The sequence below is a fragment of the Jaculus jaculus genome, chromosome 19, assembly GCF_020740685.1.
Source record: "Jaculus jaculus isolate mJacJac1 chromosome 19, mJacJac1.mat.Y.cur, whole genome shotgun sequence".
Lineage (NCBI taxonomy): Eukaryota > Metazoa > Chordata > Mammalia > Rodentia > Dipodidae > Jaculus > Jaculus jaculus.
This window is the reverse complement of record NC_059120.1, coordinates 34,275,903-34,347,172: the sequence shown is the minus strand read 5'-3', so window position 1 is coordinate 34,347,172 and position 71,270 is coordinate 34,275,903. Positions and strand designations below refer to the sequence as shown.

The following is a 71,270-nucleotide window of genomic DNA, read 5'->3' as shown; positions in this document are numbered from 1 at the left end:
AAATGATGTATGGAAATCAAGCCATCCTGATAAGAATCCTCCAAGATGGACTTTATTAGTACAACTTAAAAAACTTTTTATTGACAACTTTTACACATATACACAATATGCCATGATCATACCCCCTCTACCACCCTCCTTTGTCCCTCTTCTCCTGTTCCCCTCCATTGAATCCTTTCTTTCCAACTAGTCTCTGTGGTATTTTGATATCATCATTTTTTTCTCTCCTATTATACAGTTCTTGTGTAGGTAATGTCGGCTGGTGTCTGGTCATGAATGTCTTTGAACAATGAGAGTAAGAAAACTGAAGCACAGAAAGGTTAAATAACTTGTCTGAGGTCACACAGTAATTGAGCAGGTAGTAGCTTGGGATTCAACTTGATCTGCCACTTGACTCTCCAGGTGACACCGTTTATCCTGTGGTACTATCATAGAGTCTGACTTGTGGGCAACAGGTCTTGTTGGTCAGCCAACTCTCAGAACAGTTCACTAAAGATGTTTGCCAACACTGGGAAACAATCTACTTAGGAGTTGGTGAGGAAGACAGATGCAACCAGTGGTTGCCATCCACACTGCCTTCTGTAAGCGGTGTGTGGAGAGGTTTCCTTGCACCTCTTTCATGGCTGTTAACAGTGACCAGAAGTGGGGTCTCTGTGGCCATCCAGATCCTCTGGGACCTGTTATAGTGGCCAGAAGTGGGGTCTCTGTGACCATTTAGATCCTCTGGAACCTGCTCAGCCAGTACCAGACTATCATCCTCTGTCCTCCCTTTTCTGGAGGACAGGGCAGGGCATGGGGAGTCACTGGCTTTTTACATGATTTCAGTAGCAGGTGCCAGCCTGAGCATTGTGCCCTGCATGGGACAGCACTGTGCTAGTGGGGTGTGGGGCACATCAAAGGCTCTGTCTGCCAGACAGACAAAGAGCAAGGCTCATGTGTGGGAGTAAATACAGAATGGGTAGATAAATAAAGATCTCGGCCGGGCGTGGTGGCGCATGCTTTTAATCCCAGCACTGGAGAGGCAGAGGTAGGAGGATCACCATGAGTTCGAGGCCACCCTGAGACTACATAGTGAATTCCAGGTCAGCCTGGGCCAGAGTGAGACCCTACCTCGAAAAACCAAAAAAAAAAAAAAAAAAATCTCGGTGACAGTTTCCATTCATTCCCGCTGGACTTGAGAGCTGGAGCCCTGCTGCCCTAGTCACAGTAACTAGGACCTGCTGTTATGTGATGTGTGGTTGGGAGTGGACAGATGCTGTCTGGGTGATTGCAATAGGTGACTGGGATTGCCAAACATATGAATAAATTATCCAGTTTTTGAAATAAGGAAACGAACATCAATCTGAGGAAGGGAAGGTCGGATGTAGAAGAAAACAACCATGGAAAAAATGGATGAGATGCTGTAGTAGTCACCTCATTGCTCTGACAAGTGAAGGTGTAAGATGGGCTGTTGCCATTCCTTCCTAGCCATGATAAGGCATTCCCTCAAAACTGTGGGACAAAGTAGACCATTTCCTTTCCATAATTGCCTTTGGTAGGGCATATTGTCCCACCAGTGAGAAGCAATGAGATAGAGCACAAATCTTAAGCAGAGGGCTTAAGAAGACAAGAAGGTTAAGGGAAGGATAGTGGAAGGGAAGGCCTAAAGAAGGGCAGCTACTAAAGACCCACACTCAGAGTCAAACAACAGTCATCAGCTAGCAGAAGCCCTCAGAGCCCCTCACTGGGGACATCAGCACCATGTTGCATGGAACTGGGCAATGCTGGCAGAGGTAAGCCAAGGGCAGGTTCTCAAAGTGTGAACTGCCCAGGAATGGCAGGGCTCCATCCTGGCATACACTGAAGTTTGACAACCACAAGTCTACTTGGATTCTGGTCCTCAACACCCACAGGAGGCCTTAGGAACCGGGCTGGCTAGGGAAATAAGGTTTGGAGAAGAACAGAGAACCCCAGGCTGTGACACAAAAACCACAGAAGGCTTGAGTGGTTAGAATATGTGAGGAAAACCCTTTGCTGCATGGGAACCCCACCTTTCACATGACAGTCCAGTCAGTGATGCCCTTCCATCCTGACGGGTGTGCAGCCTGGCTTCCCGGGCCAGCTCTCAGGAGTGGTGGCATCAGCTCCTCCACTTGCTTCCTAAGAGTTGCCTTGGCTTTACACATGCGGTTTTATAGTTTCAGAAAGTTGGTGACTGGCTTGAGGCCACTTAGCTTCTGGGCTATAGAGGTGGCAACAATCCCACCACTCCTTGTCTCTGGCTGTCATATGCCCTCCTCTCGGTTGTCACCAGGTTCACTGGGTCTACCATGTGAGGAAAGTCCCCACCTCACAGCTGGAGAGAGCTCTGGCTTCCTGGCAATTGAGGAGTTAGGAGCAGACTTGGAGTCAGGAGTCTCCTGGGCCTGGTGATTACAGGACTGCCCTTAGCTTTGTTCTCTAATCCCAAGCATGTAAATGCTGGCACTCTGTCCAACATCTCTCAGGAATTTGCTGATTCAGGAGTCTCCATTTCTAAAGCCTGCCACTCCTGTGGGCTGCCCACAGCCAGGCCAGTTACTGCTGCCATCTGCAGAGGGCTGTGCCCAGGCCTGATATGGGGAGGAAAGCCCACTACCTTCACTGTGAATCGGCCCCTTAGGACCTTGCCTCCTTGGCCCTGCTTCAAGCTGGGTTTATATCTCGTGTCCTTTGTGCTCTCACAAAGACCTTTCTTCCCCTGCCAGAAAACAGACAGGCCTGGTATGTGGCAAGAAATCCCAGGACTGCCTCCTGCTCCTGCTCCTCAGGCTTCACCACAAAGGTCAGCCTACAGCATTCATAGCAAAGCTCCCCAGCTCTTCTCAAACCCAACCTGGGATGGAGGAGCAGCAGGCCAGACAGGAAGGCTGAACTAGAAGCTGTTCTGCTGTCTGAAGGGCTGTTAGGAATATAGATTCTGCCATCAGGAACTCTGGGGGAGATTGTTATACACACCACAGGGGCCTCCAGACAAGCTTCTGCCAACCTCCTCTCTCACCAGGAGGCCATTCTCTGGCACCCATCTTACTCTTAAACATGAGCATGTCTGGCATGTCCCTGCAGCAGTCAGGTTTTGCTTTGTCATCCTGGGCCAATCTTCACCTGCAGCATCCATGATAGTCTTCAATATCGACTTGAGTGGATTTAAAATCAGCATACACACTGTAGGACGTGTCTATAAGGGAGAGCTCCAGAGAGGTTGAACTGGCCAGGGAAACCTTACCCTGAATGTGGGCAGTGCCATCCTGTGGGAGGGGTCCCAGGGCTGAATGAAAAGGAGAGCAAGCTGAGCAGCAGCCTCCGTCTCCCTCTGCGGCCTGGCTGCAGACGCAGTGTGAGCAGCTCAGCTTCAACTCCTGCCATCCCCTCCACGATGGCTGTCCCCTTGAACTGTGAACCAAGCTAAACCCTTCCAGCCTTAGGTTGCTTGTCACACAGGGCCGGGCTGTGTACCACGTCAAGGCCTGCACACAATGGCGCATTTTCTCCAGCGAGACTCCATCTCTCAAAGGTTCCACACCTCCCCAACAGTGCCACTGATTGAGGATCAAGCACTGGAATACTTGAGTCTATAGTGGACATTCCACATCCAAACCACCACAGGTGCCCAACATGGATACCTTGGGGACTCTGTTCAATGAAAGGAGAATCATTTACACCCTTCCTCCCTCAGCCTTCACTTAGGACTAGCTTCCCTATCTGTTAGGGCTCTGAGGAGCCAATCTGCTTGACACTCCACTCAGAACCACTTCCCTCCCCACAGGCTGTACCCTTTTGTGTCTCTGAAACCCCAGCCTCGGGCAGCTTCCTCTTGTGTCCCTGAGGCTCTTAGATTATAAGACCTCAATCCCTACACACAGCTGTCCAGTTGCCACTAGAGCCTGTGTGTTCAGGATAAGGTGTGGGAACCTGGGGAATGGTGACCTGGGATGAAGGCAGCTCTTTACTTCCTTACTCAGCCCCACTCAGCACAGGGCTCCTTTCCTTCCAAACCCTGAGGGCCAGTGAGGCACCTTATTCCCTAGACTCCCACCCAGATCCCAGAGTCTGAGGGGTTACTGTCAAGAATTACAAGTGGGTGCTAGAGAAATGGCTTAGCGGTTAAGTGCTTGCCTGTGAAGCCTAAGGACCCAGGTTCGAGGCTTGATTCCCCAGGACCCACGTTAGCTAGATGCACAAGGGGGCGCATGTGTCTGGAATTCGTTTGCAGTGGCTAGAGACCCTGGAGCGCCCATTCTCTCCCTCTCTCTCTCTCTCTCTCTCTCTCTCTCTCTCTGCCTCTTTCTCTGTCTGTCACTCTCAAATAAAAAAAAAATAAACAAATAATTAACAAAAAAGAATTACAAGTGGCCTGATGACCTGGGGTCATAAGTCTCCCTGTAGATACACCTCTCCCTACCTCTCCCCTGACACAAATCAGCATGTGAGTCCTGTGGCTAGAGGCCAGTGGAATCTGTGTCATTCTGGATGGACTCAGAGAAGATTCTAGTGGGATGCATGGGCAGTCAGGTAAGCAGAGTTTGGAGGGTCATCCCCAGTGCCATCCACTCCTGCTTTTCTCCTGCCTGGGCACAGGGCAGTTCGAGTCCTAAGAGCTCAGGGACGTGAGGCCACGAGTGAAGAGCAGGTGGGACTTTTCAGTCAGAGGGTGAGCAGATGCCTGCTGCCTCCTGGAAGGCAATGCTGCCTAATCTCTCCCCTTCTCTCTCCTGGAGCCAGTGAGCCCTGCCCTATTTGAGGAAGCATATCCCCCAGGTCAAGGCAGGTGAAGACAGAGAGGGTGTGATGAAAAGCTAGGGAGGACAACTTCCCTAGCAGGCAAGGCTGGTGGCTTCTGGTTCCACCAAGACCAACTTTTGTAGGCAGAGATTTTCAGGGAGGCTTTCTGGATTACCCCCTTTTACAATCAAAGGATAGTGTTTGCAAAGTCCCTCCTCACTAGCTGATCTTAAAGTGCCAACACCAAACCTTTGTGGACAAGTGCCCCTTTGGAGGTACGCGGGGAACAGTGTCCCAGACCTGCTCCAGCGGGGCTGTAGAGCAGAAGAGGAGGGTGTCATTCCAGCCTCCCGTCCCTTGACTTAACTGGAAAGCTTCAGTTTGAGGCTGGGGTGGAGGTAGAGTGAAGCAGAGGGTGGGATACCCTAGAGAAGCCTAGATACAAGGAGCAGGATAGGAAGAGAACAATGTGGGGAGGAAAGCCACATAGGAGTCCTTTGAACCCCATGACAATAGCTCACACTGGCCCAGTAATCCCTGTACCCTAGTCAACAGTCACCTGGCAAAGAGCCCCTCTGGCCCTCAAGTGGTCAGTGGACTTGTGACTGGGGCCCCTCTCTTTACATCTAGTAGGTCACCCTCCATGGGCACAGTGTGGCTGCTGGTTAAGCCTGGGTCTTAGCAATGCCCACTCCTTGATGCTTCCTGGAAGCTGTGTCCCCTTTTGCTACTTGATTTGCCTGGAAACCACCTGGACTAGATCCTCCCTGAAACTCGTCTTTTTCTATACCAATCCCAGTAGCCTACACACACTCCATCCCATGTCACCCCAACCCCAACATACACACATTCCATTCTATGTTGTCATCTGGCAGACAGCTCCAAGCTTTCAAAAGTGAAGTGGACATTGAGGAAAGCTTGGGTACCAACAGATGGGAGACAGTGATTTGTCATGTTCCCTGGGTAGGAGATGATCCACACGCTGCTGAAGAGGTGGCCCCTTCCCAGACAGGAATGGACGCGAGGAGCTGGTGTCTCTTACCTACACCTACAGCGGTGCTGGCCACAGCGGACCACGTTCATCTAGCAGCCATTTCCTGTTACCCTGGCTGCCACCTTGGTAAGCCTGGCATATCACTATTTAAAGTCACCCTCCAATTCTCAGAAGCCCTTCAAGTAGAACTTACAGCCTCCCTAAGCCTCAATCTCCCTGACAGACAGTGGTATTATGCCTACTAACCCGTTAGAAGGATCACGATGGAGAGAAACTGTCCTTGATGTCCAGATGACCCATTTACCTTGGGCCTGGTATTGTCCCAGGCAGGTAGGGCTGCAGGGATGGTCCAGCTCCCCCTTGCCTGATGTTTGTCCTGATCTCCAGGTACTTTTAAAGCTATTATGTCAAACTTTTATGAAGAATGGAAGGGTTAGTTGGGCATGGTGGTGCACGCCATTAATCCTAGCACTCGGGAGGCAGAGGTAGGAGGATCACCGAGAGTTCGAGGCCACCCTGAGACTCCATAGTGAATTCCAGGTCAGCCTGGGCTAGAGTGAGACCCTACCTCAAAACTCCCCTCCCCCCCAAAAAGAATGGAAGGGTGATGCTATTCTTCTGCCAGAAATGGAGCTATATTTTTTCCCTCTCTTCTTGCTGAGAGCACAGAGTTCTGTAAGAGTGCTAGGTTAGGCAGGGAAAGTCCCCGCTGTTCAGTCCCTTCCTTGTGACCTGTGAAGTATGGAATTCTGAGAAGCACTGAGTCTGAGGTTCTGCATGGGGCTCAGTCACTTCTCTGGAGACTTGGCTAAATGACAGAGCAGCGTCACCCCTGCTTACTCTCCTCATGGATGCCTGGAGGCCAGTGGGCACCAATTCTGTTTACTGTGTCTATTACTGGAGTCTTAGACATCCAGTGTCATCCAGATAGTATGGGAAGGCGTCAAATTTTAAAAATTGTTGTACCAGCCCAAGAGATCAGTGACTTCCTACCTCAGCCTAAGAAACAAATCAAGCTACACAGCCAGATAGAAATAGGCAACTCACTAGGAAAAGCTCCTGTTTTCAGATCCTGGAATTTTATGGGTGAGTGAAATTTTCAGGGCAAGTCTCAGAGCCCTGCACATTCTGGTCATTTGGCAACTGCACATGTACCTTCAGTGAGGCCTCCAGACCCAAAGTATGGACCATAGAACAGAAGGAGTGTGCATGCTGAGGCCCCGTGGGTATTGCCAGCCTCTCAGCAACTAAAAAGGGAGGTGGTGGGAGAGTGACCCAATGCTCGTTAACAGGCTTGCCAGAATCTTGACTTTTACTTACCACAGGACCTTCGGTAATCACTGAATGTTCCCAGGCTTAGTTCTCTCATCCAACATGCTACCAAGCTACTTTTGCAATGGTGTGAGGTCACAAGTGGACACCTGTAAGGGGTGGAATGCATACCTCCCATGCAGATGAAAGGGGCTGTGCTGGCCTATGGGCATAGGGGCTCACCATGCTCAGGTTGAAGGCCAAGTCTTCCAACTTCTCTCTGTGTTGTGCTTCCTTCTAGCCTGTGTCTCAAAGACGATACCACTATCCTTCTCTTGGCTATAATCAGACCCCCACTGGGCAAACTGACCTTGGGCCTGAAGGCAACATAGCCTTCTCTTCCAGGAGCCCCACAGTCATCCTTGGTTTATGGCTCAAATGACTCTTTTGCAGTCCTCATGGTCTCACTCAGCTGGTCCCTCCAAACTCCTGTTGGAGGCAGTCTTTCATCACAGAGTCCCTTGCCTTCCTTTGCCTCTGAGGAGATCCTGACTATGGAATCAGGAAAGACTGGGAAACTCAATTCTGCCACACACACTATGGGCAAAGGCTCAGACTCTCTGGCAATGTTTCCTAATCTGTAAAAGGAAGGCCCAGAGCCTTTGCAGATTGTTGTAAAGAAACAGCAAAGACATCTGTAAAGAGTGTGTCTCATACATGGCATTTACTCAGGAAACATTAGTTTTCTTTACCTTTTCATCACAGCTCTGCTCTCAAGAATTTCCCAAGTTGTGCTGCCTGAATTTCAGAGACAACCCGGTACAGACATAGGTCCACAGGCCTTTGCTGTTGACCTTTGATGTTGATGGGCTCTGAGTTGCTCTAAAATTTTCCTATCCCCTCTCCACCTTGGAGATACAGGAGATTGGGTCCAGCTCCTGCAGGAGTCTTCAGCGGGAGGCCATGATGAGTCCAGGACCTTCAGTGTGAGGCAGTTTGGGGTCCAGAACCTTCAGGGTTGTAGAACGAGATGTGAGCCAGGAAGGCAGGTCTAGAGAAACATCTGCCTCAACTGTCTTCTTCTTCCACATTGCCTGGGAACTGTGAGCCCTGGAGCTCAGGCATCTTACTGCCACCAGCAGTTCTGAGTCCTTTCAGCATGATTCCATTTGAGTCAAAGCATCTAACTCCAAGCCAGTGTGCACCAGGCACCTCCTTCCAAGGGGCACTGCAGGAGGCCCTGGGGCACTGGGATAGAACATGACTGCTAGCCTCCATGGCGCATGTACACTTGGAGACAAGGCTGCCAACAAGCAAAGGTAGTCAGCTGGCAGAAGTTTTTAAGGTGACTGCAAGCTGGGGCCACTTAGAACACAGAACTCAAACTTGAGGCTCCTGTCATCCACAGGCACACATGAGAACACCTGCACAGACCCACCTCTGTGCTCCTTCTTCGCACGGTGGCCAGCATGGGGCTCCTCTAACCCCGCAATCTCACCAGGTCACTCCTGCCTCCATGCTTCAGAGATTGGAGGATTCCTTGTATGAAGTCTGGTCTTGTTCGTACAAGTAAAACGCTTACCACTTTTCACCTGGTTTGGAGGTGCAAGCAAAAATTCCAGCTACTCAGAAGGCTGATGTTGAGGATCACAAGTTCAAAGTCAGTCTAGACTATTAAATGAGACATTGTTCTACAATAAAAAGAGGACTAGTGGTATAGATCAGTGGTGAAAAGCTTGCCTAGTATGTCTGAGGCCCTAGGTTCAATACTTTATACTGAAAGAAAAAAAGTTCACTATTTTAAAAGGATGTGTGTTTCATTGAGCCTCTGCAAATGTTGATAATGATGTAATTACCACCACAGTCAAAACACAAAGCAGGGCTGGAGGGATGGCTTGACTACAAAGCCAGAGGACCCAGGTTCAATTCCCCAGGACCCATGTAAGCCAGATGCAGAAGGTGGCACATGCATCTGGAGTTCCTTTGCAGTGGCTGAAGGCCCTGGCATGCCCATTCTCTCTCTCTTTCTCTGTCAAATAAATAAATAAAAAAAACAAGTATTTCCTCTACCTCAAGGGGCCCCACTATTCTCCATAGTATAGGCTACTTGCCTCTTGGGTCTTGAAGTCGCCATGGCAGTCACCCTCTCTGCCTGCCTTCTTTGCTGTCCTTGGCGCTTTCCATCACACGGAGGAAGAACTGCGGGCTCCAGGTGCACAGTAGGCTCGTCTGTCCTGTGTTCCACCATATGTCTGTGCTCATTCATGGACTGATGGGAGAATAGTGAAGCCAGGAAGCACAAGGCTGTGGCCAAGGGGGCAGTCTGGAGAGGGGAGGAGGCAAAACCATTGAGAAGGAGAGGCCTATGAGCATGAGAATGCTGAGAAGGGGCAGAGAAGCCACAGAGGCCAGAGTGCTTCAGCACTGGTGGGGTCTTCAGCATTAATTCTTTGCCATAGCCACCCAAGCTGCCTCCTGCAGAGGAGTCTGAAACAGGATCTGATTCGATTGTCAACAGGGTCTGTCTGGGTGGATCGTTGGGAGTGTTGAAGAGGGATGGTCCAGAGTCTGGACACCAGGTGGGAGGCAATGGCTGGCAGCTAGTCGGAGAGGAGGGGTCTCAAGGTTGGCAGACATGATGGAGGAAGAAGAACATGGTCACTTGTGCAGGTGTGGGTCAGGGAAACCAAGGGGCAGGCAATGGTCATCAGACTTAGGGCTGCTGTCCATCTGCCACCTACTGGCTCTGTCTACTAGGTGGGACTAGATGGAACAAGGCCTCAGCAGGCCAGGGTATGTCCTTAAAGAGGGTGTCCAGTCCTGAGGTCTCTTTCAGGGCGGTTGTTCATCACATGGGAAGGTGGGGTGGGCAGAGTCACACCTGCCTCACTTTCTTCTCCAGTCTCCACCCTGCTCTGCTCCCAGCCCCAAAGCCCTGGCAGCTCCGCCTTGCCACACTCTGCCTTTCAGTGTCATTCTGGTGTCTGGGATCTATAGATCTCCACTTTGGCAGGTCAAAGTTCACCCTCAGAACTCAGGGCAACTGCTGAGCCCCCTGGAAAGTTACTCTTTCTGCCATCCTTTCCCTTGTTCTTCTCTTTACTTCATAATGCCTTACATTTCTCCTAGCCTGCCCCTTCTACAACAGTCTGTCAATAGATGCAAGGTACTAAAGGACTTTCTCAGCCACTCAACAGGGCCTGAAGAGGCAAAGTACAGGGGCGGTTGATGCCTCACCACGGAGGCCTAGACTGGGTGGTAAGTCCTCAGCATGGCAGAGATAGGGAGGAACAGGAACACATGCCACCCTGCTCACTGATCCCCAAGTGAGGAAGAGTGATACTGCCCCCTCATAAGGCATGTAGGGCACCTGAGGCTAATGGTGAGAACTAGGCATAGCCTGGAGGGATTAATGCATTGGAGGGGAACCTGCTCCTGAAGGAGTGAGGGCAGCTCAGAATACAGTGTGGCAGTTGGGAGCTCTCTGTGAAATCTAGCCTTTTGCTGACTGCTCTCCCTCTGACATATTTGACCAAAATGCTAGGAAGGATGGAGCCCACATGGAGGAGGAAAAATAGCTGTTGCCTTTGGAAGGAAAATGGTTATACTTTGGTTGTTTTCTCAAACAGCTGTTGATGATTTGGAGGTGTGACAAGCCTAAGTTTTCCTTTAATTCCTAATATTTATTTGTAACTTGTCATGAGCAGACACTGTGATATGTTTGAAAACCTCCCCTCAGTCTTCTTCCCTCCTCTGTTTAGGGGTGGGGCATGGAGTCAAGGTTTCTGCTTTGTTTCTCAGACACAGGGATCAGGTTGTGGGGAAGTCACAGGTCGTAGCCAAGACCAAGGATCTGTAATCATGAAGCAACTAGGAACTGTTCTCTGACGCACTGCACAGCCGGGCCACAGTCCCCAGGCTGAGCTGGCCTCAGGCTTGGCTTTTTCCTCCCACGGCACCCCTCCTCTGAGGCACTTTGGTGATGGCTGAGTGAACTGGGTCATGGCGGTGGGTGGTTTTGAGGACAGGCTGCTTCTCTGAGTTTATCCTATTCTGCCTTCCCCACCCCACTGGGCAAAGGCCTGGGGGCTGGGAGTTGGCTTGTCTCTCCTGGGGCTGAGTGGCCACTGGAGCTTAGTCACCGACGATTTCCTTGAGATTAAGGATCTGAGGTCCAGAGTACCTGGTTGTGGTTGAGGCCATTGGCTGTCCAGACCAGGCACTAATCCTGGTGAAATACTTGGTATTTCCAGTCATTCCGGCTGGAATTAAACTTAAATCAGTCCACAAAAGTGCAGCCAGGAGAATGTGAGCAAACTTGCAAAGAAAACAGGCATCCAGCTCTGGCTTTGGAGTCACTGGCTGTACCTCCTAGGAGTTGTGGGCAGGAGGAGTGAGAACAGATGGGAATGCCCACTTTCCCTCCACCTCTTCCTCTGCTGGGCCCTTTTTGCTTCCTTCCGTGAGGCCAGATCACAGGCATTGAAGCAGGGTAGGAGGCAGTTGGGGAAGTCTGTGATGGAACCCTTCCTGTGCTGCTGGAACAAGTCCCTCTGCCCAGGTCACATAAGTGCCCCTGGTGGCAGAGACACAGTGCAGCTTTCAGTTGGAGACACATGGGCACTTGGTACCAGTTTGCCTGAATCCAACTCCACCACCTGCCAAGAGGCTACTAGCCGGGCTCCTTTCTGTGCCTCAGTTTCTTTTTTTAGAACATGAGGATAGTAATAACTGGGTTAGAACATACACAGATCTTTTTTTTTTTAATATTTTTTTGTCCATTATTTATTTATTTATTTGAGAGTGACAGACACAGAGAGAAAGACAGATACAGGGAGAGAGAAAATGGGCGTGCCAGGGCTTCCAGCCTCTGCAAATGAACTCCAGACGCGTGCGCCCCCTTGTGCATCTGGCTAACGTGGGACCTGGGAAACCAAGCCTCGAACCGGGGTCCTTAGGCTTCACAGACAAATGCTTAACCGCTAAGCCATCTCTCCAGCCCCATACACAGATCTTAAGAACTGTGCTAGCATTATGTTAGCTGCTATTCTTTAGACCCCAGTTTCTGCTCTTGGGAGAGAGGGCTGGGGTAGGATTTGACCACCATCGTCACTCTTCCTTGGAGTGTTCTCCAGCTAAGAGTATAGCACCAGGACCCTGCTCTTGAAAGGGCGCTTACCTCTGAAGGGAAGAGCTGGCTGCACAGATGGCATTATACATCCTACAAACCAAACACTGCTCCAATGGCTGCACATGTAAGGGGTGTGTGCAAATATATCTGCACATATGCACATTTATATCTATGTGTGTTCATGAATATGTCTGCACATATAGATGGGTGTTTGTATATGTATATGCATTTGTATGAATGTGCATAAAAATGCACAAAAGTGTACATTGTGCTCTACACATGAATATGCATGTGTATATTTGTATATATATTTTTTCTTGTGTCTGTGTACACATGGGTGTATGTGTATATGTGGTTATGGTTGTGTATGTATTATTAGCATGTGAATATTGATAGCTATTGTGTAAACATGTGTGCACATGTGTCTCTGTGTATGGGAGTGTGTGCATTACACATGTGTGCATTTGGGGGAGAGCACCAAGAGCCTTCCCCAGATACACACACACACACACACACACACACACACACACACACATTTGGGTTCTCTGGGGTATGGACCTGAGTGTGCAGTAGAAGAAATCCAAACCCAAAGGGGAGAGAAGGAGGAAGAGGGTGAAAAGTAAGGAGAGGAATAAAGTATTTGAGCAAGAATTCCAGCAGGATTAGAATGGAGGTCCTGAGTAAAAACTGGGGAGAACCAAACTCCATCAGCATAGAAAGAAAAGATAGCCAACTGCCCAGCATGAGCTGAGCCACATCTTGCATATCTGCCAGGGCCCAGGTGACACCACAGAGGAAATGGTGAGTTAAGCATGAGTGCTGCTCTCAGTGCTGTCCTGACAACCTGCTCCAGAGAGATGGTGATAGACACCGAGGACACTCAAAACATATCAAAGCAAAAATCCAGAAGTTGCTAAGAGCTTAACACTAAAGTAGACTGATAACACACCTGTCAAGGCTCAGGGAACATTGCAGAAAAGAGGGCAGAAAGGTTGTAAGAGCCACAGGGTGGGGAGGAGTATTCTGATGCATTGCCCATCCCTGTCACATCGACTGACTGCTGTATTCTTAACCCCAAACCTCATGGTGAATACCAGTGACCCCACTGAGGAGTACCTCAGTGGAATGGGTGCTTTGAGGATGGGATATAAGAGGATAACACAAAGGCAATGGGTCCAACACATGATTTGTCCATATAGTAAAATTCTTATTTAATTAAAACTAATGCACAGTACCCTGATGATCTGTGTTGATTTATGTTGTTATATGCCAGCTAAAAACAAATTTCAAACATACTATGAAAATTAATAATAAAATAAATTAATTCATTTGACCAACAACAAAAGAGAATGAAGGGCCTGGAGAATGGGAAGATGGTCAGCTCCACGCTGGTGGACACTGATGATGAGTTCTGGAGCTCCTGCCACAGGCAAAGAAAGCAAAGCTCTGAGAAGGCAAGGAATTCACCTCATGCCACAGTGGCTGAGCCAGGTGAGCCAGTGGAGTCTCCCTAACCCTAGCTTGGCTCCTTCAATACCCCATCAGGGAAATGGAGACAGAAGGGGCAAGTACACTCCATAGCCCTCTCTCTACACAGCTCCACGTGTAGGAAGAGCAACAGATCTTTGTGTCCAGAGGCTACTGGCTCCATAGTGGGGAGTGGTTGGTGTGAAGTACCAAAGAGGGAGACTGTAAGTGCTGGGTGGCAGAGCCCCAGTCCTTGGGTTGGGGACGAGAGATTGAGGAGTCAGCATAGGGGTAGCCCTGGCCTAGAATCCAGACTCTTTATATGTTAAGTTCTATTCTAAGTTGTCTGTTTGTGTGTCCCTCTGGTCACCTTTCTGAGACTTAGTTTGCAATCTGCCTATGAGGCTACTACCCTACCTAGCCTTCCTTCAGAGTGGCCATGACGAAATGCTTCTGTGAAAGACACCTGGCACAAGAAAGGGCTGATGGCTCATAATTACTATTGATATCACTATCACTTAGTGAGGGTGTGGTGAGAAAAGAACACACTCACTCAGCTGAGACTTGCCTACAGGAAAGTCTGCAGGAAGGAAGGTAGGTTGTCTGTTTGCAGACATTCATGCTTCTTTCCCTTTGGGGGACTTGACCACATGACATATCTTACTCCATGGACTGTGATGTACTTGTAACCAGGTCTCAGCAGAAGCTTTACCAGTGCTGTGTTGCTTTTTGTGGCAGTTAACTTCTCCTTGCTGGGATAAACACCTGACCAGAAGCAGCTGATTGGAGGAAAGTTGTTTATTTTGGCTTATAGTTTTGAGGGAAGCTTCATGATGGCAGGGGAAGGCACAGCTGGATATCACCTCCTTGCCAAATTGGTGGACAACAGAGGACAGTGAACGAGTGAACGGAGTAACACTGGCCAGCTAAAGTCTAATAAACCTCAAGGTCCCCCCTCCCCCGCAACACACTTTCTCCAGCAAGGCTCCACCCCTCAAATTGCCACCAGCTTGGGAGCAAGCATTCAGAACACAGAAGCTTACAGGGGACACCTGACTCAGACTACCACACTTTTTCTCCTACATGGCAATGGCTTGATCTGGGTGGGAGATGGGGGGTTCTGGCAGCCAGGGTCAGAGGAAGAGGAGCTGCCTTGGGGGAGAGCCAAAGGACACACCATTGGCAGCCTCAAGCATGGATGTCCCTGAGACATGTGTTCATTCTTATGATTATGAGCCACTGAGCTTTGGAAGTTATAAGTTAGCACTTGCAGACTGACATCCACAGTCTAGAGAAAAGGAAGGTTGTCAGGGCAGGTCCCAGGACCCAGAGGAGAGATGAGAAGCCAAGCTTTGGCAACTGAAAATCAAGAAGCTTGTAGTGGTCAGTGCATATAAGCACACACACTCTCTTTCCAAGAAACACCTCCATGTTACCTGGGCTTTATTTCCATGTTCCTGAAATTCTTTAATTCTTAGCAGGCCCTGGAGCTAGTTGGCTGTCTCACAAGGCACCTAATTAGTGCCTACCCCAGGAGCTCCTCCTTAGCTCCTGGCCTGGATTCCAGGATCACCTCATTGAGGAAGACCAAGCAGCCCTTTGCATTGGCTTCTGTTTTGTTTGCTTTCACTGGGGCCATCCTGTTGTAAGCAAGAAGGAAGCAGGCCAACATCCCCACCACACACCAAGGCAGCACTTCCTGGCCTCTGTTAGCTAAACTTCCCTTCCTGTGGGTCTTCTTTCCAGAGCCAGGACTGTAAACTTGGGGAGAAAATGGTGTGTCACCATCCTCTGCCCAGCTCAGAAGTTTGTCTATGGCGGGGGGGGCGGGGGAGTGAGGATGGCGCTGTTTCTTGTGCTCTATGGCCCAGCTGTCCTCACAAGTGGCTAGAGAGAGCCTATCAAAGTCTGCCATGTTGCTTCTTTGGAATGGGGTCCGTAGATGGACCCTGACCTCACTGGGTTGGTAAAGTTTCCATGTGGAATGATTGCATCCTGGAGGCAAAGCCAACATCTGGCTGCACAGTTGCCCCCTGTACTGCCAGCCAGGCATTTTGTCTGCCTCTTCTTCATTTTCTTTCCATACCATCGAGCTAGGCTTTGGTGGCTTCAGTCATCCCCCCATGTAGGACGCCATCCTCAAGCACTCGTCCCTCATGTCTTCTGGCCCCAGCAGGAATTTTCCTGTTGCTTTCTGTGGTTGCAATGATGTAATTTACCACCCTGTGCTTGCAGGCTCTCTCTGCTCTGAAGACTTTCTGAGCACATCTTGGTCTGGGTAGCTGTCATAGAGGTCTTAGAGCAGCTGCCGCCATAGGCCAGCAGTGACTAGCTCACAACAGGGTGTGCGATCTCTGCAGTCCTGCTTTCAAAGAGCCGGCACCAGGGTTGCAGGTTAGGTCTGTGCAGTTCACAAAGTCTGGGCTGTCTGAACAACACTGTGGTAAATGGCCTCTTGGCTCCTCACCAGTCAGCTCACAGACACCAGCACCCTCTCTTCCCTACTCTTTCTGTGGCTGCCTCATTATTTTGACGCAGCTTCTCTTGGTCTTGCTTCTGAGGCCATCCCCATCAGCTTCACTCTTCTTCACTCTGCCTCACTTCTGTCTGCTCATGAGGTCCATACCTTCATGGCATTGCTAACTGACAACTCTTGCAGGGTTCTCAGCTCTGGCCCACTCTGCTCTTGCTCATCATTCACCATTACTCCAGTGGTTCCTCCTGGATGCCCTGTCACTCTGAACAAAGCCCAGGTCCTTCTGCCACCCATTCAGTGGACATATAACCATTTGCACTCCTTGAAGATTCCCTCAGACTCCTGACCCTCACAGGATTCCCACAGTCCCTGCCAAGGGGCAGCCCAGTACATTTTTTGTCCTATACTACTTTCCATACATCACCCTCATTCTGCTTCTCATGAGGCTGAAGAGGGAAGAGACCCTACAGGGTGTGACTTGTCCATATCCTGGCATACAAATCACAGAGATCTTCTGTGGTCCAGCCTCAGCAGACCCAGAAAAGATGGAGAGAGGATGGCTGCATCCAGAGAAGAAATGAAAGAAGATGGAGAGAGAAGGGCTGTGTCCAGAGAAGAAAGGGAAGAAGACGGAGAGAGGAGGGCTGCATTAAGAGAAGAAAGGGAAGAAGATGGAGAGAGGAGGGCTGCGTCCAGAGAAGAAAGGGAAGAAGACGGAGAGAGGAGGGCTGCGTCCAGAGAAGAAGGGAAAGGATGTACTCCTTTATTCCTAGAGTTCAAGAGGCAGAGGTAAGAGGATCACTGTGAGTTCATAGCTATCCTGAAACTACATAGTGAATTCAATGTCAGCCTGAGCTACAGTGAGGCCCTACCTCGAAATACAAAAAACAAACAAACAAACAAAAGGAAATGTGGGGGCCAGAGGGCTACATTCAGAGGAGAAAGCAGAGAGGTGCCCGCACTGTTGTATCGCTATTTGTCACATTAGTCACTTCTGCTCTAAAACCCAGCCATGGCTTCCACTTGTCCCATGAGTTATACTGTGCTCTCTGTGCATGGAAGTGCTTACAAAATCTAGGCTCTGCCAATTTCTCCAACATTCTCTCAACATTTCCCCCTGGCCAATCCTACTCCTTCACCCTGCCATTTAGTTTCTCAAAGACACCAATCTGTCTCTTTAGCTCATCCACACCTCATGACCTGGACTCTTTCCATATATGTGAGATGGTGCTTAGCATATGTAGGTGTTCAATTAATACTGTGTGTCTTATGCATTGATGTGAATAAAGGAGAAAGTGATGTGGATGTGCTTGGCCCTCAGTGTGGTGGTATGAGAAGTGGGAGTTTTAAGGAATAGTGTCTAGTAGGAAGTTAGGAGATAGCCCTCCTCTCTCCAGACTTATGGTGTGGTCTTTTCCTCTCCCATGTCTGCCTGTCTCCAATGGTGCCATCTACTATGAAGGAATGCAGTCAAATGGGTGGTCTTTTCCCCTCCCATGTCTGTCACTCTGACAGAGCCATTTACCATGAGGTAACAGACAAATGGGCCCCTGCCAGAGCCAAAGCTAGGCTGTTTCAATTTCTAGCCTCTAAAGTTAGGTAAACCTCTTTTCTTCATAAGAATTTGGCTTCAGGTATGTCATTAAAATCATGAAAACCAGACTAATTAAAGGTGAGGAAACATTAGGGACAGGTGAACCACAGGGATAAGGTAGGCGTGGCCAGAATGAAAGGTTAGAAGGTGGTTGCAGAAGGCCAGGCAGAGGGATTTGGATCAGAGTCTGAGGCTTTGAATACTGAACTTGAAGCCCAGTTCTGACCCCGTAATCTGTAAGACTCAGTAGTCTCACTGAGAAAGAAACAAGAATTATTCAAGAGACCATCAGCAGTCACCAATTGGGTAGATTATGTGTGAAGAGGTTGGGAGGAGGGAAACAGGCTGAGGGCCTTTGGAAATACTCTAGGCTAGGCTGAGGAGTTGTGTGGACAGGCAGGGCTGTATAGAACGGACAGGAACAGAGTCTGGGAGGATCTAGCAGGACTTGCTGGTCAAGTGGAGGGCATCAAGTCCTGGAGTATGGAGACTTAGGGTCTTGGTTTGTGATGAGTTTTGTATGGTTACTTGACTGGGCTAAGTGGTGCCACTGTACTAGTGACTCATAATTTCTAGGTTGTGGGGGTTCCAGGAGAGATTTGTATTTGAGTCATAAGGTTACTCTCTCACTAATATAGTGGGCACCAGATAATCCTCTGAGAACCTGAGTGTGAGCACCCATCCAAGACAGTGAGCTCTGGGACAGCTTACATCCTAGTTCTTGGATATTTGGATGTAAGGACTTAAACCAGATATTTCAGGAAACTTTTATATTTTAATTGAATTTATTTATTTGAGAGCGAGGAAGAGACAGAGACAGAGACAGAGAGAGAGAGAGAGAGAGAGAGAGAGAGAGAGAGAGAGAGAGAGGAGGGGTGCACCAGGGCTTTTAGACACTACAAACAAACTCCAGATGCATGCTTCCCCTGTGCATCTGGCTTATGTGGGTCCTGGAGAATCGAACCAGGATCCTTTGGCTTTGCAGGCAACCACTAAGCCATCTCTCCAGCCCTGAGACTTTTTTAAAGGCTCTCCTATACAGGCAGCATGTTTCATGCCTCTGCCAAGCATCTCTGTGACACAGTGATGGATAAGGGCTTGCCTCACTGTGGTGCTAGATCATCATTACATTGACTATTTGTATGATGCCAGGATTTGAAAAGGAGTTCTCACTTCTGACTCACAGTGAGCCTAGAGTAAGCTCAGACCCTGCTGCTTCTAAGAAGTAGGATATTTCTGAACTCCCCTAGGCAATTTGAACATTTCAAAATAGATAATACTTACCCAGTTCTTAGCTTGAAAGTTTAGTAAATGTAAACTGGTTACTAACATTAATTAAAAGTCACAAGGACTGTAGAGATAGAGGGCTCAGTGGTTAAAGGTGCTTGTTTGCAAAGCCTGATGGTTCAAAGCCCCAATACTCACAAAAAGCCAATGCACAAAGTGGCACATGTATCTGGAGTTTGTTTGCAGTGGTAAGAGGTCCTAGTGCACCCATACTCTCTCTGTTTGCAAATAAGAGTTGTCACATGTGATGTATTTTACCCTCACCATAAAGCTATGAAGCTGATGAAATGGCTGAGATTCTTCTTTTATGGAGTAAGCCAAGGTGTAGAGAGGTGTTACGGTAAAACAAATTTGGCCTAAACTAGTCTCCATGGTTGAGTAATAAAGTTTGACCCAAAGCAGTTTCCCCACTTGGTGGACTATATTCTAGCTTGATATATAAACAAATTGAAACTTAACCTAAAAGCTTATATCTTTGTAACCAAGCAATGGGCTCTCAGACAATCATAACAGTTGAGTTTCAGCAAATCATGGGCTGCCAACTGATCAGACCATGTCCATACAAGGCAAATTCTAGCTGCAGCCTATCAGGTTGTTTCTGTATGTCACTTCCCTTTCTCTGGCTATAACTAAAGCTAGAGTGTGCCCCACTGTGTTGGGGCACAGTGAACCATCCTCATCTGGAATGCTATCTGGCTTTCTGCTAGAACTTTCTTATTCAAGTAAGCCTTGTTAAATTTAACTGGTTTAAAGTTTTCTTTTAATAGAATTTATGTGGCAGCTAAATGGTACAGTCTTATACCAGGATTTCTCAAAGACTCTCTGGCTGCTAGACTCTGATTTAGGGAGTATGAGGTGGGTTCAGGAGATGAGTATTTTGGTAGTCACTCCCAGACTGGTTAAGGCTCTGGCCACTGCTCATCCTTCATTGAAGGAGCAAAGCAGGTTACACTGTGTGTACAGCAGAACATCTCAAAGGAGAGATTTGCTTCCCACAGGCCTCAGCACTGAGCTGTCAGAGCAGAAGTGGGAAGTAGATATGTGCAGGCTACCCAGAGGGCATCTGGAAAGCACCTGTGTACTGTCTCACTTCTACAGTGGCCAGGTCTGAAGCCCCATGGACTGTGTTTGGATCCTGAGTCCTGGGCTTACTTACCCTGTAACTTGTATTAATTATTTAGTTTTTCCTGCCCCACCCATATGAAACCATCAATCTAACATCCAGTAAACAAAACTTGGTTCTGCTCCCGGCACACAGTGAGAGGATAATGATTGTTACCATTATAAATGTTGTTCATGACTCTCCTCACTTCTCTAGTTTATGGCCAGATTCAGCCAAGAAGAAATAGATACTAGGATGAGAGTGGAGAAGAGGCAAACCAAACCCTAGATTCAGGTTCCATGTGACAAGGGACTCACTGAAGGTGGGGACATGAAGGGGACATTCTGGGTACTGATCCCACCATCTGGCTGGCATTGCCATGCATTTCCTTGGAAAAAAAGTCAGCCCTGCTCTCCTGGATGTGAACATGTACCACATGGAAAGGCATGGTGGCAACACGGACTAGGCTGCTGGCTGGCCTCTCAGAGCTGTGTCTCTTCTGTGTGATGCCAGGTAAGTGGGGACTCTACCAGAGCAGCAGCAAGAGACACAATCAGGCTGAAGCTTCAAAGTCTAGTACCAAACAAATGGGCACCTGAAGGGGCTGTCCACTCTTCCTCTCACTGTCCTAGCATCAGGGAAACTCGTTCTTGGGTCTGGAAACTATATCCTCATCTTGGGCTTTCTCTATTACCACCAGCCCCACTGTGCTTGGATGGCTGCCCTGGGGAATTAGTTCAGTGCAAAACAAATAAAACTGTATTTTATTTGGGGTCATTGGTGGCAAGACAGGTTCTAACTGCTCTATAGCCTGTTAAACTGGAAGTAGGACCAAGTGTCACTCCATGAAACCATGAAGACTAATCCCCCCATCCGGACATACAAACGACAGAAGGGTCATTGTCTCAAGGATAGACTCTTTGCTGTGTAAATGGGAACAGCAAAGCTCAGAAAACAGAAGTAACTTATCTAAGGTCACATAGCAAGTTAGATAAATTCAAGACTAGAACCCATATTTCTGAAAGTTACTCTAATCAGAACCCCCAAGCTGGTTTTGTGAGGTATGGATATATTTGGATGCTTTACAGAGCTTTGATTTCAATGAGGTTTTTTTCTTTTCTTTTCTTTTCTTTCTTTCTTTCTTTCTTTCTTTTTTTTTTTTTTTTTGAGGTAGGGTCTCACTCTGGTCCAGGCTGACCTGGAATTAACTCTGTCATCTCAGGGTGGCCTTGAACTCATGGCAATCCTCCTACCTCTGCCTCCGAGTGCTGGGATTAAAGGCGTGCGCCACCACGCCCGGCTTTCAATGAGGTTAAGAACTGTATTATTCTAAATTCTAAGTGTGAGAAATGCCCAGAGCTCTCAGATATAATGATCATTATCCTTTAAAAACAACAACAAAAACAAAAAAACAAAACAAAATACAACAGAGTTTTAGAAGATTTCAACGTAACTTTAATCCTAACAGATTAAGTTCTCCTTAGTGGAGTTTGAGAACTCCTCAGTATAAACTAGTCAACATCAAACAGTAATCTGCATAAACTCAACCAATCTAGTGACTTTTACTGTCTTGCAGAAAGCCCAGATATCTGACCATACAGATTATTCCATTTCTCCAGTGACTGGAAGCTGGCTCTTGGAGTACTACTTGAAAATCAGAAATCTAAGACTCGTGCTGTGTTAGTGAGGTGTCTTTACAGATGTGACATCAACGCGGAGGACATGCGCCCTGCTGATGGTTGCTGTGTTAGGGAAAGGACAGAGGCAGGTGTGGTGGTGCACATCTTTAATCCCAGCACTCAGGAGGCAGAGGTAGGAGTATTGCTGAGAGTTCGAGGCCACCCTAAGACTACACAGTGAATTCCAGGTCAGCCTGGACTAGAGTGAGAGCCTACCTCAAGAAACAAAACAAACAACAACAACATAAAAAGGTGGACAGTACCAGCAGGCTCATGGAGCACTGAGGGCGTCTCCAGTTGAAAGAGAAGGAGTGGTTTGAGTGAGCCTGGGGTGGAGGTGGGGTTAGGGCTGATTTATCAATGACGATTCTGAATGGATCTGCCTAATCCAGGACTTCTGCAGGATGCTAGAATTAACATTCACTAGGTCTAGTGTAATAGGCTTATAATCTCAGCTATTTGGGAGGCTGAGGCAGGAGAATTGCCAAAAGGATCCTTTCACAAGTACAGACTGACACAGTCGCCAGGGTGGCATTAATCATAACATAGCTAGCCACCACCATGTGTGGTGAGCAATACCTCAGATTATTCTTCCAAATAGCCTAGTGAGGTTGACATTTTTATTCATTTCTCAAAGAAAGAAACTGAGGTAAAGAATGGTTAAGGAACCCAAAGGGGGCACAGATAGTGAGTAGCAGAGCTGTGCTTTGAGCCAGACCTACCTGACATCATCTTTATTTGGGATGTGTATCACTCTCCTGGTTTATGCAGTGATGGGCTTACAGATGTGCATCACTCTCCTGGTTTATGCAGTGCTGGGCTTACAGGTGTGTATCCTCTCCTGGTTTATGCAGTGCTGGGCTTACAGGTGTGTATCACTCTCCTGGTTTATGCAGTGATGGGCTTACAGGTGTGCATCACTCTCCTGGTTTATGCAGTGCTGGGCTTACAGGTGTGTATCACCTCTCCTGGTTTATGCAGTGCTGGGCTTACAGGTATGTATCACCTCTCCTGGTTTATATAGTGCTGGGCTTACAGGTGTGTATCACTCTCCTGTTTTATGCAGTGTTGGGATTATATGTGTGTATACATGCCCTGTGGTACCTGCCTTTTAAACTTATGTTCTCAGGGCTTTCAATGGTCTCAAAGTTTTTAGAACAATATTCTGAATGAAGGAATCTGTTTCATGTATACAAATTGGAGCCCTTTCTCTGCTTCTGCACGGGGACTTCAGTACCTTTCCAGCCTCTCATCTCCAAGGACTGGCACTGGGACTGGCCTCACCCAGCAGAGAAGGCTCTCTACCTCTGACCAGAAGCCAGCTTTACTCTTACTCCATGTCCTCTGTCCAGAACCAGAGCAATGATCAGGGCATCTTTGGTCACACATGGGTCACTCCTAACTGTGATTTTCAGTGCCAGTCTCTACCTGTACCCTCCCATTTACAAGAACATAGGGGTGGCGCCTCACCCGTGTTTACATGGCAGTGAGCTACAGGACTCACAGAGCTCTAAACACTAGCAGGCTCCCTGTGCCCTGGGGGCAGCCACAAGGAGCATCCCTCTCCACTTAAGCTAATTTGGCCAAAATGGTCACAAAGTCTTCTGTACAGTTACAGTGCCAGGCCTTAGAATTGGACAAAAATAACCATTTGGGAGACAGCTTACAGGTTTGAGTCCCACAATAATTTCTTTTCTGGTTTTTTTTTTTGTTTTTTGTTTTTTTTTGTTTTTTCAAGGTAGGGTATCACTCTAGTCCATGCTGACCTGGAACTCAGTATGTAGTTTCAGGGTGGCCTTGAGCTCACAACAACCTACCTCTGCCTCCCAAGTCACAATAATTTCTTTTACTTTGAAAATGTCACCAACCTGATGGAAAAGGCTTGGGATGGTTCTTCCCAAAATAAAACAATCAGAAAGGAGGGTGAAGATGCTCTTGGAAAGAAGTACAACCTGGTGAGAGCCACATATTACTGCTCCTTGTGGGTGGAGCTCCGGGTCCATTGGTTGTCCCTTTTGGGTGATGGCAACCCAGTTGAGACACCTGGTGATCTTGGTTTCCCTTCCTCTGCTGAGGGTGTGTTCCTGGTATGCTTCTTGAGAACCTGCATCCATTCCACACTCTTTGACAGGACCCCTCATCTTGGGGAGCACATCTAGCTGAGGCCCTGACAACCTGGAAGCCTCCAGGAAGGACATGCATGTTCAAACAGAGTGGCTGGTGCCACCCCCCCCGCTGGACTCTTCCTGTGCGAGCTCGAGTCTTAAGTAGTGAAGGAGCTGGTGATCTGGAATGGAAGAGGTTCTAGAAATGAGAGTAACCTTGTGTAATCATCAGAAGCCATTAATGGAGGGCCATGAGGAAAATGGGTCTCTAGAACTGCTATGATACATTTTAGACCCAAATTTGGTCCTACATACTGTGAGTACCTTGCCCTGGTCCTTGCCCAGCACCCTCATAGGACTCTGGTCTCATTAGCCCTGCAGCCTAAACAGAATATCTCTATTATCTGACAAGGGATTAGTTGTTGCAACCTCAGGGAGAGCTCTTTCCATCTCTGTTCCTTATTGCAGTGTTGGCTGGTGGCCTCAGGTTCCATATATAAACAAATAAATGAATTAATAAATAATAGATATTAATAAGGCACTGTGATAGGAAAGACACTTTAATAGATCGTATCAGTTATTTGACAGGATCCTCCTCGACACCCAGAGAGACAGGGAGGAGGCTCCCTACTTTAGGCATGTGGAACCACAGGATGCACGCCACAACAGTCTCCGACTCTCAAACCCGCGCTCTTTGCACGTCTGGTCAGGCTTTCCATATGTACTGTGTATGAAGTCCAGCGTAGACTTGTCCTGTTTCTCTGCTATAGTCTCTACATTGAACAAAAGAAAATAAAAAGTCAATATAAATCTCTCCCTTAGGGATCTGGGGGCAACTGGCAGACAGCCCCTATCATAACCCCAAGAACAGGCAGGATAGGATGGCTTCCCACTGATGATGGAAGAGTACTGGCTGCCTAGGGCCCCTAGTTCCTCAATGAGAGGGTCTCCAAAAAGGCTCTTGGCCGTCCTGCCAAGAATAGCATGTCTGGCTGGAAGGGGCCAAGTTGATCCTCTAGAACATTCCCAGGAAAGAAAACTGAAATCCAAGGAGGGAATCTTGGCTAATACTAGCTGAGCTGACGTTTTTTTGTAAAAACTTCCTGATTGCCATATACCCCTGACATGTAAATTGGCTCATGTATGCATTACAATGACCCGATGAGAAAGGCATCCTCCTTTGACTTCCTGGGAGCATGTAAATGTCTGTTCACTTCAGATAGGATACCAGCCACAGACCAAAGAAAGGATTCTAACCAAGTCTGGCTTGATGAACCAATGAGTTTGATAGAGTTACTTATAAGACATGGGTGAGGGCTTAGCTATGGGAACATGGAAGACTCAGGAAACTCCACCAATAGAAATAGCCTACATCAGATTGGGAGATGAGGCAGGAAAGCTATATCATGGGAGGTCCTTGCACAGTTTGCAGGCAGTTCTACTGCAATTATTTACTACCTTTATGTAACTTTAGAGAAGGAGCACATGAGTCTTATGGATCTTCTTTCTTTTTCTCAGTTTTATGATACTCTTTTCCCTCCAGGGGAGAATATTTTAATTCAGAGTGAATGGCCACACCTCTTTATATGGAAAGAGAGAAGTTGCAGCTCCTTAAGGTCAAATAACTCATCCATATGGATGGTCCAAGGGGGATTTGTACCCAGCAAGTCTAGGGTGGGAGCCCATTCTCCCCACCAGAGTGGGAGTCGAGGCCCTGTCTCATCTGACAGCTCTTGTTCTGCTGCAAGCTGATGTCCTGAGGCAGGCAAGCACAAGGAATAGTTTAGCCACCAGGTACCCTGCTTGGCTTGAGCACTGGGCACATGCTTCTCCTAATCAAAGCACTTAGCAACTTTTTGAGAATTTGGGACTCTCACTTGTGACCCTCATGAGCCACACATATGCCCATTCCATGAAATGAGCTAGTTTCCTCACCTTACCCATCATTCTTCAGTCCCTATTCACATATGTTCTTAGATAGATCTGGGGTTGGAACAGCAGGGGAGCATCCAGCCTGAACTGGTTTGGGTGCATGTGCAACAAGGCAAACTACGTCCTCTAAGTGAACTTTTTAGAAACCTCTATTTACCTGGGCATACATATGATTAAAATCAGTTGCATCACAGGAAAGAACAAGCACAGTAAACATTATAACCCAAACCTGTCCATCAAACCATAGGATCACCCAAACTACATCCCTAGCAGCCTGCCATCCTTCCTTAAAAGTCCCATAAAGAGAAGCCCAGACCACTTCCTGGTGTCCTTGAGTGTTCTCTACTCCAGTGGCCCACTGTCTCTTTGGCTGTGTACTCAAACCTTTACTGTAGATTTGCTCTTTTTTTAAAAAAAATAATTTGTTTATTTATTTGAGAGCAACAGACAGAGGGACAAAGAGGCAGAGAGAGAGAGAGAGAGAGAGAGAGAGAGAGAGAGAGAGAGAGAGAGAGAGAGAGGGAGAGAGAGAGAGAGAATGGACCCACCAGGGCCTCCAGCCACTGCAAACAAACGCCAGATGCATGCGCCCCTTGTGCATCTGGCTAACGTGGGTCCTGGGGAATGGAGCCTTGAACCAGGGTCCTTAGGCTTCACAGGCAAGTGCTTAACCACTAAGCCATCTCTCCAGCCCATGTAGCTTTGCTCTTAATAAAGGTTTTTGCTGCTTAACTACTTGTATGTGCTTTTTTTCAGTTCTTTCAACAGGATACTAAGAACATGGAAACAGCAGAGACCACAGGTGACAGTCCCATAAGGCTCCTATTCCATGCCTTCCCTTCCATTGGTAAGTCTGAAGTGTCTGTTACTTGTCTACTAAGTACAAAGAAGAGAGTTTATGTGGAAAAAAGAGAAACAAAAAGCATTATACAAAATGTCTATGTTGGCTCCAGAAGAACATCACGTGGAAGGTCATTTTGAGTGTGGATGATGGAAGATGAGGATTATCTTTAAATTACCAGGAACAACACTTTTAAATTGTCTGGCACCTTAGGACACACATTTAATTTATCTTTTTTATTACTTTTTAGGACACACATTTTTAAAAACATTTTTATTAATTAATTTGAGAGTGAGAGAAAGAGGCAGACAGGGGGTGGCAGAGAGAGAGGGAGAATGGGTGCACCAAGGTCTCCAGCCACTGAAAATGAACTCCAGAAGCATGTGCCCCCTTGTGCATCTGGCTTATGTGGGTCCTGGGGAGTTGAACCGAGGTCCTTTAGCTTTGCAGGCAAACACTTTAACTGCTAAGCCATTTCTCCAGCCCAGAAATGACACTTTTTATTTGATCAACATGGCAGTCCAAACTTTTCTATAGCTGATAGTATCTGAATTGAAAAAATAGTTATTTAAGGAGGCTGGAGAGATGGCTTAGTGGTTAAGACTTCACTTGCCTGTGAAGCCTAAGAACACAGGTTCCATTCCCCAGTAGCCACATAAGCCACATGGACAAAGGTAGCCATGCATCTGGAGTTCGTTTGCAGTGACTAGAGGTTCTGGCATGCCTATTCTCTCTCTTCATCGGTCTCTCTCTCTCTCTTTTGCTCTGTCAAATAAATAAATTAATTAAAAAAAATTACAAGTTAATTTTATCTGATGTTCTTGGCTGCTAAATAACAAAAACTATAGTCAAATTGGCTAGGACACTGGTGGGTGGTGGCCCCTGGAGGAGGAAGGTTTGGTGCCTAGGACACTGGTGGGGTGATGGGGCCAAAGTGGCAAAGTGGCCTCTGGCTCAATTGCTCCGAATCTTTGGCTCTGCCCTTGCTAGTGTACAAACATTGTCATATACTAGTTCCTCTCAGGGTAGCAAAATGGCAACAAGAGCTGTGTGTGTCATTGTGTTCACACATAGGTGAAGGCTTACTTCTCCAAATGCTCAGTTTGTCTCCAAATGACCACAGTTCAGCTGAGAAGACAGAAGTACAAGGGCAGACTCAGGTCAATGAGGATGTGTCCTGGGTTGGGTATTACGAACCCCCAGGTGCATAAGGACTCCCTAGTTACAGACACAGTCTCAGGTCAATGAGGACGTGCCCTGGGGTTGGGTGTTACTTACCCCCAGGTACATATGGGCTCCCCAGTTATAGATACAGAGGCAGGTATTGGTCACCAGCCTAGAATATCCAGTGTAAGTATTTTAAAAATTCATTTCTTTCTTTCTCCATTTTAAAATTTATTTTTGTGTATAAGGACTTGCTATATTTCCCAGACTGGTCTCTGAATTCCTGAGCCACAGCTGTCTTCCTCTGCTTCTCTAGTCACCGGGACTACATTCTGTTCACTTCTAACTAAGGGCAACAATTATTTATATTACAGTGTTAGATTGCAGTCTTTTCCATGATTGACTAAAATTTATTTTCTACAATTCTCAATAATCATTAGTTAAAGGCAATGTCTATAATTTATTCCCAATTTTATAGACTGGAAATCTAGGGCATATCACAAACATATATTATAGTTCTTGAGACGTTGATAAAAACTAGTCTACGGAAAAACACAAAGCTTTCCACTAGCGTTCTTCTCCACAAGTAACACTACAGATACTGCCGGCAAAGCAGAGGCTCCCAACTCCCCGAGAATTTCAAACCCAGCCATATGTGGCAGACCAGTAGGCCAGCCTGGCCAGCAGCAAGCTAGGGAGGACCATGGCTCCCAAAGCCAGGAAAATGGGTAAGCTGAGCTCTTTGGGTTCCCATAATTATGTAGTGTTGAGTGTACTTCTTATCCCCTCACAATTTAGACACAGAATCTAGTGCCAGTCAATTTGATCCCATAATCTTCTGGAATCTCCCTACTCTGAACCCCACAGGAAGAAGGCTCGGGCTGCAGTTCTCAAACTTTTTGGTCTTAGGACCTCTTATGTTATTAAAGATGCTTTAAAAAATTTAAGAATTTTGGCTAATCTTGATTATTAACATGATAGGATTTAAGAGTTACCTAGGAGATAAATCTGTTTGTCTGTGAGAGTGTTTCCAGAGACGTTTAATTGAGGTAGGAATATATACACTGAATCTGGGCTGCACCACTTCATGGCTTGGGGGGAGCTGTCTTGGAGAATAAAAATACTAAAGTGAGCTGGGCATCAGTAGCTCTCACCTCTCTCTGCTTCCTGACTGAAACTGCAATGTGACCAGCCACTTCACATTCCTTACAGCCTTCCCCACCATGACAGATTGTATGTTCACACAATGAACCAAAGGAAATATTTCCTCCCTTATTACTTTGTCAGATATTTTGTCACAGCAACAAGAAAAGTAACTAATACTGATACGAAGGGGCTTTTCTGGTTAATTTAAATAAGATTAATCATTTTTTCCATGCTGAAAACTCAGTCTGAAAAAGTGTTAAAAAAACAAGAACAAACAATACACATTCCATCACCTGCAGAGTGATGCTATTACATCTCCCACACCTCTGGAAAATTCCATAGTGCACTTGAGAGAGAATAAAATAATGACCTAGTGTTTTTATGGAAATAGCTCTGGCTTAGTGTGGTAGTCCATAGACATTGGAGGTTGCGCTTTTGAATCAGAGGGCCTGGGTCCACACTCCAGGTCTACCACTTACCAGCTGGGTTCATCTCTGCATGATGCTGCTTTCCATGCCTCAGCTGTTTCAGCTACAAATAAAAATGATAACAATATGACCTACCTCCTGAGGCTCTTGGGAGAGCATTACACAATAGAAATGTTTACAGAGAACTTAGCACAGTTCCTTGTCGTAACTGTCATAATCTCAGCTACTAGGGCCTTTATAATACCTTGCTATCCTTAGTGTAGACCTTAGGGCCTGCCTTTCTTCGGTTGTTTCCGTTGCTGTAATTAACCATCACAAACACAGTTTAAACAACAAAAATGGTTATTTTCTAAGCTCATGTATGGTTCTAGCTAGTTACTCAAGATTGGGGATGCATTAAGTGCTGTTGTATCATAACATACACTCAAAGAGGAAGACAGATTCTCTTCGGAGATAAAGACCTTCATCTATCCAGAGGGTGGTTGGTGTCTCCTGACCCAGTCCCCTCTTGAAAAGATCTGAGCTCTCAAAATTGTCACATTGCTGGTCATTTCTGAGATGTGAATCATGGAGGACGCATACACGTTAGCTCTTCCTCATGGGGCTTGTCCCTGTACCTGGTTTATGGATCTCAGTGTTATATCTCCACCCCACTATGATGAGATAAGCCCCTGGAGGCCTGGGCTCCAACCAGTCCTCTCTGGTTCTCCCTTCTTGCCCATCCTTATGTCTTGAATTGTGGAGGAGCCCAAATTCTCTGACAAAGTGAATAATCGACTGTCTCACATCTAGAAATTGGAGCTAGTAGTCAGGACTCCTTGCTCACTGAGTGGGGGCCATCACAAAGCAGTCATCCTTCCCACTCGTTTGGCGTGGTGTGGTTTTCTAGATATAGCAAATTTGGTGCATTGGTAAACCCATTTGGAAGTCTATTGGGGCCTTCTTCATGTGTCCATGAAGACCCTCCCCCAGCCTCTTTCCTGTCAGAAGAGTTGGTACCAACCTGACTGCTGGCTAGGATTGGTCAACAGGAAGCACAGGCAGGGGATCCAGTGTGTTCACCTGGCTCCTCACTAGGCTTGTGAAGATGGACCTCTTTAACCGAAGGCCACAGTTCCTATCAGGTAACCTCTTGTAACCTCCAGATTCTAGTTACTTCTCTCTTCTCATCCCTTGGGGTCTGGTATGGAAATGTCCCAGGTCATCAGTCCTATATGGTTACCATTCCATTAAGGCTGCCTTTGTTTTGGCTTTCATTAAACTCTTGTTACTAACCATGCCCCAGCGTGTGCTCAGGGCGCTTGCTCATACAAGTGTAAGCATGTGCTCCATACACATGGGCAGATGTGGAAGGACAACCATCAGCATATGCGCAGCAGTGTGCTTCCTTCTTTCCCTCCAGCAGACATCCACTGAGTGACTTCACCTAAGAATTCCGAACAGGGAAAGTGTTGCCTTCCCAAGAGCAGAGGTGACACCAGCAGGACATAGTTTATTCCTTTTGCCTCTGTATTTTTTCCTCCATGTGATATGTGTTATTAATGGTTAAAAAAAACTTGCTTAAGAAATAAAAGGTCGGGGGCTGGAGTGATGGCTTAGCAGTTAAGGTACTTGCCCGTGAGGCCTAATGGCCTAAGTTCAGTTCCCCAGAGCCCATGTAAGCCAGATACACATGGTGGCACAATGCATCTGCATTTGTTTGCAGTGGCTAGAGGCCCTGGTGTGCCTTTTTTTTTTCTCTAATAAAAAATAATTTAAAAAATAAAAGGTGTTATAGATTGTAAATGTCCAGCTGTTTCTGTCAGGATCAGGCTGGGAAAGATTCGAAATCCTCAGATCCAGATTCTCTGGGGACAGTTCTGGGTCTGGATCTACTGTGGTGTAAAGAAACTAAAGGCACTGGACATTGCTCCCTGCTCAGATGTCACGAGGATTAATGAGATAAGCATGTCTGCAGCTTGGGATTCCTAACATGATTAAAAAGAAAACAAGAAGCCTGTCATCATTGCTGTGCTCTGGAAAGGCCTTTAACGTTGGCTGCTCCAAATGGTTGCCGGCTTGAGTCTGCTGCCAAGCAGAAGCAACAGGCCAGTCCATCGTTATGGGAGGGTGCTCAGCCCAGCAGTTCTGAGAATGTGGTAAATGCAGAATCCAAGGCTCTCCTATGAGTTCTGGTTCAGAGCTGCGATGGAGCCTAGGAATCTGCATGCTAAAGAAGCTGGCCATGCCCACTCCCCACCACACACGAGGATCACAGGAGCCTCAGCTGTGAGTTTTGGCTAAAAGTCCTGTGTTACCTTTGGCTCTGCATCCCTGACTCAGTGAGCAGAGAAAGGGGAGACAAGACTGGGGACAGGAAGAGGACCAGGTGACTGAGAGGGCCAGGCACAGTCCACCTGAGCCAGCCTTGTCATCACCCAGGAGGAAACCCACAAGCACGGCATTGAGCCCGGCCTGGTTGATTAGTGCTCCGGAAACCACAGAAACCCACTGGAGGCTTTGACTGCTGCTGCGTTCTTTTCCATTTCTTCTCTGATTACATTGATCCTGTACTTTTGCTGATGTTGTGATGGTCTAATTATAGACTTCTCAGCTGCTGAGCAAACAGTCATCCCCTCTTGGTAAATCTGCCTGTTACACAAGCGCCTACTCTGGGACACTGTCATTATATGCAGCCAACCTCATGATGAGCCTTGGGCAGCATGGCCCTGTGCCCTGAGCTCCTCAACACTCACCATGGAACCAGAGGCAGTAAAATGATATCACACAAGCTAGGAATGGAAATGGAGAAGTGGGTATCCAGGGGCCTTTGCCCATTTTTTCTTTCCTCTTCTTTCTTTCCTTCTTTTTCTTTCTTTTCCTTTCTTTCCCTCCTCCTTTTTCTTCCATCAGACATCCCCTGAGTGTGCTTTTATTCTAAGAATTTTGAAGAGGGAAAGTGTTGCCTGCCCAAGAGCAGAGTATGGCAAGGTGAGGCCAGCTGGACAGCCTCCACCACCCTAGCAGCTTCTTAAGACCCCATTTTCCTGACTCTCAAGCCATTAGCTTCTGAAGCCCATGCGTGTGCTGCAGAGCTGGGAGGTGGGAAGGTGCTGACATGCTCACAGGACACTGCGTGTGAGGCTGGAAGGAAGAGAACACATTCTGGTGACAGCATGTGAGCCTGTGTCTTGAGAAACTTCTGCCTTAAGGTTAAACCTAGACTAGCAGAAAATCCATTTCCCAGCCTCCCATGCAGCCTGAGCTTGGGCACTCCATATGGCTCCTGCTGATCAGACGCCCTCTACCCACCCTTGAGTTAGGTAATCAGAAATTGACAATGGAAGCAGCAAGAACAACAGACACACATGTTCTACTTACGTGGTGGTGAGGGGACAATTACATCCAGTTTCCAGGAGAAGCAGTAGTAACACCTGCTTGCTGCCTATGTGTGCTGACTTCAAAATGTCATCCCTGAATAAGTCCAAATCTGGCATATGTCCTTTAGTGTGTGGTCCTGTTAGCAGACACCATGGACGAGTGTCCAGCTGTCCAGTTACTTGTGTGTGTGCTCTGTAATAGCTTTTAAATAAATTCTATCTTGGCATAAATTAGCTGAGAGTGGCATGTGCTGGTGAGTGAGCCACTCCCGGCAAGCCACTTAGGCACAGCTGAGTCTCTTTCTCAGCAGTCTCTGGTGCTGGGCAATGAGGCACTGAGGAAGGATCTGAAAGACCTGAAGCACAGGCTTGGTTCAGAACAGACCCAGAATTCAGTTTGGAGACATGAGGCCATTGATTAATAATTGACATGGTCAGAATCTCTTTTTCCAGAAGAGTTTTATTTATTTATTTATTTTTGCTGTTTTAAAAAATTACATTTTATTTGACAGACAGAGAGAGAAAGAGAGAGAGAGAGAGAGAGAGAGAGAGAGAGAGAGAGAGGAAGGCAGGCAGGCAGGCAGGCAGAAAGAGAGGATGGGCACAGCAGGGCCTCCAGCCACTGCAAATGAACTCCAGACACATGTGCCCCTTGTGCATCTGGCTTACGTGGGTCTGGGTCCTTAGGCTTTGCAGGCAAATGCCCTAACTGCTAAGCCATTCCCCAGCCCCCCCCCCCCACTTCTTTTGAGGTAAGGCTAAAGTTCTAGCCCAGGCTGACCCGGAATTCACCATGTAGTCTCAGGTTGGCCTCAAAGTATACCAACCCAGAAGGAGGCTTTAAAAACTAGTCCTCAGGTAAGACACTGGGGCTGTGAAGATGAGTGCAGGCATGACAAAGTGCTGACAGCAGGGTGAGAAAAGAGGACAAATTTGGCAGAGAGCTATCTCTTCCCTTCTTTTCCCCTTTCTTCTCCTTCCATCAGTGACTCTATGAAGCAGGTAAGCTAATTCCATCATCATTCCCATCTCAGGGCCAGGAAACTAAAATTTAGAGATGTGAGGCCATTTGTCCAAGGTTTTACCTTGACTAAAACAGGAACACATGGCACCTCACTTCACCTAAATCCTTGCTTGAAGGACACAATGGCCAGGAGACAGGAGAACAGGAGTCTGGAACGTCTAGGGGGCATCAGCACTGCTTATCTTTGGCAGTCTCTTTTCTCTGGCAGTGCTCCCACCACCCATCCTTCCCTCTTAGGGCCCTGTCATACCCTTTCAACTCTACCAGCAGTTGTGTCTCTGCTGCCTGTGAAGCTTGCTACCATTCCCCCTTCTTGTTCCACCTACTCAGACAGGTCTTAGGCTCCATCCATTCTGAACTTGGGCTCCAAAAACAGAAAACCCGTTCAAACATAGCTTTCTTTTTGTAACAACTTGGAAAAAATATTGGCCTGAAGAAGCCAGAGAGGAAACAGGGTTTCTTGTGAGTAGAAAATAATTTTGTGTCTGCACCCAACTCACTAGGATGTGGAGTTTTAAGTATAGCCCCAATCACTTTGATGTTTATTTCTTGATCTGTCTGTAACAGGTTTGTTCAGTTTGTAAATGAACATTCACTGAGTTGTGTGCTCCTTTATATGCAATTGTTAATAAAAATGTATTTAATCACTAGGTGTGGTGATGCATACCTTTAATCCAGCACTTGAGAGGCAGAGGTAGAAGGATCGCCAAGAGTTCAAGGCCACCCTGTGACTACATAGTGAATTCTAGGTCAGCCTGAACCAGACTGAGACCCTACCTCAAAAAAAAACTTAATCATCTTAGATATTTATGAAGCATTAGAATAAAAAGTGACATCCATCATGAGACACAGTGATACAAAACAAACTTAGGAAGCTAATATACTAAGGAATGAGTGATCACTCTTCAAATGGTCTTTCTTGCTTAGTAAAGGGACTAATAGTAAATTTATTGCCTTCATTGGAATATTTTAAAAAATATTTAATTTAGTTATTTCAGAGATAGGCAGATAGAGAGAATGGTCATGCCAGGGCCTCTAGCCACTGAAAACAATGCATGCACCACTTTGTGCTTCTGACTTTTATGTGGGCGCTGGGGAAGTGAATTTGGGTCCTTTGGTCTTACAGTCAAGTGCTGATGGACATTTAGGATGATTCCATTTCGTGGCTATTGTAAATAGAGCAGCAATTAATATGAATGTTTGTGCAAGAATCTCTGGCTAGGATGTAGAGTGTAGGTATATGCCCGAAGTGGTACAATATAGAGTCCAGGTATGTACCCCGAAGTGGTGGAGCCAGGTCATACAGTAGTTAACTCTTAGCTCCTGGCGAAGGTGCCTCACCTATAGCCATAGAGGCTGCAACAGTTTACGCTCTCACCAACAGGGAGTTCCCTTTTCACACAACCTCGCCAGCATTTTTCTTGATGACAGCCATTTTGACTGGGGTGATACGAAGTCTCAAAGTGCACACTTGTGTTTTAAAGACTGCTTTGTCCCTCTGTTTTCTCTGACCCCAGCTCTCTTGGTAGAAATCACTGGATTACTCAGAATGCAAAACAAGCCTTTGAACATTTTGATTGGATGTGTTCCAGCAGAAGCTGGAATCTGGCAAAGAGGCGCCGATAATCTTGGAAGGACAGTTTCAATATCTGGTTCCATGTCCAATGGGCAGGACCCGGCAACTTCCTGAGACTCCTGCCAGCTCCAGGACGCCACAGTTTTATGAGGTAGAAAGAACATAGCGTATTCAAAAAAAAAAAAAAAAAAAAAGAAATGAAACCAAATTCTAAAAGTCTAGCAATGCTTTAGGAATAAAAAGAAGCTTACGGGAAAAATACACACATGTGAATATAATGAATTTCTTTTCTGGGTTTTGGCTTGTCATAGCAGAAGTTTTTAATCTTACTCTCTTTTATGTGTATGTGTTTTCTGGTGTGTGTATGTAGGCGAAGGCCAGAGGGCAACCTCAGGTGTCACTCCTCAAGGGCTGTCTACCTCCTGTGACTCAGGGTCTACCACTGGCCTGGAGCACACCAATTATGCTAGACTGGCTGGCAGTCCCAAGGATTCACCTATTTCTACCTCCCCAGAACTGGAATTGTGGGTACACACCAGCATGCCTAGCATAGAATTACCTAATTCTGTTTAGGAAGTTGAACAAATTTTACTGAAGCAGACACACTAGCTCAAATTTTAGGCTAAGAATTCTATTACGCTGTAGACAGAGAGAACAATGAAGATATGTGATAAGAAAGCAGAAAGAGTGACTAACTGGGGGACGGAATTCACAAGTGGAGGGAGACAAGCGGCACAGGGAGGCTGGGGAGAGACGAACAAATGAGAACCAAGTATACTGACATATATGTAGTGAGATGCTATCTGATGAAACCCCGTTTTGTATGTACACCTAAAAGGAGATAGCAAATAAAGAACTCCTTAACAGGAGGACCCCTCTCCTAAGGGAATCCACAAGCACTCAAAAAGTAGAAGCAGTAAAAGCCAAGGTAAAAATCTGCATAAATTTTATTGAGATTGCAGCTTTGTAGAAAGATGGTTAAGTTACTCACTGAAGGCTTTACAGGTAGTAAAAGTAAAGAAAGACAGCAGGTGTGATAGCACATATCTTTAATCCCAGCACACCTGGGAGGCAGAGGTAGCAGGATCACCATGAGTTCAAGGCCACCCTGAGACTATATAGTGAATTCCAGGTCAGCCTGGGCTAGAGTGAGACCCTACCAAAAAAAAAAAAAAAGTAAAGTAAAACAAAGGGGATTATATTTAGGCTTTGGGATAGACATTTCTTTAGAAGGATATGAAAAACACTAGTCATTAAAAATCAGATTAAGGGCTGGAGAGATGGCTTAGCGGTTAAGCGCTTGCCTGTGAAGCCTAAGGACCCCAGTTCGAGGCTCGATTCTCCAGGACCCACGTTAGCCAGATGCACAAGGGGGCGCACGCGTCTGGAGTTCGTTTGCAGAGGCTGGAAGCCCTGGCGCGCCCATTCTCTCTCTCTCCCTCTATCTGTCTTTCTCTGTGTCTGTCGCTCTCAAATAAATAAATAAATAAATAAATTTAAAAAAAAGAAAAAAAATCAGATTAATGAGGCTGGGAAGATGGCTCAGTCTGTAAAGTGCTTGTCTTGTAGGCATGAGGACCTGAGTTCCAGGCCATAGAACCCATGTAAAAATGCTAGGCATGCTGGTGTGTACCCACAATTCCAGTTCTGGGGAGGTAGAAATAGGTGAATCCTTGGGACTGCCAGCCAGTCTAGCATAATTGGTGTGCTCCAGGCCAGTGGTAGACCCTGAGTCACAGGAGGTAGACAGCCCTTGAGGAGTGACACCTGAGGTTGCCCTCTGGCCTTCGCCTACATACACACACCAGAAAACACATACACATAAAAGAGAGTAAGATTAAAAACTTCTGCTAGGTGTGGTGGCACATGCCTTTAATCCCAGCACTTGGGAGGCAGAGGTAGGAGGATTACTGTGAGTTCGAGGCCACCCTGAGACTACATAGTGAATTCCAGGTCAGCCTTGCCTAGAGTGAGACCCTACCTCGAAAAAAAAAAAAAAAGATTAAGAACTTCCTTTAATCAAAAACTAATATTAAGGCGCTGGGGAGATGGCTTGGTGGTTAAGGCACTTGACGTAAAGGCCTAGTTCAATTCCCCAGTACCCACATAAAGCCAGATGCACAAAGTGGTGCATGTGTCTGGAATTCGTTTGCAGTGGCTGGAGGCCCTGACATGCCCATTCTCTCTCTCTTTCCTTGAAAATAAATAAAAATATTTAAAAAAAAACTAACAGTCAGGGGCTGGGGAGAGAGATGGGTGGGCCAAGCGCCTGCTGTGCAAGGATGAGGACCTGAGTTTGGACCCAGCAACCCAGCACCCACGTAGATGCTGGAAGGGTACTGGAGAGCTACCTGTAATCCTCGTGCTCAGGAGACAGAGACTGCAGGTCCTAGCTGAATTGACAAGCTCTGGGTTTGTGAGATCTGTTCCCAATAAATAAGGGGGACAGCAATCAAAGATGATACCCAATGTCAACCTCTATCACATGCGCACCCACACATAAGAAAATGCATACACACGTGCACATATACCACATATATATGCATGCAAAAATAACATTAAGTAATAAAAATAAGGCCTGGCTTGGAAGAAGACATTTGCTATAATATATTAGATAAAGAGCTCCTATCCAGAATAATTAGAAAAATTGTTGATTCTTCACCAGGCAAAAGGTTTAAGCAGACACTTCCTTAAAAGGCCATCAAAATGGTTGATAAACATCTGAAAAGTTGCTCAATGTTACTGATCATCATAAAAATAAACATTTAAAACATAATGAAATGTCTGTCTGTTATTTTATTTATTTATTTGAGAGAGACAGAGAAAGAGGAAAAGGCAGAGAGAAAAAGAGAATGGGCACACCAGGGCCTCCAGCCACTGTAAATGAACTCCAGACATATGTGAGCCCTTGTGCATCTGGCTTCTGTGGGTTCTGGGGCATTGAACCGGGGTACTTAGTCTTTGCAGGCAAACACCTTGACCGCTAAGCCATTTTCCCAGCCCCCATCTGTTTTTAATTTAATGAAAACATGATACCAAAATGGTACAAATATGGAACCAGAAATCTTATATCATCAGTTTTCTTCATACTGTACCTATTTTTGTTTTCTGGGTTAAAATATTGTTAGTATTCTTTCTTTTGGTTGTTATCGTTATACCTTGGAACACTGGCAGTATATCTGAGGCATCACAAGTGATCCCCTACTTCCAATCCCGAGTTTATGCCTGATATGGGTGAATGCTGACTCCTCTAAGACACACACAGTGCTGCCAGAAGCTTCATCATGAAGGACAAATCAGCTTGAAGAACCCAAATGTCCACCCAGTAGTAGAACGAGCACATAAAATGTAGAATACTTACAGAATCAAGTCATACACAGTAGTGGCAAAGTCTGAGTGGAATCTCATAGACAGCATTCACATTTCCTCCATGTGAAGCTCAAACACTGTCACGCTGACGACCAAAGTCTGAACAGCGCTTACCCATGTGGGATGCTGAGTAGGAAGGAGCTTGGACAAGCTGGAAATATTTGGGTGGCAGTTATGCAGATGCATAAAATTGTAAAAATGTCACTTTGCATGCTATAGATATGAACACTTGACTTATACTTTAAGAACAATAATGAAAGTGGCCATATATCTTGATTTTGCTTGCAAGAACAGGAACACAATGACATTCCTTATAAGCCTCCGCGTCATATCCCAATAAAGTTCCTGGGAATTCCCGGTCCCTCACCAGGAAAGACACGTATGTGAGAACTCTTAAGGCTTGGCAGGGATGAAAGGGGATAAGGGGGCAGTACTGTATTCAGGAAGCCATCAATCTCCCTTCCCCATCCCCAGCAAGCAGTAGAGTAACAGAACAAACTCAAGAAATGTTTACTGATAGAAAACGATAGCGAGATGATAGAGACAGCACTTCTCACTACGTCAAGTGATGCGCAGATTAACAACCAATAATTTTCTTATCACATAATTACACAATCCTACATTACCCATCCTGTCCTAACATACAGATGGGGAATGGACGTCTAAGGGGAATTGGTTAAACTATTTGTTCAGGCTGGGTGTGGTGGCGCATGTGTGTAATCCCAGCACTTTTGGGAGGTGAAGGCAGGAGGTTCAGGAATTCAAAGCTAGGCACGGCATACAATGAGGTCAAGGCCAGCCTGAGCTACATAAGACGTGGTCTCAAAACCCGAAAGGAGAAGAAAAGCAAAGTTACTTGCCAAGGCCATCCAGATAGTTAAGTAGCGAAATCCACAGCTTTGAATTCAAAACCTGGGCCATCAGCCACGGGCTGCAGAATAAACGACGGTACCCAGCCGGGCCTGCGTTACAAAACCCGGGCCACCAGGTCCTGGCCTGCGGGGAGGGCCGGAGCCGCCGAGCCTGAAGCGGATGCCCGGGCCTCAGCCCCACTAACTGCACACAGGTGGGCGCGCGGCCGAGAACCAGCTGCGCCCTTTCCCCGCCCACGACCTCACCTCCTGCCAATTTGCTTGGAGAATGAGTTAGACGGACTCCCAGCACCCGGGACCGTGGGTTCGCCCACTTCACACACGCGCGCGGGCATGGAGGAGGAGCGGCGCGAGAATGCCCAAGCCCGCAGGCCGAGCAGGGACCCCGCCGGGAGCGGCACGGACCGCGGGGCACGGGCGCTGCGCGACGGGAGCCGCACCCAGCACCGCGGGCACCCGGAAGCACCGTGTCCCGGCAACTCCCAAGTTGCGGTGCTGGCGACACAGCCCCTCTCTATTGCGCCTGCGCAGAGCTGCTCCGCTCGCACCCCGCCCCTTCGCGCCCCGAAGGTTTACCGGTCTCTCGGCAACCATTCACCCCGGGAGCCAATCAGAGGCCCCGCTGTCAGCGCCCGGGCGGAAGCATCCCGGGCCCGCCGCCGCCCCGCCCGGGTCCCTGGGGAGGGCCGTCCGCGCGGCGGGGCGGGGGCGCGGGGCGGCGCGGGGGAGTGGTCAGGCCGGATAAGACCTGAGGGGGCGGCGGCAGCCAGCTCACTCGGGGCGGCTGCGTGGGGGCTGTGAGCGCCGCTCCTGCTGGCGGCTGCCCTCCGGGACGGCGGCGTCGCCTCCTCTCCAGCGCCCAGGTGAGCCACAGGTGCGAGGATGCTGCGGCCGCGAGCCGCGCGCGCTCCCCGCCGGCTCCCGCACCGCAGCCTCCCGCTCGCTGCGTCCGGCGGCGGCGGCGCACACGCTCCCGGGAGCTACAACTTTTCCGAGACCGCGGCCGGGGTCTGGCGAACTTCGGCGAGTTCCTGCGGGGCCGGCCCCGGCGGGGGTCGCGGTGGGCCTCCCGCCCCTTCGGAGCGCGGATCCGAATCCCGCGGTCCGGCTCCCCGGAGGACGCGGGCCCGAGCTGGCCGGCGGCGGCGAGGGAGGAGGGGCGCCTCCGGGTCCGGGGTCTCAGGACCGCGGCGGAGGTCCTCGGGGACTCCGCGCGCAGTTCAGCGATCTGAGCCGGTGGCTTGGGCGCCCCGCCGCGAGTCTAGGAAAGTTCGGGAGAGTACGGTGCCGGTGAAACCGGCTTCCTCCGCTTTGGGGAATGAAAGTTGCTTACGGCGTGGGCGCAAAGCCACCCGGGTCGGTGGACTCGGGCAGCGGTCCCACTACTCGTGGCTTGGAGGCGCGGCCGTTTCGGGAGGGTCGCGTCCCGGCGACCCCTCGCGCGGAGCCGAGCAGGAGAGGACCCCGGAGCGCCGGCCCAGACGCGGGCCACCCAGTCCGGGAAGGCCAGAGGGGCCAGTGCCTGGGACGCAGAGCCCGCTGTCAGAGCTGGCCGGTCTTGGCCCCTTTCCAGTCGTCCCGTTAGCGCTGAGGTTCCCTTCTGCGGGCCCTGACCACCACCTTGGTCTTCAGTCCCCTAAGTGAGGACCTGTTTTCTTTTTAAGTCGTTTTAAAGGTATGACATGCTTTACAACGAAGTGCACTTATACACCAAAATTTATACAGAATAGAATAGCTATGCATGTAATTGTGACGAATTGGTACTGCAGAAATAAAGTTAAGCTTATTAAATCCTCCAGAATTTGTCCCCCAGCTCTCCCTGCTGCCTTGGGAAGGAGGGATGTGCATTGTTCACTGCACCAGCTTTCAGATAAGTTACTTGGTGAAGCAGTGAGCTAGAAAGCCAGGCAGGCAGGCGGGTGGTAGGAGAGCTTCCCAAGAATTGTACTGTGCCTTTAGTCCCCAGAGGTGTGATTGGAGGTGTGAGAGGTGCCGCATTAGACCCTGCAGTTGAACCGTTGGAGGGTGTGGGTGTGGGCTAAAGAAAACAACAGGCTTTTCTCGCTGTAGCAGAGGAACCCTGAACTGGACCAGGAGTAAGTAGTTTTGTCCTTTGACATTTTTGTTGAAGATGGAAAGTTTTGTATCTCTAATCAGATAGCTGAAGCCTTGTCTGAAGATAAACCCTTAAGCACACATATTTTTCAATAAGGAGTTTTTAGAAGGAAGTTTTTGATATGCAGTATATAATTTCAGTTATCTGCAGGAATGTCTCTAATATCAAAGTTATCTAGTTTTTTGCTCAGATCTCTAAATTGTTACCAAAAGAAAGGTTCCTAATTTCATGAGTAACTTAAGTGTGTGCATAGAACAAACAGCCACACTCTAGGCTGTTTCTCCCACAATACCTACCTTGTATCTAGAGACTGCATTTGTGGAAGTGAAGGAAAAGGCTTGGCTTTTGGTCTGTCGGACAGAAGTGTGAGAGAGCGCAGTGCCAGGCTCTGCACTTGCTACTCATGTCTCCACTGCAGGTGTTACCAGGCTCTCACCCCGAAGTTTAACCTCCCAAGCCCCACCCGGAGGGGACCCCCAGCGTTCAAAGCCAACTGTGTGCATGTTCAGTGCCTGTCAAAGGACTGAGGATTCCTCCTGTTTGTGAAAGTCCAAAGACAGCTAGCCATAAAGAGAACGGTCAAGTGGACTGTGATGTTTTGTTCTCCCAGTACCACTATTAGCTCTACACCGTTGCTGCACAGTTGGGAAACTACATTGTTTTGTTTATTTTTTACTGCAGCAGTAAGTTGTATCTTGTCTTCATCTTCTCTTTGATGTGTTGTGTTCCTGGAGTCAACCTCTGAAGAAGGAAGGTTGAGTGGAGGGTTAGATCTCTGGGCTTGGATTGTGTTCGTTAAGTTAAATTTGTGTCAGAGCTTTTGATCTCTTACCTGTCCCTGGGTGTGTACCCCTCCCGTGTGTGTATGTATGTGTGTGGTGTGTGTATTTAGAGCTTAGAGCTTAATAGGGATGAGATGTTTCTTGGGTTAAGGTTTTGGTTAGATAAGGTTTGTTGCTTTTTCTCATCACTGAGGTAAACAGAGAAATAGGGAAAATTCTTTCCACTATCTTGTTTTGGCTGGAGCTCATTAAGTTGATATAACTTGCATTACATAAATTATATTTTAAAAAGTGTTTGTTTAAAGCTGTTTGGGTACATCAGTAGAGCCAGTTTATTTGTTATGATTTTTCTGGTGTCTAAGGTTCCTCCATTTTTTTTTTTAACTTTTTACCTTTTGACTGCACACATAAGGAAGCTCATACTTGAATTTGGATGATTTAGAGGAAGTTTCTTTACATAACTAGGTAAGGGAACCTTATGAATTGTTTCAAGTTAATATTTTGTACAGCTGGCCTCTGTAGCTTGTTCTTGAAGTGTTTGCAGAACTTTTTGGAAAACAGTGAAAAACAATATGAAGAAATAATTGTTGATGTGAAACAACCCTCCAAGTAGGATGTTTTTCAGCTTCAGAGCATTTTAGAGTGTTGGTCACTCGAGTGTGTCGTGTTTATTTCTTGGATAACAGTGATTAAGTGCTTCCTAGGCTGTGCTGCTTGCCAGGTGCTGAGGAGGCCAAGGGAGTGGTGGGGAAGGGCCTGTGGAAGCGTCCTGGATGTGAGAGGAGCTGGGCTGCCTTCGCGATAACCTCAGAGAACCCCAGCTTTCTCTTGTTTGCCTCAGCCCTGGCATGTGAACTCCAGCAAAGCGGGATCTGTAGTCACTTCAGAGTCCCCAGGACTGCTCAGTGTGACTTTGTTAACACAAATGCACCTACCACTGATGGTTGCCTGCCATTCCTTGCAAAGAAGGAGGTGTACTTGAAGTGGGCACTCTACTCGCTGGCGTGTTCTGGATCAAAAGCTCCCTGTCTAAAGTGCAGAACGGTTTCAGTGATGCCTCAGGGGAAATGGTTTGGAGCTGAGGAGCAGTGATGGCAACTTGGCTGGCAGCTGAAACTCCTGAGGCAAGCTGAGCGCCAGTCCTGCTCCCTCGAGCACTTCCCACCTCCCATCCTGCCCACGCCAGCTTGCTCGCCTGCTCGCTCGCTCGCTCAGCCTTTCTCTCCGTGTTCACTCAGCTGCTGGTTCTGCTGATTCTTTCTTTTTATTTTTTGTTTCCCACTGTCATCACTGACCTGGTTTAGGGGCCTGTAGACAGAAGCTTGGTGAGTGACAACATGCTTCTCTGCCTGGGGCCAGTTCTCAGTTCCATGCACCTCCAGCGCCAGAGCAAGAACTCCCAGGAACTGCCCCTCCCTGGGGGCTCCCTGCCTCTCCACAAGTCCTGCCTTTTTTTTGGCATGGTTCTTAAAAGTCCCCTTTTGCAAGTTTTCCCCAACTGTCTTACTTTGGTATTGAAATGATTGCAACCCCTTCTTTTGTTGAACTTTATTTTAATTCTGCTTTGAGTCCTTCCCATGGACTCTTACTGACCCTCTCCCATCTGAGGGTCTCTTTATCCCAGACCTCTCTGCTTCAGTGTTTTATAGTTGCACATTTTCATGTGTGTGTTGTGCCTGAGTGTATACACTCACATGTGTGGGCACATATGTGGGTCTAGGTGCATCTGCAAAGATGGAGGTTGGAGGTCAATATCGGCTGTCTTCCTCAGCCACTCTCCACCTTCTTTGTGACACATGTTCTCTCACTGAACCGGGAGCAGGCTGATTCAGCTAGACTGACTAGCCAGCAAGTCCCACAGATCCTCTTGTCTTTGCCTCCCCGGTGCTAGAATTAGACATTTGCTGGTGTGCCCAGCCTTTTCATGGGTGCTGGGAATCCAGGCTCAGTTCCCTACACTTGTGTGGCAAGTACTTAACCCACTGAGCAAACTCCCACCCCTGGTTTTCTGTTTTGAAAATTTTGATCTTAAATCAATAAGCACAAAAGTTCCCTGTCTTCATGGCTACCCCTATCAAAGTGTTGGGTGAAGGAAATTGTCCCTGAATCTTGAATGATTCCTACCTTGATTCCCTGAGTTGCCATTAGTTTCTCATTACTCACTTGGTACTTTATAGGCATTTATATACCTGGCCTGGCTTCCTGCCCCTCACTCCAGACACATTATAGTTTTCCCTACCTCTACTTATCATAGAGGTGGGCATTGGGACTCCACATCTTCCGGGGGCTCTAGCTCGGCCTTTCAAGTGGGATAATTGTGTGGGATGTAGCAGAAAGAATGGGATCCACAGTGGAGGTGAAGCAAATACCAGGTGGGTACCTGCTGCATGGAGGTGGTCGTCCAGGGTTGTGCAGCCAGGAGCCAGCATGGCTGCTGCTCTTGCTCATGCCTGCGCCTCTGTAGACATTATACTTGCTTCCTCTCTGCTTCTTCATAACCTTTCATTGAGGGGACACCTGCACACCTGTGGCCTGGTCCTGGCCAACCCTTCCATGCTGTCCCATAGGAATATAAGCCAAAAACAGGTCAAAATCATTTGAGTAATAGGTTTGTTTAATCCACTGTGTCAGCTATTAACATTTCAATATGTAATGAAAAATAATAAAAGTATTTTACATTCCTTTCTTTATGCTGAGTCCTTGGAATGCACTGGTATTTCACACTTACACCTCTGGACCTGCTACATTTCAAGTGTTCAAGAGCTCAGGAAGCTGTGGCTGTGGTATTGGGTAATGCGTATCTTTGCCCTCTGCAGAAGTGTTTTGTTTCACATTCTGATTCTGCATGTATGGGAAGCAAGAGTTAGCCATCCAAAGTCACAGATGAGGAGTGTGAACCAGGCTGCTGGCTGTTTGAGGGCAGGGACCTTTATCGCTTGCCTTATTAGTATTACAGAGTCTTGGGACAGTGCTCTCAACATAGTAGACTCTCAGATATTTAAACAAAGGAGAGGAACTTCAGTCACTGCCCAACTTAGTGATGATTATTCATTCTGTGAGGCTAATGTCACCAAATCACAGGATGCTTAATTCCCCATCTGATGATCGTGTTTGTTGAGACTATTTAAGAGAATAGCCTTAAAAAATACAGATAAAATCTTCTGGGACTGCTAGGGAACCAGGACTCCATTTTATCAACAATTAAGACTCACTAATTTGTCAGTGATAAAATTTTTCAATATTTTACGCATTTATCTGTAAGCAGAGAGAGAAAGGGGTAGGGGGGGAGAATGGGAGTGACAGGGCCTTTTGCCATAGCAAATGAACTCTAGATATATGTACCACTTTGTGCATTTGGCTTCATGTGGGTAACGTGGTCATCAGGCTTTGTAAGCAAGTGTCTTTAACTGCTGAGTTATCTCCCCAGCCCAACAATTAAACGTTTACTTAGCATCATTTGAATGTTGTTTGAGGGACAGAGTTTTACCCAGGCTGCTCTGCTTAGTACCTGGAAATCAGGCACCTGCTGTCTGTAACCTGGGTTGACCATATGTGTACTTAGCAGGGGCTGAAACAGAGACCAGCTCACACTTCGACATTTGTGAATGGGTGTATATTCATGTCTCACTCTGATAAGTGCTGTATTCAAGAGTTAAGTGCCACTGGTCCCTTTGCTGATAAGGCCTAAGGATTCTGCTCGTGACTAGGCAGGACTTCTAGCTCCTTCTAGCTGTCTGAAATCTTTGTTTTGGACAGCGATGGCTTCAGCGCACTAAGCTAGAGTTGTGAAGTAGTGTGGAAGCAACTTTTCATGAGATCCACAGGCTGTTAGCTTAAACCCTGAGGAATGTGGCATGGCCACCCTTACAATAAACAGTCACCTCTCCAGAAACCCTCTAGATTTTCCCAGTCTAGTCCATCTCTAAAACAAACACATGCCCACTTTGCTTGGGGACTTCTTCATGGGAGTTCACATTGGTAATGCCTCAGATTTAGAAACAGAATGTCGCAGCAGGATTATCTAGTCAGTTAGACAACGCTTCATATTGACACCTTGGGAGAAAACTCAGATTTTCTGCTTGGTTTCCAACTGAAGGTGTCTTGTGAACATTGACATTTACTGTGACTTCAGCTATTCCTTTCAGCATTTATACTTGTCAGGTGTCTCTGAGTATTGGGATATGTGTACCAGTGTTTTGAATCTGTCTTGTGAGCTTTTGCAGCCCCAACACAAGTCCTTCCAGTGTTATCTTTCCACCCACACTTGCTGACACACCCTAATTTGAAAGAAGTGGCTTTCAATTTAGGGTCCTCTTCGTGTGGGTCCAGTCATTGATAACCACTCACATGAGGTACTGGCATCGGTGGGAAGTGAAAATCTGAGAAAGCCTCGTGCACAGCAAGGCAGCCCCCATTCTGTGGCCTGCTTCTGTTTCAGTCTGGAATTCTGCCGTGGGAATCTGACCAAATTTCTGACTCTGGTAAACACCAGTGTGAAATGGGTGGGAGGTTGCTGATAACCCTGAGAAAATTGACTGAGGTCTTTGTCCAAATGGATCAAACTGAAAGTGTGAAAAAACCCACCTGTGAGGCTTGGCATCTCACTGATTTAGAAATGTTTTCTGTGGGCTCAGCTTTTGTGGCTGAGGTAGAAAGAGTTGTGGGTATTTGGGTGGACTAATTATAAGTGTGACTGTATTAGTTTATTTTCATGTTATAACAGAATACCTGACAAAACCAACATAAAGAAGGGTAAACCTTGGCTCACAGTGTGGGGGTACGTCCGTGTGGGAGGCATGGTGGCAGGAGTGCATGCTGGCCACGCTGGCTCTGCAGTCGGGAAGCAGATAGCCACACATGCTCTTGCTCAGCCTGCTTTCTCCTTTGTATCCAGGCCGGGCTCCAGCCCGTAGGACGGTGCTGCCCACGCTCAGGATGGTTCTTCTGTCCTCATTTTAACCTGCCCAGAAGGCCCCACAGCCATGCCCAGAGCAGATTGTCCAGGTAATTGTAAATGCAGTGGAGATTTACCATCAGTTACTTCTTGGGAAAAAGTAAACTTACCAGGCATGGTGGCGCATGCCTTTAATCCCTAGCAATCTGGGAGGCAGAGATAGGAGGATTGCTGTGAGTTCAGGGCCACCCTGAGACTACATAGTGTATTCCAGGTTAGCCTGGGCTACAGTGAGACCCTACCTCAAAACAAAGTCCCCTCCCTCCCTCCCTCTCTCTCTCCCTCTCTCTCCCTCCCCCTCTCCCTTCCCCTCCTCTCTCCCTCCCTACCTCTCTCTCCCTCTCTCTCCCTCTCTCTCCCTCTCCCTCCCCCTCTCCCTCCCTCCCTCTCCCTCCCTCTCCCTCTCTCTCCCTCTCCCTCCCTCTCTCCCTCTCCCTCCCTCTCTCCCTCTCCCTCCCTCTCTCTCTCTCCCTCTCCCTCCCTCTCCCTCTCTCTCTCTCCCTCTCCCTCTCTCTCTCTCCCTCTCCCTCCCTCTCCCTCTCCCTCCCTCCCTCTCCCTCCCTCCCTCTCCCTCCCTCTCTCTCTCTCTCTCTCTCCCTCTCCTTCCCTCCCTCTCTCTCCCTCCCTCTCCCTCCCTCCCTCTCCCTCCCTCTCTCTCTCTCTCCCTCTCCCTCTCCTTCCCCCTCTCCCTCCCCCTCCCTCTCCTTCTCCCTCTCCCTCCCTCCCTCTCCCTCTCCTCCTCCCCCTCCCCCCCCCCCTCTCTCTCTCTCTCTATATATATATATATATATATATATATATAATTTAAATAAGACATTAGTTTATTTTGTCCTATTGCTGTGGGCCTTCTCATCTGAACTCTTACTCCATGTGATGAACACATACAAATGTTCCTGTTGACTGTAATTTCTTTACATGTCTGGGGATTGTGGATGAGTCTCCAGAATATGACCCCCAAGTGTTGGGCCCAGGCCCTGCTGAGAGACTAGCAGCTGGTGCTCAAAGAATTTCCTCCATGCTGCCTAAAGTCCTAGATAATTTCTGGTCTTTACTGACCCTAGGAATTGAAGGATTGAGGGAGGATTTCTCTTCCAAAGGCCAAATCAACCCTGGCCTTTCTCTTTCTCCTGCTAAGTAACTGCTGGCTATAGATTTCCATTCAAAGTGCTTGGCTAGGGCTTAGGAATGTAGCTCAGTGGCAGAGTACTTTGCCTAACATACACAAGACCCTGGGTTCAATTCCCAGCAACACACACACACACACACACACACACACACACACACACACACACACCCCTACACCCCTCCCCCGCCCCTGTCTGTTTTTCCCAGGTGAAAGAAGCATAAGGGTCAAACATATGCAGGTATGGAAAGTGGCACTTGCAGTGTGTCTGCTCTGGCTGATTCTGTTTCAGTAAAGTCCTGGCTTTCCTTCTTGGGCTAGTCCATGGGGTACCAGTAACTCTTCAAATTTATCTCCCTTCTCTCTGCAGCTCCCAGTGACTTACTATTTCCTTTGCTGGGATGAGGTCACCCTCTTGTCTGACGGGAGGGTCCTCTTGTCATGCTTGACCCAGTGGGCCAGCACATCTGCACTCATAAAAGAGGGCTCGCTCTTTTATTCTATGAGTAGTGTCCATTTTAACAAAACATCTCCTGTCTGACACTACTTTTTTCTTTCAGTACTTCTTGGATAAGCTGATTGGCTCTTCCTATTTCTGGGTTATCAGTTTGTTCAGAAGTTGTTTTCTCATCCAGCATTGCTACCTAGCCAGAATCTCGGAGCTACCTCAGAAGTTGGGATGTTAGACCTTTCTTTTTGCAGCCATTATTCCTTTGAAAATAACGATTATCATTAACTATTAACATGTCTACTCTTAATTACTTTTAATTCCAGTGGCTCCAGTCAGGATGGAAACACCCACAAATTCATAACTACTGTGGGGGAACAATTTCTTTTCTGACAGCTGTTAGATACTTCAGTTCTGCTTTTAACATCGGCCACCTGGTCTTACCTCACTTAGGTGACCTTGGCCCAGTAGCCAAACTTCTCTCCCACCATCTGATTAAAACATCTTGAGACTTCCCTTTCTGTTTTTTACCAGTTCCTTCCTATGACCATCTGAGCAACTAGCTCTTCTTTCCCCACCACACCACAGAGGACTGGGAAGGCTCGGAAACCCCTTTCTGCCCTATACAAGTAGTGTGTGCTTGGACATTTAACAACTTTCATGCCCTCTTTGTCTCCCAGTTTCTTCCACTGTAAGAATCACGGGACACATCATATCTCCCTGACAAGGCCTTTGTAGGAACCAAATAGAGCCTTGGTAGCACTGTCTAGTATCTATCTGAAACATTGCTAAGGTTCCTTGGCTGAACAGCCAGACATAGCTGTTACTCCTTGGCCATAACTGTGGCTACTGCTCAGCAAATTGCTTTAGGAGGGTAGAATGGCCACAGTTACCCCATATTAACATGGGAAGAACCAGAAGATGTTTGTTTTGAAACAAGTGGTAGGCAGTCCTTTCTACAAGTGGGATTTCCCACACACCATGGCCCATAAAGGATCTCCTCTGATGGCCCCTCTAAGCTGCCTTAGCACCCTTTGCTTCTGTGTAACCTGCACAAAAACAGGCAGTAAAGGCTGACCCACCAAGCTTTGCTGTCCTTGGTGTGGATAGCGGGACAGAGGTAGTGGGAAGGTGAGGACCAGCAGGAAGCCACTTGCTTTCTTTTTTGGTCAGGACCATTAAGTGTTTGTTTCAGAAATGCCCATTTTGGGGCTATGGGGAGGGTGCAGTAGGTAAGAGCACTTGGTGTACATGTATGAGGACCTGGTTCAATCCCTAGCACCTACATAAAAATCTGGGCACTGTCACACAGGGGTCAGCCAATCTAACCAAAAAATGGGAAACTCAAGGTTTAGTGAGAGACTCTGTCTCAGGAAAATAAGGCAGAAGAGCGATAGAGGCAGACACTTGATGATATCTTCCTCTCACCTCCACATGAATGTACACAAGGCATGCACATCTGTGGGGATACATGCGCGCGCACGTGTGTGCGCACACACACATACACACACACACATTGCTCATTATAAAGTTTGATTGCAGTAAGAACTGGTTATCCATTGTATGTGTGGTTTGTGACATGTGTTTCCTGGCCTCCTCCCACCTTCCACCCACCAGGGCCTCTTGGGCTTGACAAGTAGTCAACAGTTCTAGTTAGGACATTGGCTCCAGAGTTGAGGACCTAAGTTCAACTCACTTGTTCTTTTCGGAACGATATTGCTTAATTCACTCAAAAAGAGTAAGATTGTGAAGATTAAATGTGAATTGATCAAGGTAGCTCTTTCTGAGTACTGTTTCTTTTGCCTTCCTCCATCTTATAAATGAATAAGAAATAGGCCTAGAGGGAGAGTCTCCTTCACCTGGCTCATTCCAGTGAGAGGAGCATGGGGTGTGATGAAATGTATTGCCATTCACTTTTACTTCTGCTTGAATTAGGTCTTGTGTGCAGTGAAAAAAATCATTTTGCCTAAAGTGTCATCCCTTGTACTTGGGGGAGAATAGTTTGTGTGACGTGTGGGAAGATGCCCCAGGTATATGGGATTGCTCTTGGCTAGGAGCTAGGACCACAAGTGTCTTTGTTCAACATACATATTTTCCTTAGGTGCACAAGAATCTGGATCAATTTTATTACCAAAGGAATATTGATGTGTGTGTGTGTGTGTGTATTTTCTTAAATCTTCAGTTGGATCAAGGCATTGCTCAGTTGCCTGTGGCCTTGGGCTCCAACAACTGAGAGCTTTAATTGTAGCCTGTTTCCCGGACACCTTTAACAGTCACTTTACCATGCCTTCCTTCTGGAGGGAACTGCCTGCCCAAGAATTTGAAGTTGTGCTGCAGGAAAAGCGATGTTTTTCTTCCTTTTTTTTTCTATTCTTTTAGGCTGGGAGCCCTAGACTCACTTGCCACAGCAAATGGACTCCTAGATACATGCACCACTTTGTTTACTTTTATTTATTTATTTGAGATCAACAGAGGGGGGGGGGAGGGAGGGAGGGAGGCAGAGGGAGAGAATGGGCCCACCAAGGTCTCCAGCCACTGCAAATGAACTCCACATGCATGCGCTACCTTGTGCATCTGGCTTCCGTGGGTCCTGGGGAATGGAGCCTCAAACCGGGGTCCTTAGACTTCACAGGCAAGCACTTAACCACTAAATCATCTCTCCAGCCCCCTAATTGTTTCTTTTTCCCTACTAAGACTACCGCATAGCTGCCTCGTGCAGCTCTTTCCTGAGCAATGAGAAACATTGAGATAAGTACTACCTTGGCCTTTGGGAATTTGGTCTGATCTGGCCTAGTTTGTCATTTCCTCTCCATATCTGCTGGTATCATTTTTCTTTCTGATGTGTGTAGCCTGCCTTTCCGAACAGCCAGAGAATTGGGGTACTTAAGATGGTTGTTCACCATGAATCAAGCCAGTAAGGTAAAGTAGAGGCCAGGAAAATGGCTCTGAAGGTAAATGCTTACTGTGCAAGCATGAACACCTGAGTTTGAAACCTCAGCCCTCACTTAAAGTTCTGCAGGTGGCAGTATACCTATAATCCCCACAGGGAGGTGGAAGCAGGAGGGTTCCTGAAGCTTGCTAGCTAGTTTATGGAGCCTAATCCGTGAGCTCTGGGCTCAGGGAGAGAACCTGTTTTAAAAAATAATATGGAGAATGATTAAGATACTTAATATCAACCTCTCACCTCCACATACATACATACATATATGTGTGCATGTACACCAACACACATACAAAAAATTAAGTAGTATGAATTAAGTAGGCAGTTGGCTGTCCTGGCTTATAAGAAGTGCCTGCATTTTCAAATCGATTATAAGTTCCCATCTCTGCCAACTTCTCCTATGGAAAAGTACAATGAATCTGCTTCTCCAACACTACTTTGAGTTTCCTGGACTTCACATTGATGTGTCTCCTAGCCACTATTGTGTTAATTCTGCTAACTAGAATTTGCCTTTAACCAGGGCCTTTCATGAGTTGGGAATGTGTTTCATGTGATTCTTTTATGTGGGGATTATATCAGTGTTGATTTAAAGCAGTTAATTAAAATGAAAACTGTTGAACTAAGCTCTGGTGTGGTATCTAAGCACTGAGGGTCTGTAACTTGCATTTATTCTTGTAGTACCAGTGTTTGTCTCAGTAATTTAGAGATAAACTTCTGATATTTGAAATCATTTGGATGAGTGAAAGAAAAGGAATTTCTTTACAATAGGTATGAATGACTTATTTTAGCTCTTCTAATAAGCTAAGAACTTAATTACCTACTTTGTTTAAATTTATAAACATATTTGGGTAAGTTCAACTTCACTGTACTTATTGTGGTAAGTTGAGATAATTAAAAGCTATATACCATGGTCTTGGTATTAGTCTGTGTCCCATATTATGCTTGTTTTATGGACTGCTTTTTTCTCAAAAATGGCTCCATCCTACACACACACACACACACACACACACACACACACACACACATACACACACACACTCTCTCTCTCTCTCACTCACTCACTCACTCACTCAGGAAGTTGCAATGGAAGATACAAACACCTCATCCTGGGTTCTTAAAGAAGTATGTATGTATTGTATTTATTGAAGTGCTATAACCATAGCCAATCATTAACCTAATGGTATCACAAAGGCAGCTCTAATATGTTCGAAATGAAAAATGGCAGCCATGGAAACTGGTAAAAACAGGTTTTGATACCAAATGTTGAGCCTAGATGTGATGAGTTTACCTGGTAAGAGTTTTTAAAAACCATAGATAAATGGTATCTTTTAAATACACAGGTAAAAATATGACTAGAAAGCATTCTTGAGGACCATTTGTCTCCTGCCTCCCTGGAGAGGCCAGTGTTAAAGGCTGGGTAAAGCTTCTAAGTGTTTGGTACACTTCCCAGGACATTTGGTTCACTTAGTGTGTGGGAATGGGGATGAGGACAGGGCAGGGAAGGGAGCTGAAGAAATTAAGTAAGGTAGTAGATGAACAGAAGACTCATCAAGAACAGATTTGAGAATGTGGCATGGATCATAAGATCTTCCATTTTCATCAACTACTATGCATATAACTTCCAAATTCAAAGATATGTGTTTTCTTTTTCACTATCTCCCAAATGAAAGACAGTGTCTGGTACATATTGAGTGGTTTGTGATTCCTTCCAGAGATGTTATGGACTTGTAGAAGCATAAACTGTTGCATGTACAGTTTTGTATGTACTTTTCTACTTGGGAATTGGGAGCTTTCCCACATCATAGGACTATCACCATGCTTTTGAGCTTCTGCATCTGTAAGCTGATGTATCCCTGTGTGAAGCCACCTAACTGTCCTTTGTTGGTGAGCTTTTGCAGCTCTCCCGTGAGTGTCTCTGGCCATGCTTGCAGGCATACCCAGAGGATCAGGCTCAGAATAGATTGAGTGGAAATAGAATTGCCACATCAAAGCTTAGGTCCACCTTAAAGTTCAGAGTCTCATGTTCTTCAGAGGACCTATGGGCAGTATACCAGAAGATTCTGCTTTCCCGCACACCAGACATTGACCATTGTGGTGGGTGAAAACGATGCACGAAGGGTTTAGTTTGCCTTCCCTTGAATAAGGTTGAATACAACGTGTTTGTGTTCTTTGCCCCATCTTTATTAGGTTCTGATATTTACGATTTTTATTTATTAACTAGATGAATACCTTATCTAATATTACACATGTTCTTCTAGTTTTGTCTCCTAGCAGTCAAATCTCTCAATTTATGTGACTTGGCTTTTATATGGTTTAGAAAGGTACCATCCACCTTTTTTGTTTGTTTTGAGAGACCGGGTCTCATTGGTCTGGAGTTCACCAAGTAGTCTTATACAGGCTAGCCAGCCAGCCCCAGGGCCTGTCCCTGCCACCCCATTGCTAGGTTTACAAACATAAGCCACCTGGCTTTATTTTTTAAACATGGGTTCTGGGGACTGACCTTAGGTCCTCATCTCTCCACTGAACTTTCTTCTCAGTCCTGCCTTTACCATTTTAAAATGCTTCTTTCATCATACTAAACATTGTTAGGTATTTGATTTTGTTTGTATATTTAGAAAATTCTGTCTCAGTAATTTGTTTGTCTTTTGTGATAACTTACTGTTTCTATCATTCTAGCTTTTTACTCTTTTTGGCAATTGCTACCCTTCCATATGAATTTTGTAAATAGTCTAAAGTAGGTTTTAATTTTATAGTACCAATTTTAAGCTGTATGAACATCTTTATAATACCCTTTAAAATTTTTTGACAGTTTTTCATAATTATAGACAACAAACCATGATAATTCCTTCTCTCTCCCAATTTCCCTTTTGCAACTCTGCTCTTCATCATACCTCTTCTCTCTCTCAATCAGACTGTCTTTTATTTGGATGTCATCATCTTTTCCTCCTATTATGAGGGTCTTGTATAGGTAGTGCCAGGCACTGTGAGGTCATGGATATTCAGGTTATTTTGTGTCTTGAAGATTGCATTGTAAGGAGTCTACCTTTGGCTGTCCCATATTTTTCCTGCCACCTCTTCCACAATGGACCTGAGCCTTAGAAGGTATGATAGAGATGTCTCAGTGTTGAGCACTCCTCTGTCACTTCTTCTCAGCACTATAGTGCCTTTTGGGTCATCCCAGTGGTCACTGCCATCTGAAAAGAGAAACTTCTCTAACCAAAAATGAGATTAGCATTAATATATAGGTATGAACATTAAGAGAAGTGCTTACCAGGCAGTTTGGTGAGCATAATATATATATATTTAGCTAGACACCAGCAGGTGTTACACCCCTAGGGCTCATGACTTCCCCTGTCATAGGTTTTCAGTATCAGGCATGTATTCCCTCCTGTAAGGGTGGGCCTTCAGTCTAATTAGAGAGCAGTTGGTTTCCACCATAACAGACATGTCACACTATTGTACCCATTGGCTCATTTGGCCTGGTTGGACAAATTTAAGGCTTGCAGTGTCCACTGTTGTTTATCTCCACTGATGATTTCTTTCTCTCCCATTGAGCTGCATGCAGTGTAGCTTTTTTCAGCTTTGTCATTGAGTCTACATGTAGGAGGTTTTCAGCTCAGCTCCAGCAAGATTTCTCAGTGGCCTTGCAGCCCAAGCACACACATGCACTTTTTAACCGAAGAACAAAGAATCATGGCTTTCAGATTCTTTGTGGTCACAGATGGTCCCCCTCTCAAGTTGAATAGATGTGTTCAAGAGTAGCAGTCCTATTTTAGTCCTGTGTAACTATTTCTTCATGACAACTTACTTTGTAAAACAGCACAAGCTTTTCCTCTATTCCACTCTGCAACATTACTAGTGTTCTTCCTGGGTGTTTAAGGTGTTCTTGCATTTCCTTTGCTGACTACATGTGGCTCTCAGGTGCTGCGATTTCTCATACCTGTGTCATATGTGGGAGTCTTGAACAGCATAACAAATGTTACAGAACAACGATCAGCCAACACACCTGGTAGAACATGTCACCAAATCCTGGGTAACCCAGTTGTGTCTCAAAATAGGCTCAAAGCATATCTTGCTGAAAATATTTGAATCCAATGGCCTACAGTGTACTAATCACAGAAGGGACCTCAGAACTAAAGAGTGTTCAGCATGCAAAGGAAGAAGAGAAACAGGATGCCTTTTACCTCCTTGAAATCAGCACCAGCCATAAGAGACAAATGTGTGCAAGCTGCAATTTAGGTGTGCCACGTGAGGATGATCTAAGTGATTAGGAACTTACAAGGTGGTCTAAGGAGCTTGCAAGTAACTTCCCCTTGATTAGGGCTCTTCTGTGGAAAGCAAAGGAGTATTCAACCCCATATGGCTTTTTCTAGATCCTGCTTTGTTCCCAGGGGCAGGCTTGCCATTTGCAGCTGAGCAAATCCTGTTCCTAAACTTTCTTGTTATGAAGCCACCATACACTGGCCTCAGAGGCTTACTGTGGCCTGGACACTCATCATTTCCAGCCATGGACTGCTTTCCTTCCCTCTGTCCCTGCCAATAGCTCACTGTGCCTTTGGGTTAGTCCATGTCCCCTCCCATCAATGGACTCCTCTGTGGCCTTTCTGTTCTCCTAGTCCAGGGGCATCTTCTGCTCTGCCTTTGTGTTACATTTGCATTTTCCCTCTGCTCCACACACATCCTTGTGTTGTCACCTACTTTTGTGATGGGGAGTGCTAAGTGCTCATCCTTGTGTGCTTAGAAGTGCTCTGACACTGAGCCGCAGCCATAGGAATTCCCTGTTGGAGCCCTAGTAGAATACACTGTGGGCATTTAACACAGAGCAGCTGGAAAACAGTGAAACTGCATCGGGTTGGTTGGTGTGTATGACAAGTCACTAATGTAGGGGTGGGAGAACTGTTGGTGAAATCAGAGGGTGCCACTGACTTTTGCATTCTTTGAGAGAGTGTGCAGCCCACATGGGTTCACGGGCAGTCTCATTTTTAATTCATCCATTTAGGTTTTACAAAGTAGGATTTCTAATAATACATTTTCATTTTAAAATGTTCACCATAGTTAAAAATTACTGGGCTGTGGGTACTGCTCAGTGGTAGAACACTGGATTTGCTTGCATGCTCAAAATCCTGGATACAATCAACACCACCACCACATACACACATTGACTTTGGAAACATTGTGGTTCCAGCATGTACAGTGCAAAAAGTGATGGTTTTTCTTCTAGTGATCAGTTCTAACTTCGTTCTCCTAAGAAACTTTAAGGCATTCTTTTCCACAGTGCCATTGAAAGTCCACCAGCCACCAGGTTTTTGTCATGCCCTATATAGGCATCTGTGCTAAAGGACAGTCTCACTACAAGCTGATGTAGCCTCAGGTTGATTGGAACTTTATCCTATAAACAATTCCTTCTTTCTGTCTCATGTGGATGTAGTGTTTCATGGCAAACTACTCTCATATTTGAATGGTCATGGGAAGCTTTGTAAGGGAACCTGCCTCATTCTGACAAGAGGGGTGTACTGCTGCGTCTTGGTGAGGTTATAGACAAATCTGTTCATGGAGTCAAAAGAAGGGATGAGTGTGTGCTGGGCTCTCTACATGGGTGCCATAGCATAGGTATCAGCCTGCAAAAGACATAGCTAAGGAGCTAAAGCAGGAGAGGGGCCTTCTCCAAAAACTTGGGAAATAACAAAACATATAGAGTCTTATTTTCCTCTGTATAGGTCATTTATTGAATAATGTCTTCAGGTTACATGGTTTTGTAAGTTTGTCTGTTTTACTTCATATAGAACAGCCAGTCCCACCTTTGCCCCAGACAGAATGAGCAAAACAGCTGCAGCAAAAAGTGAACTTGCCTAGAAACATATTAAAGAACCACAAGCAAATTGTGACATTATCTAAATCAGTGTAGACTGAGGTCTTCACAGTATCCTTAACTCTGCATGGGCACCATTCTTTGTCTTTGACATTTTATTTTCATGGCCACACCAAGCAATATGTGCTACTGACTGCCATTGTACAGGAAATTGTTCAGAGATAAGTCAGTACCTTTGAGCTCCTTCACTTAAAAGCTTCACCATGTCTATGAGAGTGCTAACTCCATCTTTTCCTTCTCTTTTAGGCCCCCTGGCCAGAACATCCCCCATGATGGCAGCGGAGGGCAGCAGTGCCAGCGACTGTGTATCCTTCAGTGTGCTCAGTTGGGATCAGATTAGCCGGCTGCATGAGGTCCTGACTGAGGTTGTACCTGTTCATGGACGAGGCAACTTTCCAACCTTGGAGATAACCCTGAAGGACATCGTCCAGACTGCCCGCAGCCGGCTAGAGGAGGCAGGCATCAAAGTGCAAGATGTCCGGCTGAATGGCTCTGCAGCTGGACATGTTTTGGTCAAAGACAACGGCTTGGGGTGCAAAGACCTGGACTTGATCTTTCATGTGGCTCTTCCCACTGAGGCAGAATTCCAGCTAGTCAGAGATGTGGTTCTGTGTTCCCTCCTGAACTTCCTGCCAGAGGGTGTGAACAAGCTCAAAATCAGCCCCGTCACCCTGAAGGAGGCGTATGTGCAGAAGCTGGTGAAGGTCTGCACGGACACAGACCGCTGGAGCCTCATCTCCCTCTCTAACAAGAACGGGAGGAACGTGGAGCTGAAGTTTGTTGACTCCATCCGGCGGCAGTTTGAGTTCAGCGTGGACTCCTTCCAGATCATCTTGGATTCGTTGCTCTTTTTCTATGACTGCTCTAGTAACCCCATCTCTGAGCACCTCCACCCCACGGTGATTGGGGAGAGTGTGTATGGAGACTTTGAAGAAGCCTTTGACCATCTGCAGAACAGACTGATCGCCACCAAGAACCCTGAAGAAATCCGAGGTGGAGGACTTCTCAAGTACAGTAATCTTCTTGTGCGGGACTTCAGGCCTGCAGACCAGGAGGAGATCAAGACTCTAGAGCGTTACATGTGCTCCAGGTTTTTCATCGACTTCCCAGACATCCTGGAACAGCAAAGAAAATTGGAGACCTACCTTCAGAACCACTTTGCCGAAGAAGAGAGAAGCAAGTATGACTACCTCATGATCCTTCGCAGGGTGGTGAATGAGAGCACCGTGTGCCTCATGGGGCATGAACGCAGACAGACCCTGAACCTCATCTCCCTCCTGGCCTTGCGGGTGCTGGCAGAACAAAACATCATCCCCAGTGCCACCAATGTCACCTGTTACTACCAGCCAGCTCCTTATGTCAGTGATGGCAACTTCAACAACTACTACATTGCCCATCCTCCAGTCACCTACAGCCAACCTTACCCGACCTGGCTGCCCTGTAACTAACCTTAATAACCTGAAGGTTTCCACGGTAGGAACCTACTGGGTCAGGGCTCTCAGGCAGGAGAGCCTCCTCCTAGATGTAGGTGTTTGGCTTTTAAAGAGGATGTCAGCTCTGATTGTTTTTCTTTTTTCTTTGTGTGCCCACGGCAATGGGTCCATAGACTACCATGAGCCAACCCCAAAAGGATCCATATTTCAGTGTCATTTTGGAAAATGCAATAGGAAGTGTGACCTTTCTACATCTTTGCAAGATAGACACTAACAGGTCACATCCCAAACATCAGCACCTGAGCTCTGTGAAGTCTTTGGGATTGGGAGAACTTGGGCACCATGTGAGAAGTCTCAAGCTGCTTTTCTCAGTGAGCCTCCAGTAGGCTGTTAGCTCTCACTAGGGATTCTCAGCAGTGACTTGACGGCTGTGCTCATCTTATTGTGTCAACTTTAGTCAGCCCCAAACTGATACACACGAGGGTACTCTTGTGATCAAGTGACTAAGTTGTGTAAGTCTAGTCCCTGTCAGCAGAGCTGAGAATTTCATTCATCAATAAACCAAAGCCAATAGCTGGAGACTTAAGATCTGGTTGGAAGTGGTTTATGGTTTAAATGCTGTGCTAACTTGAGGAATTATGAGATATTGAGAAAAAATGACCTTTTCTTGATATGTAACTTGAAAACAAAATGTGGAACATAATGTTAAAGTAGAATTGTGGTGGGGGGCAGGGATTGTAAATAGGAAACATGAATGTTCTGTTTTCTTTAAGGAAGTCCAATTGAATGACACTTTTTTCATCATTGGCGCTCTCATGACTGACTTTTGTGTTGCTCTTCCTCAGAGTAAAGGTTGTGCTATGTGTAGAGTCATTGGCCTGACATGAGGGTCTTCCCATGCTTTAATTAGAAACCCAGTTTGATCAACATTCCAAGTATGACAGGCTATTTTTTTTCTGGAATACTTTGGCCATTTTTCTCCCTCAAAATAGTAATTTCCTTCTTCAAGTATTTTTCATAGCACATGAGTTCAGGAGAACACGGTGACCTGTGGAATTGCTTTAGGATTTCATTTCTTACCTCCAGCTGTGTGAAAAAGGTTAGCATGATGTCTGCTTTGAGTATATACTGGTTCCCAAAGCACTTTAAAATCACTAGTGAGTTTGGGGAAGAACTGAGTGAGTGAAGCATGAGCTTTCTTACTTGGCTAGATTTGATTATGTTTATTATGCTCTGCACTTTAGAAGGAAACAGTGTTAATTGCTGGCCTTACACAGGCTTAGACCATGGGAGAGGTCTAGGCACTCTGGCTTTTCCTAATTGATCTGGATAAGAGATTTCATATTTTGAAACCTTCTGTGTGATCTTTTAGAGAGCTTCACTTTAGTATAACAAGGGTAGAGACAGTCAGTATTGCCAGCCAGCTTGGTTTTTGGAGTGATTTGATCAAATCCATGATGCTAATTTTTTATTTTCTCCTGTGGCCATAAAAATCCAAAGCCCAGCAAGATTGCTTCCCCACACGTTAAGCAATGAAGTTATCTTAATACAGAAATACTTAGTAGAAAATAGTGGTTTGTAAGGACTTTTTTTTTTTTTTTTACCCCAAGTTTCTTCTGGAATGTGATGTATTGGTCCTCATAAGGCCTGACTGAAACTCCTTGCTGGCGCCTGTGTTGTTAGATGACTAGTATACGCTTCTCAGCCCCCCAGCTCCCGTGTCCCTGTGAGCCTTAGTTACATTTGAATTCACTGGCTTAAGTGGACCTGAGCCACTTCAGTGTGACAAGGAAAGTAATGAAAAGTGATCCCACTTTTGAAAACTATCTAGTCATCCATGACCTTAAAATGCTGCCATTGTGTTCAAATGATAGCTTATTTGTACAAAAATGAGATTTGTGTAACCAGATCTTTGGAAATGTGATGGTGCCTTTGGCAAAAGGAGCACTTGCTAACAGAAACCAGGATTGCTTCTACTTGAGGCTTGCGGACCAGTGAAGCAATGGGAAAATGTCTAGCTTGTCTTTGGAGTTTTCTTTGCTTATGTGTTGTTGTGTTTTTGTTTGTTTGTTTTGCAGTCTGGTAATGGTCTTTTATTTTACTTTATTGTTTTTTTTTTCGAGGTAGGGTTTCACTGTAGCCCAGGCTGACCTGGAATTCACTATGTAGTCTCGCGGTGGCCTTGAACTCACGGTGATCCTCCTACCTCTGCCTCCCAAGTGCTGGGATTAAAGGTGTGCGCCACCACACCCAGCTGGTAATGGTCTTCTTTGAGAATGGGAGGTAGGCACAGATGTTTCAATCCACCATCACATGACAGCCCTCTTTGTAGTTTCTTTACATGATCTTTTTAGCCAGCTCAGCTATTTTTGTAGTTTGAGAATTGATGTGTTCTAGAACCATCATGGTAAAGTTACATTGACCAAGATGGGTCTTTAAAATACAGCCCCTGGACTAGTGTCTCCACCTGTTCTGGGAGCCTTCTGCCACACTTGGAATAGACAAGGTTACTTTGAATTTCAGATGTCTAATTTTTATCTGAAACCTGCCTTTTGTGCCACCCACATAAGCACCAGATACCCCAAACGTGTACTGTGTGTGTGTGTGTGTGTGTGTGTGTTGAGTAACATGAATCCTGGAACTGGCAGAGGGCACCAAAGTTCAAGTACAAGTTCTAATTGAATACAAGGCAGCTCCTCGTTGCTTTAGACTCTGAGCTGGTTTCTTGTGCTGTTCTCCCAGCCTGCTTCTCAGGGCCGAGCAGAGTAGCAGGCCGGTGACAGAAGTCGGAACCTTTCTCCTGGGTTGGCAGAAAGCATAGGCTAGACTCTTGGCCTTGAGCTTCCCTCTCCCCTGCTTCTCACTCAGTATGTCACTAGTGCCTCTCAGTCAGGAGCTCCTGATGATGTGTGAAGGCTGAGGCAGGGCCTACATCTGGGAATCTAGCAGAAGGGCAATTGGGAAGATGCTTGGTTCCTGATAAGTTTGTTTTCTGTTTGGGTCATACTAGTCCCCAGAACCTGGCCCCTAGTTTGGCCTACCTTGGGAATTTGTGTCACAATGAGCTGTGTGTGAATCTGTTTTGTGGTGATTCATTATTAATCAAATTGCTAAAACTCTGAATCTTCTTACCCTCCAGCCTTCTGACCCTAGCTCCGTTCTTCATGGTGGGTAGGATTTTAATACTGCCTTAGCTTTGGTAACCGGTCCCACTCTACAGCAACTTCCTACCTTTGAAAAATATGCCCTTCCTGTGAATTTTCTGGTACTGTCTTAGCTCCAATGCCTTATTCTAGAGGTTGCATTAAAATATAGCTTTCTAATTGTGAGAAGACGTTATCATGCCACCTGGGAATTAATTACTTCCTGGGCATCTATTGGGGGCCTTACAATAGGAAAAACACTTTGGTGGTTCTGTACCCTGAAAGCAACACTTCCAGTTTTCAAGGCTAGATTTACATCCTTTACCTGACAAAAGTCCAGAAATCTACAGCTGATTTTAGAAAGTATTCCAAGTCAACTAATTAAATTCAGAGGGTGTGGAGGAGAGGTGTTTAATTACAATTTTTTGTGAAGTTCTCAGAGGAAAGAAAAAGTACTTTATACATGTGTGAATTCAAGTGCCTAAATCTTGTGTACCTATCACTTAAAGAAATAGTTTTAGTCTAAGCTTAAAGAAAATGCTTAGAGTTTTGCCTGTGCTATTGAAATTTGGTCAAATTCTCATGTGTGTTTATATAAGAAAGTGAGATGACCACTCATTCAAGAGGAAGTAGCTAACTAAATGGGTCTGTGGGTGTTTTTAAGGATTAAAAACTTTATTTCCCTAAGCAGCTATTTATTTCCAAATTAATGTGGATGAAAAGTAAGATGCCTATTGGACTAAGTTGGAAGCTGTTTTTGTTATTATTTGCTTGGCCTTGTGCTAGCAGTGCCTAGAGGTGAGGCTTTCTTCCTTAGTACTGGTCACTCATCTTCTTACTTGATGCACATGAGACTCCTTATTAATGCAAATGTATTAGAACTTTATGAAATGAAGCTTTGAGTTTGAGAAATAAAAGTATATATAAAAGTAAAAAAAGTTTGTCAGTTTGCTCATTGCTTCTTCTTTCTCTTTAGTAAACTTTTTAAGTTTCAGGAATCACATGGAGATGAGCAGTTGCCACCAATGCCAACCTTGACTGTACTGTGACAGGCTGTTCCTAGTAGATTGTGGTGGGGGACAGTGAAGGCCATAAGTCATTTCTGATTGGGGTGGGGGACACTGAAGGCCATATGTCACTTCGCCAAAGGGCCTGAGCATTGCTGTGCATCTCAATCTGGAGGCTAATCCCTACGGTGGTAAGTATTCCTTTGCTTGCTTTGGAGTACTGCCACTTGCCAATTGAAACTAGGGACTGGAGTATGCTGGCTAGCACTCCATGCTGAGCTATGTCCCTAGCCTGCAGTGTCTTAAAATATATCTTCACCAGTACCTACCTTGACCCAATTTCCTTGGCTCCATGATAATTTCAGTAAGACCCAAAATACCCTCATCCATACCATGCTACTTTCATCATTTCCTCAGTTTTTTTTGCATGTGTGTAGTAGGTATGGGTGTCCATATATGTGTAGGTGTGTGCAGGTGAGTATATGCAGGTGTACATGTGTGTACAAAGGCCAGAGATTGACATCAAGTGTCTTCCTCAATCTCTGTCCACCTTATTTTGAGACAGGGTCTCAATGAATCCAGAGCTCACTGACAGGGCTAGATAAGCCAGCCAGCAGGCCCAAGGTATCCCTCTTGTCCCCACATCCCCAGGGCTGGGATTACAGGCGCATGATACCACAGCCAGTGTTATGTGGGTGTTGGAGATCCAATTCAGGTCCTCGTGCTTGAATGATAAGTACTTTCTCCAGCCTATCCTCAAGAAGGTTTAATGTGAACGGGATGTGCAAGTAGCAAAAGGTTTTAAACAGATTGTGTAGACCTGGTGTGGTCAATCACATCCTGATTCCTTTCGTTTGTGGCCTCTCTCCACCTCCCCCCATCCAAGACTTTGGAAAGACCTGCTCAGCTGACTGGAAATTCACCATGTAGTCTCAGGGTGCCCTCGAACTCACAGTGATCCTCCAACCTCTGCCTCCCGAGTGCTAGGATTAAAGGCATGTGCCACCACACCCAACTTGTGTGAAATTTCTTACCTCTTATCATATTTACCAAGAATATCTAATATCTTTTGCCTCTTGCCTATGAACTGACATGCCTTTCAGGTAGGTCTAGCTCTTTGGAGTTCTATAAAGGTGGATTCCTTCCATATTGCCTCCTCACTCTTTCTCAAAAGCCCTGGCGACCAGAGCACGCCATTCTGTTAGCCTCGCAGTAGTCTTCTCTGTTCTAGCATTAGACTCAGAATCTAGAACTGCTCATGCATGCCAGATGAATTTCCTTTCCTCCTCCTCAGGTGAGAATAGTTTTCCTTGTCTGTCTGCTGGCCCTCCTGCTTTGTACTGGGTAATCCTTCTAAACTTTTCCTTGACTCTGAGCCCTCATTTGTCCTCAGGTCTTGCTTGGACCACATCCTGAGTCTTGTGAGTTGTTCTTGGCTTCTTCAGGAGTTCTTTCTAAAATAGAGGTGCTGTGCTCCTGCTGCATGTTAAAACTGCTTAAGATCCTGCAGTGCAAGACTAGATGTCAGTAATGTCACACTCCCACTTGGCACCATGATGTTTGGAGTTGCAGCTTGCACCAGCCTGCCTTCTTATTTTTCCTACTTCTGCTTTCAGATGTACCAGTTCCTTCCATGCATGTCACCACACAGGCAGCTTCTAAAAGCTCAGCCAAGTGTCACTCCCTTTTTCACCTTCTCTGGCTTGTCAGGCCCAGCCCCTGCTCCCACCCCTCTGTTCCTGTTAGTATCCTTCACTGGGTGGGACCGCTTCCTCACCTATGTGATGGACACCTGGGTGTCTCATTCTCTGCCTTTTTCCACACACTTGGCATAAATTAGGTGCTTTAAATGTTAAGTTTGGAGTTTTTGTCTGTGGAGGACTTGGACTTGGGCCACTGGCAAACAGGAGGCTAAATCCTGGATACTGTCCTGCATGTAGTATAATGCTTCATTCCAGTGCCAGAAATAGTTTTATCCCAGACATTGTCCAGACCAGTATGTTACATGTGAAGTAACGTGTGTGTGTGAAGCTGAGGAGCACCCTTCCCAGGAATGAGCCGATAGGTCCTGACACTCAACGCTATTGGTGACAAGTGTTTGACCTCATAAATAAGGTCATTACTTTTGCCTCTACCCCTCCTACTGGAAGCTATTACATTTTCCCTCTGATTATTACTTCCTCAGCACCAGAATGATGCTCCTGCCACCACTCAGTAGCTAGCATTTCAGAAGTGCTCTTCTGCAGGCATGGAGAGGCTCCTTCCTCCTTCACAGGCCAAGGTGCTTCTTGGGTCACCGGATGAGCTAGCAGCATATGTGGTTGTAATTTAGGATGACTATCTCCGGAGAACGTGACAGGACTTGCCACACAATCTCTGAGAAGCAGAGACTAATGCTTCATTCAGTGTGACTGCTACTCCAACTCACCTGGTAAGTGACATTAACTCAAAATATACCTATGGCGGGTGGAGCCAGAGGAAGGTAGACAGTCACACCTAGACTGAGATGTCAAATGGTGCCTAATGGCACCATGGTGAGTGGTCCACTCTCTCCCTCCACCTAACACTTGAAGAGGGAGTTGGTTCTGAGTGGCTGACCACCCCCAGTGACCACAGCAGAGCTGGGCTGCAAAACTGGTTTGCTGCCTTCCGGTCCAGGCATCCTCTGCTGCAGGACTGTATCTCTTGGGATAAAAGTCTAGAAGAAGGGGCTGCACTGGCAGATGAGCCACATGCCTCTCAGACTACTGACTGGCAGTCTCCTTTCTTGGATTTCTCTAAGCATTGCCAGAAGACCCTGGGAAGCCTGGCCGAGTCCATAAGCTTGGTTTCATGACATTCCTGACCTAGCTCAGCTGGTCTACTCATTCTGGCCATGAATATAGTAGGCGTCTCCCAACTCCAGGAAATTTTCCCAAAAGCAGGTCAGTGCCTAGACTGCCTTTTGATGTGTGAAGTTTTTCTAAAGGGGCCTTAAGGAAAGGCATGAGAAGCAAGAGCCACCTGCATCCTTTCAGAGCTTGGGTGGGGGAAGGCTATCACAGGCTGGGTGTGTATGCAAGAGTATACCTGTCACGATTGTTCTAGACACCTTCATCCCTTCAACATGGATAGTGCATAAGGCTTTGCTAAATGGGCCTGTTGGAAACTAAAGCATGAGGAAATGCCCTTCCTTGTGCTCACCAGGCCTCATGCTTACCCAGTGCACACGCATTGCATACGTGTTAACAGGTGGGCCTCAAAATTTGAGCTAGGCTGCCATAGTCCTACCAGACAGTAAGTGCAAGGTACAAAGATCTGGTTGCAAAACCTCCTTCCCACTCTTGCAGCCCTAAAGTTCCTCTGTAAACCCTATATCGTGTGTGAATGTTCATTGTCTATGCCAGCCCCTGCTCCAGCTTCAGAGAGGTGTTGAGTTGCTTGGTAATAGATCTGTTTCAACCTAGTCTGGAAAGGAATTCCTTGGACAGGCCAGCAGCTTTTCTCAGACAACTGTCCCTTTGTGAATCATAATGGGGAGACCCAGTGAAGGTGCTGGTGTGTTTGGGGAATAGTCACCCAAGTACCAAGTGCTATGCTAAGCCTTCGTATTTGATTCCCACAGTCTGAGACGACAGTTGTGTACAGATGAGGGAACCCAGACGTCAGACAGCAGCTAGCTCTGGGGTGTTCTACTTCAGAGCTTGAATCTTTCAGTTTCCTATGTATGCTGTGTGCCTCCACCCTGTGTTTCTTGGGGTGGCAGGGAGAAGAGGCCTAAGGGGCAAACACACTGACTTCCACCAGGAGCCTTTGAATGGAGAAGAAACCAAACCAACTGATCAAGCTAACTTGTTAAAAACAAAAATTGTCAGCTAAGTAACAGTGCCTTTTGTATCTGCCATGAGGTTCTAAATTAGAATTGAAATTTAAAAGGCTTTCCCCACCCACCTGGAGGCAAAAGCTTATAATAGGTATTTAAATGACTAGTGGGATGGGAGGAGGTGGGAAACCAGCTCACCAGGGCTGGAACACTGAGAAGGGAGTCTGGGTCAGAACACAGTGAAACCCAAAGTAGTTCCTGGAGTCAAACACCTGTAGGGTTTCATGTTTTTTTGTAAAAAAGTTATTTATTTGAGAGCAACAGGCAGAGAAAGAGGCAGATAGAGAGGGAGAATGGGCGTGCCAAAGCCTCCAGGCACTGCAAAAGTGCCTCCAGACATGTGTGCCCCCTTGTGCATCTGGCTAACGTGGGTGCTGGGGAATGGAGCCTTGAACCAGGGTCCTTAGGCTTCACAGGCAAGCACTTAACCGCTAAGCCATCTCTCCAGCCGGGGTTTCATGTTTTAAATAAGGTGAAAGTTGGCCCAACTTACCCTTAAGTAAACACTACAACCACACCAGACTTTTACAGAAAGAATCTTTACATTGGCTCCTATGAGCCTGTCGCACACTGCTCTGCCACTCCTGCCACTTCAGGTTCCTATGCCAGAGGTGCCTCTGTGGTCCCTCCCTGCCCTTAGGTCAGCTCCATGTACCTAGTCCCTGTGCCTCATGTCCCCTTCGCCACTACATTTAGATCAGTTTCCTTGGCCTTCACATGATCTGAGTGTGGACAGAAGAGTTCCCCTCCCTCAGGCCTTGGTGGCATGGTTTTCAGCAGCCTTATTTTCCATTATTACTGAAAGGAAAATGAGTTTGTGAATTTTGGATGCTGTTGAATCAGGCAGGCCCAGCCTCATTTCAGGAATGTCAAGCCCTAGGCTCCCTGCCACAGCTCTGTTCTGAGGCCCCACAGGGAATACTCATAGCCTTTGTCAGGTACCCGCTGGTGCAAGAGACACAGGGTGAGGAGCCCCTCCAAGGCAGGCAGTGAAATGGTGAGATCAGCAGGGCCTTTGAAGTCTCAGGTTTATTCCAGCGTGTGCCTTGGCTCCCCTCATGCTCACAGGGCAGCTCTGAGCTCAGCTCTCCTCCAGACTAATGCAGATAATGATGCTTTTGAGTGCTTTGTTAGGTAGTCTAGGCTCTGAAAATGATAAGCAGAAATGTCCTTAAGTCTATTCTTGCAATCTCCACTTTTGATCATAAGAGTTCCCTAGATCTGTTTTTGACATAAACAACCTGAGCCCCTCTTGGGAGGGAGTTTCCCTTTCCTAGAATTTAAATCTGATCCTGGCATTGTAGTTGGTTAAACTCGTCCCAAAACTTGCTGTCATGGCTGGCCTCTTCCTGAGCCACCAATCAGCTATCTCTCAAACTCACCTGAGAATGAGGGTAAAGTCCACCACAATGAGATTATAGAGAGAACCTTGCCAGGTGGGCAAACCTCTCTTTGTTGGCTGTTCATCTCTCCTGAACTTAAGATTCCTGTCCTGTTTTCCCCCCTCCCGCCCTCCCCATGCGGAAGCTTTCTGCCCTTTCTTCTCTTCCTCTCTACATTCCTTTTTCTATGTTAGGCCCATGCTCACTTCCTGCATGGGTTCTCCGGCCGTGTGAGTGTATCCATTTTCCCTTCCTTGGTTTGCAGGCCCTTCCTCTCCCTCATATATTCCTGAATGGAATTGTAATAGTTCATAAATGATCCTGATTAGTCTGGTTTATCCAGTTCTTTGGTTAAAACAGATAAGAAATCAGGGTTTGGAGTTCAGAGACTTTTTCTAAACCCCTAAAACCTTGTTACAATCTTAATTACTAATACAAAAAGTGTTTTCTCTAAAGCCCCAAGCCTAGTAGCAAGTGTTCACAGACATATCTGTTACTTGAAACCCTCTGCCTTCCAGCAGTTTGCAGTGTTCAAGAGAGTTAAATTCTTGAGTGGCATTTGAAGCACTGATGGGTAAGTGTCATGGATTCGTTGGCTCTGTTGGACATCAGGAAGTCAATGCTAACATGGCTATGATTTGTTGAGACTTCCAAAGGCCAGTTAAGGGCATCACCTATGACATGGTTGATGGTCATGGTGACCCAGACAGGGAAGGGGGAATCCTCTGCCCTTACTTCCTTCTACACTCATTTAAGAAGTGAGGAGTCATGGCTCAGAGAAGTTGAGCAACATGCCACAAGCCACACACACAGTGACTGGTGGGTCCCAGGCCCAGCGGCTGCATGGGAACTGTGGGCCCTGGATCTGGCTTTGCAGACTTTCTTGTTGCCCATTGGCCCGTGAGGTGGAATATCATAATTCCCACCAGACAGCCTTTTAGCCTCCCACTGAGGGATTCCCAGCTCATAGGGCCCTAGAATTTTGGGCCTATCTCTGCACTGCCATGCTACAGGTAAACAGAGAGTAAAAGACAGTATTTGAAGGATTGTGGAGAATATACCACACAGTTAAAAACATTTTGTGTTTTCATTTCCCTGTACCAGGAATTAGAATCTGCACTGAGAAGGCCTAGAACCCTCCTGCTCCTGTGGCAGGCGCTTTGTGAATGTGTGACCTGCTGGTTTTGCTAGGATAGGCACATTTTGTGTGGAAAAACAAAGAGGACTTTGCATGGCAGGGGTGTGTCCTCAGCAAAGCTGCTGTTTCAGATGTTCCTCCACCCCAGGCCTAGAGCAGCCTGCCATCACCCCCACCTCGGCGGCTCCCCCTTCTCCAACAGGGTTGTGCTTTCCTGTGAGACAAGGGACATTCCCTCCCAGGGCTATTAGTGACTTGGAGTAAAGTCAGCAGTCTTGGAACTGTGGCAAAGGGCAGGTGCCGACACTGCCAGGCTTGGGGCATCAGCTGGTCTCTGGATCCACCATCATGCAAAACAACTGGGTAAATAATCTATTGAGGTGTTAAAGCTTGAGACAGTGTCATCTATAAAGGCCCAATAGCCAAGATTTCAGGCTTTGAAGGCTGTAGAGTCTAACCCTCAGCCATTTCCTCTGGCTGTTATATCATGAAAGCAGCCAGGGATAACGTGAGAGGATGCAACTGTGTTCTGAGGAAATGTTCTCTGTGCATACTAGAATTCTCTTTGCCACACAGAGGCCTAAGCTCATGTGTTGTGAAGTAGTCTTTTGGTTTTCCCCACCCACTTAAACCTACTCTTAGTGGCAGGTTGTACATAAATAGCAGCGCGACAGCCCACAGCTGCAGTTTGCCAACCTGTTTAGGTGACGGCCTCCCCCACAGAAAAACACTCCCACTCTGTCCCTTACCAAGGCAGAACACAGGCTGCCAGTCCTGTTACCGGGGCATCACTCTGCTCTGGCTCTGGCCCACGTCCCATACCCCTCACTCAGCTGAGGACCCGTCTCCCCATCAGGGTCATGATCACTGTTGTGTTTTCAGCCAGTGTGCATTTTCCCAGGGTTCTTCACGCTGTTCTCACATATTACAACCTCTAGCACTGACTGGTTCTGCTTACAGCAGTTCTCAAAGAACTTGGGACAACCCCTTTGGACTTTCAAGTGGTACCTGCCATTGTTGAGCCAAATATCTCTTTCCTGCCAACAGGCTCTAGGGTCCCAATGTGCTTCTCCAGGGCTGAGGCAAGCGAGTACTTCATTCTGGAATCCCAGCATGACTCTCAGTGCACTTCTCTCGGAGGGCTCTGGGACTGTTTGAAGGTGTAATAGCTGCGGGGCTCCAGACTTGCACTGCCAGCAGTCTCTGCAGGTCTGGCTCAGATCTCCCTGGCCAAGAGCTCAGGCCTCTGCTTCTGCTTTAACCACACAGGTTGTCAAGAAGGTTTGAGAAATGATAGCTAGACATAGCCAATGCCCAAAAGGGATGCAGAGCCCAGCTGTGAGCCATCTATTCCAAAGCACCCTAGGGAGTCTGAAGGGGAGAGGATGTACTCTAACAAAATCAGTGCGCTCTAAAAGTCCCTCACACTGTGAGGAGAGAGTCCCTCAACTCTGCCCACAACCCCAACCATGAAAACAGGTATCTGGAAAATGCTAGGCTCCAACAAGGGTTTACTACTACCTGGGGAGGGAAAC

At 46.7% G+C, this 71,270-nt stretch overlaps 1 protein-coding gene and 1 long non-coding RNA gene across 3 annotated transcripts; one reads left to right on the top strand and one right to left on the bottom strand.

The window, feature by feature from the left end:
- Window positions 1-24,370: 24,370 nt before the first annotated feature.
- LOC123456084 lies at window positions 24,371-39,932 on the bottom strand. Its single transcript, XR_006634307.1, has 2 exons — window positions 39,784-39,932; window positions 24,371-24,599 (listed from the first exon to the last, which is right to left on the bottom strand). It is a non-coding gene; the product is annotated as an uncharacterized LOC123456084 (long non-coding RNA).
- Window positions 39,933-40,335: 403 nt separating this feature from the next.
- Window positions 40,336-61,316, top strand: Tent5c (terminal nucleotidyltransferase 5C). Of its 2 annotated transcripts, XM_045138831.1 has the most exons (3): window positions 40,383-40,400; window positions 47,330-47,439; window positions 58,017-61,316. In XM_045138831.1, the coding sequence occupies exons 2-3, from the start codon at window positions 47,418-47,420 to the stop codon at window positions 59,216-59,218; spliced, it is 1,224 nt and encodes a 407-aa protein (XP_044994766.1). In that variant the 5' UTR covers window positions 40,383-40,400; window positions 47,330-47,417; the 3' UTR covers window positions 59,219-61,316. The 2 variants fall into 2 exon arrangements, with proteins under 2 accessions (XP_004667571.1, XP_044994766.1); XM_004667514.3 differs by lacking the exon at window positions 47,330-47,439 and having other exon boundaries at window positions 40,336-40,400.
- Window positions 61,317-71,270: the final 9,954 nt, after the last annotated feature.

Coding starts and splice junctions, on each gene's coding strand:
- Tent5c (XM_045138831.1), top strand. CDS start 47,418: ATGCCCAGAGCAGATTGTCCAG. Junction 47,440..58,016: donor GCCCAGAGCAGATTGTCCAG/GTAATTGTAAAT, acceptor CTTCTCTTTTAG/GCCCCCTGGCCAGAACATCC.